Source organism: Zalophus californianus, chromosome 12, assembly GCF_009762305.2.
Source record: "Zalophus californianus isolate mZalCal1 chromosome 12, mZalCal1.pri.v2, whole genome shotgun sequence".
Classification (NCBI taxonomy): domain Eukaryota; kingdom Metazoa; phylum Chordata; class Mammalia; order Carnivora; family Otariidae; genus Zalophus; species Zalophus californianus.
This window is the reverse complement of record NC_045606.1, coordinates 80,765,977-80,838,065: the sequence shown is the minus strand read 5'-3', so window position 1 is coordinate 80,838,065 and position 72,089 is coordinate 80,765,977. Positions and strand designations below refer to the sequence as shown.

General features: G+C 34.8%; 1 long non-coding RNA gene across 1 annotated transcript; it reads right to left on the bottom strand.

Moving 5' to 3' along the window:
* Positions 1-14,335: 14,335 nt before the first annotated feature.
* Positions 14,336-54,020, bottom strand: LOC113911971. The gene is made up of 3 exons (XR_003516650.1): positions 53,967-54,020; positions 53,823-53,876; positions 14,336-14,591 (listed from the first exon to the last, which is right to left on the bottom strand). It is a non-coding gene; the product is annotated as an uncharacterized LOC113911971 (long non-coding RNA).
* Positions 54,021-72,089: the final 18,069 nt, after the last annotated feature.

Sequence of the window (72,089 nt, the reverse complement as noted above, 5' to 3'; positions counted from 1 at the left end):
CTGTTTGCCCTGAGGTAGCGGGTGCGGGCTGTTTTTAAAGGGGGAAGACGACTCAGGGTGGAAACAAATGGAATTTTTCCTTCTGTTTGCCTGAAGTATTCAAATAAAACGTCCCTTGCTTCCAAGAGCTTTCGTATTCAGACTGTCAGAGTAAATGAATAAAGATTTAGTATTTCTAATTATTGTTTTGTATCTATTTTCTTTAGTGGATGGAGTTTCGGTCACTGGTGCTTACAGGTTCAGAGTAAGCTTTTGGGGTGATCACTTTGTAGTGTATACAGATGTCGATTATAATGTACATCTGAAACTTACATAATACAAAAAAAAGAGGTAAATACAATTTCTACTTCATTTTCAAATTAAAATGATTTGCTTGCCACAATTTAATAAAAAGTTGAATGTATTTTTGCTGAAGGAATTGTAAGACTTTTGCTACCAGTTCAGAGAGATTTACCTTTAATTTATTGTCAACATTTTTTCAAAGGCAGTCAACCAGGTTACAAAACATAATGCAGTAGGGTAGAATCCAGCCCATTGTTTAGGGCAATAAGTATGGCAGAAAGTCCCCATTAACATATTGCCAGTTTTCCTGCTCATTTATCCATTAAGACTTAAAGATGCAAAATTACATTTTAGAACTTAACAGTTACAATAAAAAACACTGGTAATAACAGTAGAAAATATTTCTGTTCACCACAATTATAATTTATAGGTTACAGAATTAGTGATGAGGGTGGTAAATCCATTATTGCCACTGCGTTAAAACCAATTTTTAATTACTTGTAAATGAATACAACAGAGGAAGTGTCCTGTTATATATCACAGTATAATCAAAGTGGTATATTCAAATAACTTGAATTATTTAAGTATTACACTGAAAATTTGGTCAACATCAAATGTAATCATCTCAGTTAGCAGTAGGGAAATGACAGAGACCTAAAAGAGCTTAATTTAAGTGTTTTTGAAATAAAAACCTGATTGTATACTAGGTCCAGTATCAAGGAGACTATTACTAAATGTTAAATTAGATGTAGGAGCAATACCAGTAGTTATAGTATTATCAATTACGAGTATGGTAAAACACAAGAAAATGCATAAAAACAGGATAAAAGAAAAATGTAAAAAGATAGTATTTCAACTTTTGTGAAAAGATGGGAAACTATTTTTTAACTTTCTTAACTTACTTCAAATAACTGGGGATTCTGGACATCTATTAACAAACATTTTATTTAGAAATTATAAATATGTTTTTATCTTTTCTGGGTTGAGGAAATTATTAAGTGAGATAGTTCTGAAAGGATAGGAAATGTACCAAGAGCAGAAAGTACTGATAAACAAAATAGCAATGTAAGAGTAGATTTCAGTGATGAGTTTCAAATTGGTGAATTAGCTATTGTTTCAGGAGGAGACCAGCTGTGTGGAATCAATGTCATCCCTATATCCTAAGGCATGAAGTCTATGGAAGACACTATTCAATAATTATAATGAGATGTAAATGAGTTATAATAATGTTACAAGTTGTGGTAGAGAGGCAGGTATATTCTTCCAATTATTTGACACACAATTCTTCCCTTATTTGACATGCAAAAAGTATAACTCTCAGGCCCTTTGCATTCAGGTGAAGCCATTTGACTAGTTTTGAGAACCAAATGGAAGCTGAAGTAATGTTTGTCTTCTTGGCTGAAACAAAATGTCAGCGGGGCCTTGCTAACAAGCCACAATAACCCAATTTTCTATCCTGCTTGCAGGTGCTGCTTGCCACCAAAAACTAAGGCCTGATGCCAGAAGTCCCTAGCTCCAAACAAGCCCCCAAGAACCAGTTTTTGACCGGTTCGATCCAGTTCAGACACCCTGCTAAACCTCTAGATGATCTTGAGATCACTATTATCTAATTGTAACAATAGAAAACACACCTACCAGTTCCATAACTGTGCCCATTTAAGGGAAGGAAAGAAGTGGGACTCTGATTCTGAGAAGCCTCCTCCCCCTTCCCAAAAAACTCTGATGTCAGCTTACTTACCAGCCCCTTAATTACCTTAACCCCATAAAACCCTGACCATGAGATCTAATCCAGGAGAAGGTACCTTCAGAGCATGAGCTCCCCTTCTCCATTCTCTGGCCACTGAATTACCTGCTTGCCATCAAATACTGTTCTGTTATTTGGCTTTTTGGCGAATGGTACTGAGTAGGAAAAGAACCTACCATTTTGTTAACAAGAAGAGGAACCTCATCTTTCTCTGGAAGTTACATGTTCAGGTATCTCCATCACAAGATGGTAGAGTTCTATCAGCCTGGGTCCCCAAATGACATGTTGAACACAGCCCCACTCATGCCATAGATGTTTACCATGAGTAAAAAATAAATCTTTATTTATAAAGCTATGAAATGTTAGCTTATGCTGACTAATAACAGAACAGGAATATTTAGTGGCCAAGACTTTACATAATGGGAAGCAAGAAAATAAGAGAAGGGTCAGGGCAAGTGTAGTAGGGGGAAAAGGAAGTAAGAGTGTACAGTTTTGAATTGTACATAAGCCAGAATCTCCAGTACATCACTGACTTTCTTCCAGGCAGAGGAATGAATGATTATTCGTTCTTTCTGAGGCAAAGCCACCAATGGGAATATAACAACAAAAAAATCACATTTCTATGATTCTGCAAAATATGTATTTTTTTCTCATGTTGATAGTTCTGAAATCTCATTACATCTTACAATAAATGTCATAAGATACAATTGTATCATTGCTTATTTGGTCATTTCCTTAGTAGCACATAGTGCTGCATCTACAAATAGGAATGGCTTAGATTCACTGAAATATGTTAATTTTTGCTACTTTGTCTCCAATTTTTATTAGGGAATATGGCCTACTGAATATAAATTAAGTTCTGTGACCAAAGTTGGGAAGATCCAAACATTTAGGTAATTAACATTAGATTCTAAATGCATAAATACATATCTATTTTTGGGGGGGGTTTCCTTTTTTTTAATTTTAAGTTCAATTAGTTAACAATATAGCGTATTATTAGTTTCAGAGGTAGAGTTCAGTGATTCATCAGTTGCATACATCACCCAGTGCGCATTCCATCACGTGCCCTCCTTCATGCCCACAACCCAGTTACCCCATCCCCCCACCCACCTCCCCTCCAGCAAGCCTCAGTTTGTTTCCTATGCTTAAGAAGTCTCTTATGGTTTATCTCTCTCTCTGGCTTCATCTTGTTTTATTCTTCCCAGGTTTATTTTTTTTATTTTTATTTTTTTACTAACCAGAATCATGCTGTATGTATTGTTCTTTGATGTGCTTGTTGGAGATGTTCTCAGCCTAGCACACTCCTTTTATCCATTCTATATTCCACAGAAATATTTAGATGTCTGGGTTGCTTCATTCTGTCATAATTATTCCCACTTTTGTGCACAAACTTGAGCACAGGGGCTGGAATTTGAGGGGAAGAGTGTCAATTTGAGCCCTTGGCAATCTGAGGTGAAGGCATGTTGATTTGGCATTTAGCAGGTGGCAGGTCATGCATGCTGACTCAGGCAGGAGGGTGGCTGGACTGTGAATTTGGGACCCACAGGCCAATGGCATTGTGTGTGACAGGGACGTGGCTGGTTTTGCTTCTAATTTTTGTTTTTCTGGGAAATTTGATCTCTCCCTCTACTCTAAATGAAAGCCTTGCTGGATAGAGTATTCTTGGCTGAAGATTTTTTCCTTTTAGCAGTTGGAATTTATCATGCCACTTTCTTCTGGCCTGCAGAGTTTCTGCTGAAAAACCCACTGATAGCTGTATGGGGTTTCCCTTGTATGTACCTGCTTTCCTTTCTCTTGCTGCTTTTAAAATTGTCTCTTTATCACTACTTTTGGCCATCTTATTTACTTTGTGTCTTGGTGCAGACCTCTTTGGGTTGGTCGTTTTGGGGGCTCTCTGTGCCTCCTGGATCTGGATTTCTCTTTCCTTCCCCAGATTCAGAAAGTTTTCAGCTATTATTTCTTCAGACAAATCTTCTGCCCCCTTTTCTTCTTCTTCTCCTTCTGGGATTCCTATCATGTGACTGTTATGCCTGACAGTGTTGCTGAGTTCCCTGGGTCTATTTTCATTTTGCGTATTTTTTCCCCCTTTCATCTGCTCAGCTTGATTGCTTTCCATGACTCTGTCCTCCAGGTGGCTGATCCTTTCTTCTACTTCTTCTACTTCCTCTTGCTTGCTATTTATTCCAGATGGCCTATTTTTATTTCAATTTAGTGAGTCCAAGAGCTCTACTTGGTTCTTTATTATGTCTTCTATCTCTTGGTGGAGGGTCTCATGGAGGTCCTGCAGTCCTTCCTCAATTCTAGCGAGTATCTTTATGAGCGTTACTTTAAGTTCGCTATCAGACATATTACTTACCTCCGTTTTGCTTAGGTCTCCTGCTCTGATTTTGTCCTGTTCTTTGATTTGGAACATATTCCTCTGTCTCCTCATTCTGTCTCTTGCATTGTCTGTTTTTCTGTGTTAAGAAAGTCAGCTACGTCTCCTGCACTTGAAAGTAGTGGCTTTATGAAGAGGTCCTGCAGTGCAATGTCTGTTCCCCAGAACCTGGTGCTTCAGGGGGTGTCTCCTATGTGTGTTGCTCCAGGGGTGTCCTACCGTTGTGGCTAGGATGTGTTTGCCTTCAGTCCTGTTGTCTGTGATGGCTCTCTGCCTGTTGTGGGAAAGTCTGGTGCCTGTGGTGTTAGTGGGCTGTTCCGGGGCTGCCTTGGGCTTGAGTTGAGTCAGACCAGTCATTTGCCAGAGATACAGTAGCACCAAACTGCAGGCATTGTCCCCGTGTCGTCCCCGAAGAAGCTTCTGTTGGTGGGTGGGGCCTGCAGTCAGACCCACTGCCTGCCCCCAGCCCACTCCTGGGGTCACAGTCAGACAGGTGTGTGGTTATCTTCCCCTCTCCCTGGGGCAGGACTCACTTTGGAGTGGTGCTGACCCTTGTCTGGGCCACATGCACACTGCCAAGCTTGTGCCACCGCTTTGACAGGATCTTGCCAAGAGTGATTGGAGGGGGTGGATCTGCTTCGCTGTGGCCTCTTGTTTATGCCGGGCTGTGGAGAGTCTCTTCTGCCAGTTTTCAGGCTGCTTTCTGGGCTACTTATGCCGATGTGGGTGCTCTCTAGGCAGCCATGCGGCAAGAGGTGAGCCCAGGGATGACCTACTCCACCATCTTCCCAGTAGTCTCAATACCTATCTATTTAATTTTGAGTTTGCAGAAAACCCCTGCCAGAAAATGATCATTTTTGTTATCTGTAATCATAGTATATGTTGTGGTGAACTGCTTACATATTTGTGACTATATACAACATACATTCCACAGTGTAATGATCTATGTATGCTTAGAAATATTGATTTTGTGATAGACTGTGTGTGGCAGACATGAACATATATCACTCAGATTGTCCTTCAAGATTCTCCTTTACTGTCCAGTTTCCAGGAATGCGGGTACCATGAAGTCTCTAGCTGTTAGTTATTTTATACTTGGCCTCATTTTTTAGCTAAGGTTATACTTTTCCAAGGATGGTCCCCAGCTAATGATTAAGCAAGGTGGTGCTACAAAGGCCTAGTCATTTCTACCCAAAGCAAGACTTCCCTAATAGGCATTTTTTTTTTTTTTTTTGCTTTAGCTCCTCAATGAGCTGACAGAGAGTTTATCATGTCTGTGTAATGGCATGATGACTCTTCCTGACCAATTGTGCTTCCTCCTGTTTTATTTCATAGGTGTTACTATCCAATAAAAGTTTGAACTCCTAAAAAGTGTTCCTGTCTACTTCCCAGAGAATTCAACTGGCAAAACATGAATATACAATTTTGATCACAATCAGAAAAAAGGCATCTATTATCTTCTTTGACTTTGAAAATTGCTGGCACTTTATATTTTCATATTCTTTTTGTTTCTGAAATCTGGATGCATTTTACAAGTAATATGAATAAGAATTATAAGTTTTCAGGGGCGCCTGGGTGGTTCAGTCGGTTAAACGTCTGCCTTCAGCTCAGGTCATGGTCCCAGGGTCCTGGAATTGAGCCCTGCATCAGGCTCCCTGCTCTGCGGGGAGCCTGCTTCTCCCTCTCCCACTCCCCCTGCTTGTGTTCCCTCTCTCGCTGTGTCTCTCTCTGTCAAATAAATAAATAAAATCTTAAGAAAAAAAGTTAAAAAAAAATAAACTGATACAAATTGTTATTAAAAATGGTGGGTATTTTTGTGACATATTATCCTGATATGCATATAGCAAATTATACAGTGTGCTGTCATTTGTATTTAAAAGGCTGGAAGCTAGCCAACACATGCTACAAAACAACTCCCCCATTTGTAGTTCAGTGTTCATGGGCTAGCTAATTAACCTCTCTGTCAGTGTCCACATGTAAAAATATGGATAATACAACCAGTATCAAAGCTGCTATGAAGATAAAATGAGATCATTACTATGAAAGGCCACTGAAAATTTAAGAGAACCCCATGATTTCTCCCACCTGTGTTCAACAGACTTTGAATATAACTAACAAACAGCAAATACAGCACCACTTACACTTCTTGGGCACAAAAAAATGAAGTAGGATCCCTAATTTATACAATATAGAAATATTAACTTAATCATAGACTTAAATGTTAGAACTAAAACTATAAAATTATTAAAAGAAAACAAAGGGGTAGATCTTCATGACCTTGGAATAAACAATGATTTTTTAATGTATAATACTAAAAGTGCAAAAGGCACAAAAATAAATAAATTGGATTTCATCAAAAGTAAAAACTTTTGTGTTTCAAAGGACACCATCAAGGATGTTAAAGACAATGTACATAATGACAAAAAATATTTTCAAGTCATGTATCTGATAAGAATATATAAAGAACTCTTAAACTCAATACAAATAACCCAATTGAAAAATTATCAAATTTTTAAATAGACACTTCTCCAAGAAAGATACATGAATGGCCAATAACCACATGAGACAATGTTGAACATCACTAGTCATCAGGGAAATATAAAGGAAAACTACAATGAGAAACCATCTCACATATACTAGGGAGGCTAAAATTAAAAAGACAGAGAATAGTAATAATTGGAACTCTCATACATTGCTTGAAGAATTTGGAAAACAGTCTGATAGAGCCTCAAATTGTTAAACATACAGTTACCACATGACTCAGCAATTCTACTCCTAGGTATATACCCCCCGAGAACTGAAAACCTATGTTCACACAAAAACTTGTGAAAGAATGTTCGAAGTAGTATTAGTCTTAATATTGAAAAAGGAAAAACAGCCCATATTTCCCTCAACTGATGAATGGATAAACAAAATGTGGACTATCCACACAATGGAATATTATTTAGCCACAAAAATATGAAGTACTGATCTATGCAACAACACGGATGAACCTTAAAAATGTTATGTAAAATAAAAGAAGCCAGTCACAAAAAGCCACATATTGTATGGTTCCATTTAAATAAAATGTTCACAAAAGGCAAATCAAAATAGAAAATAGATAGTTTGCCAGGGGCTGTGGAAAGGGGAAATTAGGGAGGCACTGCTAATGGGTACAGGTGTTTTTTAGGAGTAATGAAAATGTTCTAAAATTGATAGTGATCATTATACACTTCTGTGATTATACTGAAGACCACACTGACTATCACACTTTATTAAAAAGGATGAATTTTATGGTATTTGAAGTATATCTCAATAAAGCTGTTAGTAAAATGAAACGTTTAAATAGAGAGAACAGTGACTCTTTGTCGGATAGGGCTATTATATAGAGGGATGGTTTCGTGGAGAGATGGTAACTTTGAAGTCTGTCAGAGAAGGCATTTCTGGGAAGATGAAACTTATCGGCAACCTAAATGATGAACAGCAGAAAAACATGTGAAGATCTGGGTAAAGAATATGCAGGAGTAGAAAAAAAAGAATGTGCAGGCGAAAGAAAAAGCAAGTGGAAAGGCCCGAAAAGGACTAGCTTGGCATATTTAAAGAAGAAAAAAGAAAGCAGTATATCTAAACCAGCACAAAAAAGGGGGGGAGTAATATAAGGTGATGTCGGAGAGGTAAGTAGATGCCAATCATGTGGCTCCGATAGATATCAGAATTTGATCCAACAAATATTTATTAAGCACTATGTACCAGCATCTGCATTAGATGTTTGGGGGAATATCACAAAAGAGAGCAGCCAAAAGCTTTTTGCTTCAAGGAATTCAGTCTCAAGGAGGGAGGCAGGGAAAAAATAGCTTTCATTGGAAATTTGAGAAAAACTTCTAAGAGGCTTAGAGATGCAAGAACCTATGGGAAAATTATTCTTGGCAGAAGCAATAGCCAGTGTGAAAGCCCCAAAACAGAAGCATGCCAGGCAAGATCTAAGAGAACAATAGCAGTGACTCCCAAATAATGGTAATAGCATACAAATTTGTGGGATTCTGATTTTAAAATGTAGATTCTGATTCAGTAGGTACAGGGAGAGGGCAGGCTGAGCTTCTGCATTTCTACTAAGCTCCAAGGTAAGGAGGCTGGTGCTACTATTCCACTGTCCAGACTCTGAGGAACAAGCAGTCTTTAAGCAGATGGAATGCAATTATTAACAAACTCCACTGAAAGTTTACCATCTGAAACTTTTAGTATAGAAGCAGGACTCCAAACTTTATGCCTCCAGCATTCCTCCCTATGCTGATTCTACTAACTCTTGTTTAAATTAGGATTAAAAAAAATTCAACCAAAATTGGCTTTAGTAGAAACAGAGAATATATAATTTCCTGTAGCTGAGCTGCTTTCTTGCTCTCTTGAGCTCCAAAGACTCAAAGGCTGTCATCGTCAACTAGTCTCTTTTGATTCTGCTTTCCTTTGTGTGGGTTTTATTTTCAAGCAGACTTTCTCCACGTGGTTCCCCCCAGCAACTCAGACTTAAATCAACACAGCTCCAAGTTCATGGAAAGAGACTCTCTCCTCTCAGTATTTCCAAAGAGCCCCAGGATTAAGTTGCATTTGATCAGCCTGGATCAACTGCATATCCTGGATCAGTCACTATTACCAGATGATCTTATGCTCTATATGGTTATGACAGGATCAGGTTAAGCTCCTGTGTGATCAGAGTTGTTTCCAAGTGCCCCTAAACCATATATAAATGTACTGGGGGCAAGGGGATGCCCCCAAGAAAATTCTGTTACTAGAAAGAGGGATTAGGTAATGGTAAGGGGGGAAAAAAACCCCAAAGTGTTGATTACAACCTAGCACTATCTGAAACACATCTGATTCTCAACACCACAGTATGAGAAGAGGAATAGTGACAAACTTCAGTGAGCCTAGATGAGTACCTTTATTACATGAAATGGAAGGCAACCCTCACGAAGAATGAATAAACGCTATGTGCTAAAAGAGTAGATGAAATTAAAACAGAACCACAAACAAAATATCTAAAATATCTGTAAGAACATTAGAGAGATTTGCATTATATGTATGCTAACAAGAACTGACAGATCAAAGCCAGTGGTTTGAAGTTAGGAAGAGACAGATTTGGATACAACATAAAGAAATCTTTTTTTATGTATTAGAGTTTTCCATGAGGTTCCCTTCAGTGAAAATATCCTGATTTTTCTGGAGATACCGGAAATTTTATTTTTTATGTAAAATGCTAAAATACTGGTGATTAAACTTTTTGATCACTGTGAAGAAGTTTTCAGTCTTATGTTTAAATTATCACATGTAAATCAGGGGAACAAAGAGGTTATTTTATGTGCTAATTTACTGAATTAGTACATCAATGTAAATCAGTTGTAAGTGCTCTTGGACCTGCTAAAATCTACATGCACAGGTTAGCTTTTTCATTGGCTTCCATAAAAAGATCAGTTATACCTGTTCTATAATGAAGAGTTAGAGAGAGGTACAATTACATCTCCATAGAATTTCACTGGAAGCTCTCTAGTAGATGTGATTCTTTTCCTGGCCCAGGTCTTTGGATCACTCTTCACAATCCTCGTCAGCCTCTTTTTCTTCAAGTTTTTATTTAAATTCCAGTTAGTTAACATACAGTGTAATTATTAGTTTCAGGCTTGAATTTAGTGCTCATCACAAGTGTGCCCTTCTTAATACTCATCACCCATTTAGCCTATCCCTCACTCACCTCCCCTCCTGCAACCTTCAGGTTATTCTATTTAGTTAAGAGTCTGTTTTCTGGTTTGCCTCTTTTTTTTCCCCAATGTCCATCTGTTTTGTTTCTTAAATTCCACATATGAGTGAAATCATATGGTATTTGTCTTTCTCTGACTGACTTATTTCATTTAGCATAATACTCTCTGGCTCTACCCACATCATTGCAAATGGCAAGACTTCATTCTTTTTGATGGCTGAGCAATATTCCATCATATATATATATATCCATCTACTATATATATATATATATATAACTTCTTCTTTCTCCATTCATCAGTTGATGGACATTTGGGCTTTTTTCATAATTTGATAATGCTGCTATAAATATAAGTGTGTGTGTATCCCTTTGAATCTGTATTTTCATATCCTTTGAGTAAATACCTAGTAGTGCAATTGCTGGATTATAGGTTAATTCTATTTTTAACTTTTTGAGGAATCTCCATAATATTCTCTAGAGTGGCTGCACCAGCTCGCATTCCCACCAATAGAGTAAGAGGATTTCCCTTTCTCTGCATCCCTGCCATCTGTTGTTTCCCGTGTTGTTAATTTTAGCCATTCTGATAGGTGTGAGGTGATATCTCATTGTAGTTTTGATTTATATTTCCTTGATGATGAATGATGTTGAGCATCTTTTCATGTGTCTATTAGCCATCTGTAGGTCTTCTTTGGAAAAATGTCTGTTCATTTCTTCTGCCCATATTTTAGCTAAATTATTTGCTTTTTGGGTGTTGAGTTTTACAAGTTCTTTATTTTTTTTCCCCTCCTTCTTGCTCCTTTATTACAGTAAGTTCCTCTGCATAAAGTGTGGGCGCTAACTTGCAGCTTTTGGCAAGTCCTATAAAGCTCATCTCTCTTTACAATGGAATTCCCACCAGTACTAGGAAGATAACATTTTCTCTATATTATCATTGTAGCATGGGAAAAAAATGATCATTTTGTTTATTATCTTGGGAGACGCAGAATAAAAGACCCTAAAAACCCTTAACTACCCTTTCAAAGCTTTCTTTGCCATCAACCCTTTAATCAATTTATATTTACTGCATTAATTTCCTAGCCATACACATATACTTGCAACTTTTAAAATTTTATTAATGTTATTAATTGAACTTACGAAATTTTAACTCATTTGTAGGATAATTAAAGAAATCAAATATGCTAGAACAGAAAACCAAGTTGTCAGTTCTCAGTACTTATTATTTCTAAATACTCAATTATATTTGACATTTGGACCATTTCATCTTCTCGAAAATTTCCACTTATCTTCTATGATATTCTTTTGCAGTGGTTCTCAAAATGTGATCTCCAGAATAGCATATCAGCATTACCTGAAAACTTGTTTGCTATTCAGAGTATCTGGCCTCATCAAGACCTAGTAAATCAGAAACTTTTGTGGGGACCCAACAATGTATGGTCTAACAAGACCTCCAGGTGATTATGATGTAGTGTATAGATTTTGGTTTGAAAAATGAACAATGTCCCTGACTCTTCCTCTTTCTTCTCCTTCCATTCCTTAATCAAGGGAAATCTTCTTGACTTCTTGAATAAAGCCCAAAACATGCATCCTATTGGCAGAGTTACTTGTATGCTAACTCCATAAAAGAGAGAGAGAAAGAGATTGAGAAAACACATCTATCAGTCTATAAACCACTTTAATTATTTTCAGTAAAATCCGTTTACACCCCAATGCTTTACTGAGGTTGATTATATATTTTAAATAATTGGTATATTATTTCCTAAACTCCTGCCTTCACCATCCAGATACAGGAATTTGGTGAAATGTTACCTACACAACATTGCCAAGATAGGAGAATTACTTTGATTCTTAAATTATTTTTGTATCAACACTATATTTTTGGGAAGGCTAGATTTTATTTTATCAATAAACTACATTTTTTTTTTAGATTTTTCTTTCTTTGTTACCAGAGTTGAACTAAATTCATCACACTTCACATAAGACCTCAGAAAGTTCCATTAGCAGTTCTGTGGATCTGGTTCACTTGCCAGAAAAAGGAAAGGAAATGAAGTAATAAAGTGAAACTTTGAAATAAGATTTGGATTTATGAAAGAAACTAGTTTTGAGAAGGTCATAAAATCTCCTTGGTTCAGTAGAAGACTGAAACACAAATGAGAAAATAAATGACATCAGTCTCTTGGTTAAAAGATAACTCTTGATGGCATTCGTGACTGACACTTTTCTGTCTTCTGTGCTCTGACACATTTAAAATTTTCCCTGGCTTCTTCTCTAATTTCCTAACAACACTTGTGTTTAAAGACTATTTGAAATAGTTACATCATTTATAATGGTTCTTTGAGTCTGCCTCCCAGCACTGTAAGGGACAACAGCTTTAAGTTGCAGCATAGCAGCAAACTCTCTAAAATGAGATTTATTTATTTATTTAATTTATTCCATTTTTGAATATTTTATTTCCTTAGAAAATTATGATATTTTCATAAGCAAAATGTATATAAATGTTAAAGCAGAATGTTTTAAAAATAATTAGAATGTTCAGAATGCTCTGTTCATGAAAACCTACTATAAAGAAAATATCCAGAAAATTGCAAGTGTGTTTATAAAAAAATCAAACAAAAATTAAAAAAAAATAGGGAGTATTAGATAACTACTTTGACGCTGCAGTAGGAGACAATGCATTAGGAGAAAATGCAAAAGGAAAGCATATCTCTTTCACCCATCTCTCAGTGGGAGTCAGAGCACTCTCAGCTCTAAGGCCAGAACGTGATTACAGTAGCATGGTGCAGGGGTTCCTTCAAGACAAGAGCTAGTGGGAAGAGGATGCTAGGATTGTTCTATTTAAAGATTTTATTTATTTATTTGAGAGAGAGAGAACAAGCAGTGGGAAGGGGCAGAGGGAGAGAGAGAGACCGAGAGAGAGAGAGAGAAGCAGACCCCTTGCTGAGCAGGAAGCCCAATGTAGGGCTCCATCCCAGGACCTGGAGATCATGACCTGAGCCAAAGGCAGACGCTTAACTGACTGAGCCATCCAGGCATCCCGATTGTTCTGTTTAATAAGAAAAATAACTCAAAGGATCAAAGAGTTAAGAATGGTTACACACTTGTATTAGATTTCTCCAGAAAAAAAGACCAATAGGATATATATCTAAAATGAGATTATAAGGAACTGGCACATATGACTATGGAGGCTGCAAAGTCCCACGATCTTGCCTTCTACAATCTGGAGACTCAGGAAAGCTGGTGGTACAGTTCAAAAATGTGAGAACCAGGAGCCAATGATAAAAATTCTGTCTCAGTCTGAAGGCCTGAGGAGCAGGAGCAGAGAGGGCTGGATAAGACTGCTCTTCCAGATCATACAGTCAGGGAGAAAGAGAGAGACACAGAGAAAGGGGGGACGGAGGGAGGTGGAGTGGGAGGGAGACAGAGAGAGAGCAAATTCTCTTTCCCCCACCATTTTTCTCTATTCAGGCCCTCTATGAATTGGAATGGGGAGGTCAAGCTACACTGGGGAGGGCAATCCACTTTACTCAGTCTGTCAATTGAAATTCTAATCTCTTCAGGAAATATCTTCACAAACACACTCAGACATAATGTTTAGCCAGATACCGGGGCATCCTGTGGCTCCCTCAAGTTGACATATAAAATTAACCATCACAAGTCTACACCTTGTCAATACATCACATCTCCTTAAACTATACTTAATCTCTAAATAATGGCAATAATAAGGTCATAGTTCCACCTAACATAATACAACTGTTCTGCATACAACTGAAATGCACTAAACCTTCCTTAGAAGAGAAGGAAAAGTCTGAGTGCGAGTGCTGTTTATTCTTCTTGATAACCCATAACTTAAATACTATGATGCAGTATTAATAATACTTAAATACTATGATATAAAATTCAATACATCTTATGTTATATGATAAGGGGTAAGAGCAAGAAAAAAGGTATTTTATATCTATCTATTCAAATATGTTCAGAACAAAATAAGGAGAAATACGATAACTACAGCCTCATTTCTATAACTGGTCATGTGGTTGTAGCTAGTATTTGTAACAACATCCTTCCAGTACCCATTCCATACCCTTTTGCCTTCAGAAAGCACCTCAACTGTTCATGTTTTTTTCTTGGTGAGGTGACCCAAACCTTCATGCTTAGCCTGGGTCATTTGTAGTCCCACCTGCACTGGGTTGTTGTAGTTTCCACTGACCTTGTTCACGGGGCATGGTAATACTGAGACAGCCTAAGGGATCTCCGGTACTCCAGCATACTATTCCTTACATCTATTGTGGAGTAGAAGTCCAATTTCCCCTTGGTAGTCAGGATGAATCACCCCATCAGCACAGCAACTCTCTTCTTTGCCTGTTGATTCAGAAGATGAGGAGTCCAAAGTGGCTGGGCAGCAGTCCTTTCTTCTAGTTCAGTGGAGTCATTGTTTTGTCTCCTGGTAGAAGTACTCCTCCCTTTGGAATCTTTAGGGCAGGAAAGCATATGGTCACAGGAATAGAAAGCAAAAATTTTGCTAGTGAACCTGTGATTCCTGGCTATGCAAGAAACAGTTCACCATATACTGGTTGCTAATTCAGAGTACACATACCCTTCTGGAGAACACTGCCCCAGCCTTGCAAAGTATTGCCATCTACCTGGTGTTATAATAAGTCTTCAAAAGACTTTTCCATTGTTCTATCAAGCCAGCTGCAGCAGGATGGTGAGGAACATGGTAAGACCAGTGAATTCCAAGAGAAAAGACAACTGCCACACCTCTTTTCCTGTGTAGGAGCAATATGTGTGGAATACCATGACAATGGATAATGTATTCTTTAAGTCCATGGATGTCAGTTTTGCCAGAAACACTGCATTCAAGGAATGCAAGTCCATATCCATAGTAAGTCTCTATTTCGGTAAGAAAAAACCCTGCCACTTCCACAGTAGAAGTGATCATGACAATAGGACTTGCCATAAGGTAGCTGGCCAATCACCCTAGGAAATGGTGCCTTATTGGAGGACTCAAGTGTTGGTCCTTGCTGATGGCAGACTGGGCATTCAGCAGGGGTCATAGCCATGTTGGTGTTGGTGAGTGGAAGTCCATATTGCTAAGCCCATGTATAACCTCCACCCCTGCTACCATGACTTTATGCATGAGCTGACTAGTATCCACAGAATATGTCATCCCATCCACTTAACTACAATTCTTCCTCTGCTGAGGTCACACTTGGGTAAGCATTCACATATAAAACAAATTCTTCATTTTTTTTTGTCCTTTCATAGAGGTATATCCACATACTTCTTTCCCAAGTTTCCTTGTAACCAATATCCCAATCATGTTCCTTCCAAGTCCCTGACCATCCAGCCAAACCATTAGCCAGAGTCCATAAATTGGTATATAATCACATGTATGGCTATTTCTCTTTCCAAGCAAAGTGAAAAACCAGGTGCACTGCTTGAAGTTCTGCCTATTGGGAGGATTTACTTTCATCATTTGTTCTCCAGGGATATTCCAGAAAAGAGCTGGGCGGTGCTGCAGCTGTCCACTTTTGATTGGTGCCTGCATACTGTACAGAATCATCGGTAAAACAGTCCTGGGTCTAGCCTTCCTCACTAGGAACTCCCCATGAAGACACAGATGCAGCCTAGGAGAGAGAAGGCAGTGTAGCAGGAGTGGGAAAATGGGCATTTGAGCCACTTCTTCATGTCATCCCTTTTATGCCCTGAGGGTGTGTTTGGGTCCAATCACTTGCATTCCACTTCAATTTATGATGGAGTTTGGCTGTGCATAACCAACTATAGCTTAGTGGGTCAAGTAACACTAGTTCATAATGGACAACTCAGGTTACATAATAACTTAGTGGTCAATGGTTAAATGTCTCTTCTCAACTAAGGCCCAGTAGCAGCCTAAAGCTGCTTCTCAAAAGGAGACTAGTTATCGGAGGGTGATTTCAGAGCTTTGATCCCAAGTCCTGTGGATCCATACTGCCGTGATTCACTTAAAGGGACCTACCAAAGGCTCCAAATAGTATTCTTATCTGCCACTGACACATTAAGCACCACTGGCTCTGCTAGATCATATGGCACAACTGGCAGAGCAATTTGTCCAGAAGCCTGGGCTTGTTTCAGAGCCTTGTCCTATTCTGGACTCTAATCAAAACTAGCAGCTTTTTGAGTCATTCAGTAAATGGGCTGGAGTAACACATCCAAATGAAGAATATGTTTTATACAAAATCCAGATGTCCATGAGGCTTTGCACCTCTTTTTTTAGGTGTAGGAGGGGCAGATACAACAACTTACCCTTTACCTTAGAAGGGATATTTCAGCATGCCCTATACCACTGGACCCCCAGAAATTTCACTGGGGTAGAAGTCCCCTTAATTTTTCTTATATTTATTTCCTACCGTCCAGCTTTCAAATGTCTTACCAATAAGTTTAAAGTAGTTACTACTTGTTCACTAGGTCCACTCAGTATAATATCATCAATGAAATGGACCCATGTGTGATATCTTATGTGAAGGAAAAGTGATAAAGATCCGTGCAAACTAAATTATGACGTACGGCAGGAGAGTTGTTGTATCCCTGAGATAGGACAGGAAAGGTGTTTTGTTGGCTTTGCCACCTGAAAACAAACTGCTTCTGGTGGACCTTATTGACAGGGATGGAGAAAAAGGCATTTGCCAGCTCAATAGCTACATACTAGGTAATCAGGGGGTGCGTTAATTTGCTCAAACAATTAAACCACGTCTGTCATAGCTGCTGCCATTGGAGTCACCACCTGGTTCAGTCTATGATAATCCACTGTAACTCTCCAAGATCCATCTGTCTTCTGTACAGACCAAAGAGGTAAGTTGAATGGGGATGTGGTAGAAATCACCACCCCTGCAAACTTCAAAGTCCTTTCTGGTGTCACTAATCTCTGCAATCCCTCTAGGAAAATGGTATTACTTTCGTTTGCCATTTTCCTAGGTAAAGACTGTTCTAGGGACTTTCATTTAGCCGTTTCCACCATAATAGTCCTAACTGCACAAGTCAGGGAACCAATGTGGGAAGTCGGCCAGCTGCTGAGTACATCTATTCTAAAATTAGCATTCTGAAACTATGTAAATAACCACAAACAGGATTGTGGAACCACTGGGCCCACTGTGAAATAGACCTGAGCTAACTACATTGATCACCTGATGTCCCATAGCGCCTACTTTAACTGGCAGATCACAGTGATGTTTTGGGTCTCCTAGAATTAGTGTCAGTTCAGAGCCAGCATCCAGTAGTCACAGAAAGGCCTGATTATTTTCTTTCCCTGTGTACTGTTACCCCAGCAAAAGGTCATAGGCCCCTTTGGGGAAAGTTAAGAGAATGATTAACAATATAAATTATTTGTAGTGTACTGGTGTCCTTTCTCAAGGAGACCTGGCCTCCCCTTCATGCAAGAGCTTCTGGGTCTGTATATCGACTCAAATCTGGTAACTGACTGAGTGACTCTTTCCGTTTTTATGATTCAAGTCAGACTTCTGTTCATTTGGCCCAGACCTAAAACTTCTCTGCTATACAGATTAAGTAAGAATTTATTGGGCTATCTACTTCACTTCTAGAAACACCATGATCAACTAGCCAGCTGGACTGCCCTAATGACCCTCCTGTGAGCACTGCCAAGGCCAGTGGGCTGGGGTGGTCCACTTTGAAATAGACACCACAACTGCCTCTTGGAGAACTTTTTTTTTTTTAGTTTAGTAATTTTCACAGCTGATAAAGGACAAGTAAGTGGGGATGTGTCTGTGCCAGCAAGGTGCGAGGCAGCTAGAAATTCATTTAAAAAGAGGCAAACTGTTCCTAGAATTTGCCACTGAAGTATCTGAAATTGAAACTGCTCTTCTTTCTCTTTCCCAGTCTCTTGCTCTCATTGCCTCAACACTATACATTACTTTTGAAGCTTTTGATTTCATTGCAGAGACTATACCAAAAACCAAAACTTGGTGTTATAGTGAACAGGTCTGGAATCAAAAAGAGAGAAAAAGCATAAATTGTATGTAATCCAAAAATTGTACTTATTTTCATGGCTTCATAAAAATAGGGGCATAATATTTGCAACATTTCACAAATTATTAAAATGATGTTTTTACTTAAAGGAATGGCATTAGAAGTGAATATTTTAATGTAGTAGATAATTTCACTCCTTTCTTATACTTGAATTAAACTAGTTCCTTAAATGGTATTTCTTAAATACGTATGACACACTATTAAGGAGCTTTGGCTCAATGTATTACTTCTTTATTTCCTGTTACATGCATATTTATTTTAATTATAGTTTATACTGTGAACTTTTTTTTTATTTTGCTTATTTGGACACTCAAAAACTTAAGTTCTTCTTCAAAATAATACCATTATTATATCTAGTTTATCTCAACTATGTTTTACCTGGATGGTTTAGGATACCTGGATATTTATCAAAGATGTTTATTAGGGACAAAGTAAGTACGTGAAGTAAATATGTGCTGTTTGTGAGTAGTGTCTGCTCTAAACAAATTTTGAAAATTTTTCTAGAAAAATTTTGGGGAAAAAAACATGACTTTTAAATTTGTGATTTCCTTGGTTCTCAACACTATCATCCTTCACCAAATTTATCTTATTAAACTATGTATTTTAAAAGACTTTTTCTGACAGTGTTAACACATTTTTTTTTCAGTGAATAGACAGGAGTGTTGCTACTATGTTACCTGAGGTGGTTTATAGTATATATCGATACATAACCAACCTTATTTTTTATGGCCTACATGTAAAATAACACGTTTCTGGCTATTACAAGTTTATAATGTAGTTTACTATATTGTCTTACATGATGTTGCGAATCATTTAAAATATTTTAGTTGAGAAGAGATATAAATGTAAAACCTACACTTTTAATTACTAAAAATTGCCAATTACTCCATAGTCTTATATTTAGAATTTTGCCTATCTTGAGCTTTTATTACTAATAGATAAATTTATTAATGGATAGGAAGTTTGGAGTTTTTATTGGGATTTTACTTGCATTTTACTTTGATTTTTTTGATGTCTATAATAACTCATAGCATTATTTTAAAAAATAATATAATACCAATCTTCAAAATGTAGGAAAATAGTTTATAACCTCAACCTATATAGAGCATCCATCTCATATCAAAGGTAGAGCATGGAGTCACACCAAAAATCTTTATAAAGTGACTAAATTTAAAAGAAATAAATGCTAGTTTTTATTTTTGAATATATATATATTTAAAATATATATATATATATATATATTACCTATTTGGATTATCATACTATTATTTCTGTCGTTTTGCAGGAACAAAATATTTTTTATGACCACAGCCATAAAATGAAATAGCATGATTGCATGCAGTTATGCTTCCTTAGAAATACCTTTTATTAAAATATTTGGCAAGTGAATAGGCTCTGGAGTCAAAAGATCCTAATAGACCTGCAGTACGATCAATGAGTAGGGAGTCAAACAGAAAGGGTAATCATTATTTATCAATGACACATAACTTTAGATCTGTGAATGCCTTTGAAATATTTTATTATAAACTTCTTATAAAGAAGTGCTAGATGGGTCAGTATAAATATTTCTGTTGAAAAATGAAACAAACATTATGCTCTGGTATTGGCTTCAGGGAGACTCATTTGATGGGCCAGAGAAAAAATAGGGATGCGGGGTAAATTGTGCAAAATTCCAACTATAATTCTGTACTGGTTTCAATTTCTCTGTTTTTTCTTTCTCTAAGAAAGATTCAGTTTATCCGTAATACAGTGAATTGACAATATTATATAAAGTCGAGACTCACTTGGTAGTTCAGGTCTTTTAAAACAATTCTAAGCACATAATTCTCAATTAGTTCAGTGATAATGCTATTAAGCCAGTTTTAACCTAAGGCAGTTATTTTCAAAATCTGCTGCATGTTAACAATCATCTGAAAAACTTGAAAAACTTTTCAATGCCCAAGCTCTGCCCTGGTGTATCCCTAGACATGAGGTCCAAATATGAGTGTTTCAGAAAGATCCCCCAAATGATTCCAACTGCAATCACATTTGATCACAGTTAACCTAGAAACTAGACAAAACAAATACTTGAATCAAGAATTAAATCACATGGAGTCAGAATCAATCAATTGGTCCTCATATATAAACAAACAGGAAACGCTTTTCCAAAAATATGGCTAACCCTACATATCACCTAAAGATAACTGAATCACAGAATGTTAATGTTATAGCTGATGTTAGATGTAATCTTGTTTATTTTCTTACTGATTATAGCTGACATTGTCTGTGAGTCCTCCTTATTTTTCTGTAATAAAGAGAATTCTGTTTTTTTTTCCCATGAAAAGACTTGACATGATCAAATGATAGAGTTTCTTATTTCCTTTCTTCTTTATGTCACATTTTCTTTTCCTTGATACTGCTTTCATTTCCTTTTTAGGCTACACAATTTATTCTGTCTAGGACATCTTCATCCTTTACACCACTATTTATCTAAATGCAAACTGTGGACCAACTGCATCAGAATAAATAGGATTTAAAAAGCAGATTCAGGAGTCCTACTAAGAACAACTTGAAAGAACTTCTAGAGTAAGACCTCATTTACAATTTATATAAGAGGTGATTTTTATGCACATGAGAACCACTACTTGCAGCATTCCTCATGCTCGAAATCTCACTTTGTGCAGAAGAGCAAAATCATTAATAAAAATGTTCAGTACATAAAACTACAGGCCACTATAACTTTCTTCAGTTTTCAGCCCTCAGTAGCTCAAGGTAATCCATACTTTTTTTTCTAGGCTGCCAATCATGGCTGTCAGCTGACTATTGCTCCCAGTTTTGCTGGGTTTAGTAATAACTGGGCTTTTATGTCCACCTGTCTGCTCCCCACTTGTATCCTCTGATATGTTCAGGCATCAACATTTAGTATTTGCTATCAGCAAATCGACACCCTTGTAGCATAAGAAAATGAACTGGTTTTAAAAATTACTGATGCCTTAGCATGACTTCCTAGATCACAAATTCCTCTAGGATGGAACTCAGGCTCTTTATTTACTTATTTTTAAACCTCTGCTGATTGTAATAGGCAGCCATAGTTTAAAACCACTGTGCTACTTGTTAGCACAATAGTCTGGTCTCCAATTTTATCAGGAATTCTGGTTTTTGGTTCATTATGATTTCAAGCATCAGGTCTAAGGTATAATTACCTAGGAATTAAGGCATGATAGATAGCCTAACCACACAAATAGCAGAATACTGGAAAGAATAATAGCATCTCTCAGTTTGAAAAGTCCTGTTTGCAAGCTGCTATTACATCCATCTTCAGAATTTATTGCCTAGGGGTTGCAGATGGTAGAATGCTACTTAGAAGAGACACCCTGTTGGGAAAACCACATTGCAGTGCAATTAATAACCAGAGGAGTTTCATTTTCCACACCCTCTTAAATTATCAGTTGAAAAAAACCTCTATTGACTTAGGTTAACTAATTAATGTAATAATATATAAAATACATTTACTTTTTAAATAGGTTTTATCTAAAAAACAGATAAATATGTTGAAAAATATTTTTACATGCATCTGTTTCAGAGGCAAGTCAGTGGACACTTAGCCTTTATCATTGTTTTTATACAAAATATCATTTCAGTATCCTGTGGTATTTTTGTAGTATCAGATAGGAAAACTAATCCTTCAAAGCAGATGTTTCATTATTTTTGTTGACATTCTGTCTGACAAATCAGCAGCGACCAAGCAGTATGAAACTTTGCTGTGGCCTGTATATGTCTTTATATTGTTTCCCCTTTTACGAGTTCAGAAATTCAAGATTTGCTTCTTAATTACTGCTAAAAGAAATGCATGGATTTTAAATAGTCCTTTGGATTAGTTTTAAAAGATCTATGAAGCTATCACCCAAAACAAGGTATAGTATATTTCCATTATTTTCCCACAAAAAGATTCCCTGTGCTTCTTTCCTCCCCATGACATTATTTGATTTCAATCACCATGGATTAATTTGGACTTTGGATCCATGCAGTATGTACTTATTTTTTAATGGCTTTTACTCTTATCATAAAATTTTTGAGATTAATCTATGATGTGTCAGTTGATCGAGAATCATTTATGACATTTCATGTATCTGTATATGTGAGCTTATATGCATTTACTCCTACTGTTTGTTTGAGTTTGCTTAACAGTATTTTATTAGATAAATACATAACATGATTTGTTTTTTCTCATTTTGGGCATTTTGATTGTTTCTGTTTGCACATTATAAAGAAGGCATATCGTTCTTGTATAAGTCTATTTGAGCATATATTCTTATTTCTTTTCTTTACCTAGGAATTAAATTACTTTATTAAATAATAGGTATGCATTCAATTTATAAGAAACTTAAAAATTTTATACTCCAAACAGCAATGAAGAGATGAAAGGATCCTTATCAAAATTTTGTTTGTCAAAAATTTTTGGTCCAATACATTCTGGTGCATTGGAGTGGTATTTCATTGTGAATTCAATTTAGATGTGCATATTGACTACCTTGAGCATCTTTTCATGTGCTTTTAAGTCATTTGCATCTATTAACCTGTGAGGTGTGTATTCATACCTTTTATCCATTTTATATTGTTATTAATCATTTTATTATTCATTTGTATATGATACATATGTTGGATAAAGACTTTTAGTCTTTATACATGTTGTGATACATTTATGTATCACATATATGTATGAAATACATGTTGTGATATAATATCTACCAGTATTCTGGTTTTTGTATTCATTTTATTAATGGTTTCTTTGGCTGAATAGATATTTTAAATTTAATTTTTGTTGTTGACTAATTTTTTTATTTCACTTTGTTTTATAGTCTGTTTTTTTGTTTGCTGTCCAATAAAATATACTGTTATATTCTCCTCTAAAAGCTTTATGATATTAGATATTTTGATGTTTTGAGGGTTATAGAAGAGTTTCATTTATTTCTAATATGGATATCCAATAGTTCAACATTTTTAAAAAGATTTTTCTTTCCCTATTGGATTTAGCATCTTTGTCAAAATCATTTTATTGAATATTTGAGAGGATGTTTTTGGACATTCTACTTAATTACATATTAATTCTATATACCAATATAACACTCTCTTATTTTTATAGTTTCATAGTAATTCTTGAAATTAAGTAATTAAGTCCTTAAACTTTTTTTTTAATTTAAAGAAAGCTGAGCAGTTTAAAGAAAAGCTGAATTAGCTATTCTATATACTCATTACTTCCATGTAAGTTATAGAATTATGTCTGTTTCTTCAAAACAAGTGACCAGAATATACATACCAATTTTGGGGAAAAAGTCACCTTAACAATATCAGTTCTTCCAATTCCTAAACTTGATATACTTCTCCCCATTAATTTAGATCTTTATTAATTTCTCTCAGTAATGATTTGTAGCTTCCAAATTAAAGTCATTTCACATTTAAAAATTTTATTCCTACACTTAATTTTTATGCTACCATATTTTACATTTAAAAAATTTCATTACAATTATATAGAAAAAAAATAGATTGCTCTATACTGTCTTGTGACCTTATTAAACTCCCCTATACATTTTAGTAGTTTGTGTAAACAAGATTTTTATTTTAAACATTGACAATAGTATCTTCTGTGAATGAAAAGAATTGCCTCTTGTTTTCTAATATTTACAGTTTTGTTTATCTTGCCTTATTGTATGGGTTAAAATCTGTAGGAAATGTTAAAATAGAAGTGGCATGAGCAGATATCCTTGCCATTTCCCTGAACTAAGGAGGAAAGTGTTTAATGTTCCAACTTTATTGGTGTTAACTGTAGGTTTTTTATAAATACTCATTATGAGACTGAGGGAGTTCTCTTGTATTCCAGGCTTGCTGACAGTTTTGTTATTGTATTATTTTTTACATAACAGTCCATAACAGGTGTGAATTTTTCAAGTTTTTTTGGGACAGTTATTGAGATAATTACATAATTTGTCAATTATTCTGCTAATTTGATTTATTACATTTATTAATTTTCTATAACCAAACCAAACTTAAATTTCTGGGATAACACAGCTTATTTTTTCATTATTGTTGATTTTGATTTGCTAATATTTTAAGACATTTTGTATGTATATTCAAGAGGGATAGTGTTTTCTAACTTTTGCCTTGTATTACTTTTCATGTTTTGATATATGAATTATGCTGGCCTATCTTAGTCTGTTCAGGCTCCTATAACAAAACACCACAGACTAGATTGCTTATAAGCAACAAAAATGTATTTCTCACAATTCTGGAGGTTATAAATCCAAGATCAGATGACAACATGGTCAAATGAGGGCACTTTTACAGGCTGCCACAGTGTGAACTCTCATTGTGTCCTCACATGGTTAAAGGGACTAGGGAGCTCTGTGGGGACTCTTTTCTAAGAGCACTAATTCCATTTGTGAGGGCTCCACCCTCATGACCCAAGTACCTTCCAAAGGCCCCACCTCCTAATATTATTCCCTGGGGTTTAGGATTTTAACATATGAATTTTGTGGGAACACAAATAGCCTCATAAAATGACTTTCCCATTTTTACATTTGTTTGATATTTAGCAATTTGTTCTTTGTTCTTACTTTTCTACCACCTGGTGAGTGAATTGTAAAGATTAAAGTATTTGATTTTATCTCCTATATTAATATCTCAGCTATGTCTCTTTTTGCTGTTTTTAGCGATTTCCATAGATATTGCCATCTGCATTTTTTAAAAAACTTAATTCCAGTATAATTAACATAACAGGGTTATATTAGTTTTAGGTGTATAACATAGTGACTCATCAAGTCTATACAATCCTCAGTGCTCATCATGATAAGTGTACTTTTTTTTTAGATTTATTTATTTGAGAGAGCGAGAATGAGAGAGAGAGACAGAGAGTACATGAGAGTGGGGAGGGTCAGAGGGAGAAGCAGGCTCTTCGTTGAGCAGGAAGCCTGATGCAGGACTCCGTCCCGGGACTCCGGGATCATGACCTGAACCAAAGGCAGTCGCTTAACCAACTGAGCCACCCAGGTGCCCCAGATAAGTGTACTCTTTAATTCCTATCACCTGTTTAACCCATCCCTTCCCCTACCTCCCCTCTGGTAAACGTCACTTTGTTCTCTATACTTAAGACTCTGTTTCTTGGTTTTACTTTTTTTTTTCTTTGCTCATTTGTTCCTTAAATTCCACATATGAGTGAAATATGGTGTTTTTCTCTCTCTGACTTATTTCACTTACCGTTATACTCTCTAGCTCCATCAATGTCACTGGAAATGGCTAGATTCCATTCTTCTTATGGCTAAATAATATACCATTGCATACACACACACACACACACACACACACACACACACCATACATAAACCACTTCTTCTCTATCCATTCATCTATCAGTGAACACTTGAGTTGCTTCCATAATTTGGCTATTGTACAAAATGCTGCAATAAGTATAGGGGTGCATATATCCCTTCCAATTAGTGTTTCTGTATTCTTTGCTTAAATACCCAGTAGTACCATTACTGGATCATAGGGTATTCTATTTTAACTGTTTAAGGGAACTCCATACTGTCTTCCAAAGTGGCTGCACCAGTTTGCATTCCTATCAACAGTGCAAGAGGGTTCCTTTTTCTCCATATGCTCACCTATACTTGCTATTTCTTATGTTTTTGATTTTAGCCATTTTGACAGGTGTGAGGTACTATCTCATCGTGGTTTCAATTTGCATTTCAATGATGATTAGTGGTGATGCTGATCATCTTTTCATGTGTCTGTGGGCCATCTGTATGTCTTCTTTGGAGATTTCTGTTCGTATCTTCTGCCGATTTTTTGGATTATTTGGCTTTTTTTGTGTGTGTTGTGTTGCATAAGCTCTTTATATATTTTGGATACCAACCCCCTGTTAGTATGTGCTTTTTTTTGTAACACTGTAGCTTCAAACAATATGCTACTTCATCCACAGTGTAAAAAAAAAAAAACTTCCTCAAGTTTTTATGTTCATATTATTTTGTTTTTTATGTATGCCATATATGCTACATTATGTTAATGTGATTGCTTTAATCACTTACTAATCTTTGAAAGAAACTAAGAAAAACAACTATGTTTGCAGAATACCAGTTATTTCCCATTTCCTGTGCTCTTCAATCATTCTTACATATCTAGAATTTCATAATTTTACTTCAGCAAGAAGTTCTTCTTTCCACATTTCTTATAGTAAAGATCTATTAAGGACAAATCACCCAGCTTTTGTCTGAGGATGATTTTGTGAAGGTTAACTAGAGTTAGAATTCTACTTTGAGAGTTATGTTTTCTCTTTTAGTATTTAAAACATTCAAATATTATTTATTATTTCTGGTGTGAAGTCAATCTTTATTAGCGTTATTTTTCTCTTATATATAAGAAGGTTTTTTCCTCCGATTTCTCCTTTAAAGAATATGATTTTATCTTTAATTTATAATAGTTTAGCTGTAATGTGTGTGTGTGTGTGTGTGTGTCTGTGTTTGCATGTATGAGTGAGCCTATATATTTTGTATTTATCTGTTTATACTCCTCAGGGCATTCACTGAACTTCTTTGAGCTCTGAGTTGACTTTTTAAATCAGTTTTGCAAAGTTTCTTTTGGTCACTATCTCTAAATATTTCTTCTTTCCCATTGTCTTACTTTTGTCCTTTTGAGACTCCCAAGTACATACATAGTGGACCGCTTGATATTTTCTCATATCCTTGATATTTCTCTATTTCTTCTTCCACTTTCATATTTTTATTTCTGTTTGTATATTGTCTCTTCAATGATCCTTTCCCTTTTGTATCAAGTCTTAGGTTAAATTCATTCAATGAATTCTTTATTTCTGATGTGTGGTGTGTGTGTGTGTGTGTGTGTGTGTGTGTGTGTGTGTGTAATTAAAGCATTTCTATTTTGTTCTTTATGTAGTTCCCATATCTCTACTAAAAGTTCCATATCTTTATTCTTCCTACCTTTCCCACAAAATTCTTTTTCATTTTTATTACAGTCATTTTAAATTTGGTGTGATAATCCCAGCATCTAGGGCATCTTAGCATCTGTTTATAATGATCATTGCTGCTCTCAACCATGGTCCATATTTTCCTGATTTTTTGTATGTTCATTATAATTTTTTATTACATGCTGTTTTATTGCATTACAAGTAAATAAATAAATATTTACTCCAATAAACGGTCATGTTCTTTCTTATATAGAATTTATTGGCAGTTTACTTAATCCTGGGTTTACTTAACCTTTAGCTAGAATCAGTTCACAATGGCTTTAAATATTTTGAAGATGAGCTCATAACTTTTTCTTTAGCAGAGTCTGGGATCTAAGCTCTGGTGAAATTCTGAAGATCTGCTTATGCCTTCCAAGTTGAGCTGTAAAGCTTTTACGAGTGGGATATCACTCCTTGATTTCTAGCCTTGCTACAAGTATCTGTGATGGTTGTAGAGTCTTCTTTGCTCTTTATATCACTCCCTGATTTCTGGGCCTCCAGACACTGTTTAGCCTTACTTCCCTGTTTCAAGTTTTCGGATCGTGGCTCTTCCCCTGTCTTCCTTAGGAGAAAGTACAGATTACCTGGGAGAAGAATTCCCTCAGTTCCACTCGACCCTTAGCCTAAAAGCCTTTTAGAGGGTTTATTTCAGCTCTTCTTTGTACTCTGATTTTAGATGAAGAGTCACAAGCAAAATTTGTATGTATAATCTTGCCCTCGGGCAAGATATTTGTTTTTAATTTAATTTGTTTACTCATATATGCATTGCATAATAAAGGTAATACAAATGAAATGAAGTCCTGTAGCTTAGAGTAGCAAAATATTTTTACTATCTTTGGACCAAATTAATTACAAGGAATAACACAACTCTAAAAAGACTTTAAAGATGGTAACTGGTATTCCTTACATGACTAATAAATATTTTGTAACTAGATATTGAAAAAAATACACAAGATGTTGAGGAAAATTCATACTTTAAAAATCTTTTTAAGAGATATGTTCAGTAAGATATTACTTGAAGAAAAAATTTGATACTTTTTAAAACCCTGATGTTTCATTATCCCTTAATCTTTTTTTTTTTAAGATTTATTTATTTATTTATTTGACAGAGAGAGACACAGCAAGAGAAGGAATACAAGCAGGGGGAGTGGGAGAGGGAGAAGCAGGCTTCCCTCTTGAGCAGGGAGCCCAACGCGGGGCTCGATCCCAGGACCCTGGGATCATGACCTGAGCCGAAGGCAGATACCCAACGACTGAGCCACCCAGGTGCCCCATTATCCCTTATTCTTAATATTTAATTTGTTTTCTCATTACAACTTAAACTTGAAACTATTCAGGCAGCTAACAGATTCTTTTGTATAACTATGAACATCACTATTACTTAAGAATTATCATTTCAGCAATGCTAAAATTTAGTATGTATTTAATCAACAGGCAATTGAGGATAGTTACAACTCCTAAATTTAGGAGAAAAATTTATAACTATTGTAGAAATTTCCTTAGATACTAGATTATTTGGAAATCTTCTGTTTGGGAAATAATCATTCAGACATTTATGAAAAACATATACATATTTTTTAAGTGATCTCAGGGCTAAAACCAGGGGTAACATTATAATGATCTTTATTTGGAAGATAGCATGCCGGGTGTGACCATTACTCTAGATAGCTGGTAAAAGCTTGTGTAATTATTATTTGTCTTAATAGTTCTTAAGGAGGTACAGTCTGTTGAGATCAGACCATCAAACCCTGACAGATCTTTGATCACTTCAGTAAATGGACATGAGAATTTCATGTTTCTTGTAATGCATCTTAGTATCTTTGTAAAGAAAAAAAATGGGGGAAAATGTCCTGATTTTCTTTATTTCCTTTCAGAATTTCTCAGAAGTATCTATTCATATTTCCCTTTAACGACATTTAAAGAACACAAGAGAGATTTTAGGATAAGATCAGTTTCAATTCTGTGAATGAGGAGAGTCAATGCTACAACAAAGACATAAAAAACTGCTGCTAGGCTACAGGCACAATATTCATACTACTCTGAATCTAAAATGATCCTATATTATGTAGAAATTATATTACTGTCATTGAAGTTGCCTTCACAATTAATATCTATTAAACAAGGATGTGTTTTGTTTTGTTTTGGAGCTTAATACAGTCTGAGATTTGTTGAAAAAAAAGTCCAAATATTTTAGTAGATTATAGCTCACATTTTTCATCATACTATTTACATGATAATTCAGTAGTTTGTTTTTTTTTTAAAGATTTTATTTATAGGGCGCCTGGGTGGCTCAGTCGTTGAGTGTCTGCCTTCGGCTCATGTCATGATCCCAGGGTCCTGGGATCGAGCCCCGCGTCGGGCTCCCCGCTCAGCGGGAAGCCTGCTTCTCCCTCTCCCACTCCCTCTGCTTGTGTTCCCTCTCTTGCTGTGTCTCTCTCTCTGTCAAATAAATAAATAAAAATCTTTAAAATAAAAAAAAGATTTTATTTTAGCCTACAGTGAATTATAGCCTATTATGAATTACAGTGAATTTTATTTAGCCTACAGTGAATTATTTTATTTTAGCCTACAGTGAATTATGAATTATGGGGAGGGAGAGGCATATTGTGAGAAAATGATAGTCTAACAAATCTCTAAAAAGTGACATTATAGCCTTCCAATATCCATTAAAAGGTATATAGAAACAAAAAGGGGAAGTTTTTGTGTAAAACATGTTTATGATATTACTCATTATCTTATCCACAGAGGTGGTTGTGTTTAACTTAATTGATTTTATTATATACTTTATAACAATATATTTTGAAGTTTTGGAAATTAGTTGATTTACTTAGATTTTTGTACAAGGTTTGCACTCTAAATGTGTCATATACAGCACAATGATAATCAGCAACATGTTATTTCATATTACCCTTGCTCCAAAATCATTTTTTTCTGCAATTCCATACTGTTTGTAAAATTTTCATCTCTTATTTTCAGTTTTTCTACACCTGAATATTATTCTACCATGGAATTTCTCCTAATTGCTTATCTTCTTATTTTTTACCTTCCGGTAACATGTTTTATTAAATATAGTTATTGGGATAAACCAAAATTAAAAAGGAATATAACACAGTATATATCAAGATCAGATGTTCCCCACCCCAGATGTTATGCTTGACCATGTCTGTGCTTGTAGGCAGAAATAAGAGAAAAAAAAAAAAGAAGAAGAAGAAGAAGAAGAAAGAAAAGAAAAGAGAAGAGAGGAAAAGAAATAATAGCATGCCAGTTCTGAGCCAAGGTCTTAAGAGGCTTTGTGCGTTCCTGCTCTGTTCTCTTGAGTCTTTGACTACAAGCAAGTGTAAGACATGTTCCAGGAGCCATTTCTCCTTTAGCCTAAGGCCCAGAATGAAGAAAATAGAGTACTGCCTAAATCTAAAGCCTGAACTTAGTCCAAGTTTCTCTGAACACAGGATCAAAATCTGCCCAAACCAAAGCTGATATGCAAATCCATGCATAAAAAAATAAATATGAACTTTCTTAAGCTACCAGTCAATATTTTAGGGTCTTTTATTATGCAGTATTATCAAAGCATAATCATGGAGGACTGAGAGACCAGGGCATACTTTGAGCAATGCAAGTGCTAAGTCAAACTTGCTGATACTATGAGCATGAGTTGGGATGTAATGAGATTAAGCAGGAGAAATGGATTTAGACACCAGGTTTAGTACTTCATAATTTATCCTAAAATCAAAGTGATCGACTGAAGGATTTTATTTATCTAGGTAAAACAATCACATTTTAAAAAATTTAGAAAGATTGCTTGCTTAAATTTGTAGCAAATGCTGACTGAATGATTTCTCCATAAAATATGTTACAATTCTTTTATTCCATGGTTGGAATGGCAGGAAAATCAATTACACAAATGTTAAGAAAGCTTTATTACAAAAAGAGAGGTGAGCTCTGTCCCTGGCATTTTCCTTGGGGATATGTGGTAGGATAAAGCTGGGGTTTTAACAAGTATCTGGCTTAGAGTACAAGAGACACAGCTTGAATATTGCCAATACTTAGGGTCATATTAGAGAGACACTCCACTTCTACCCCTCATGAAACTTAGAACCCTGAAGCACAAAACTGCAGAAAAAGTCACCCTAAACAGAGTTAGAATATATGCCTTTCTCAAATTCTACTTACAGCAGAACAGATAAAATAAAATAAACATCCCTTAAGATTACTTAATCATGAACCTGAATCTGGTCCATGAATTCATATTACCTGTGTGGTTCAAAGCACACTAGTTAATATTTTATTTTAGTGTAGCCCCAAATTAGTAGGTTCCTAGGTGCCTGCTAGAAACAAATATACTGAAAAAATGATCTTCAAATGACAACCTCCAGGAACTCCTACCAATTAAAAATTAAATGATACGAGGACATAATATTTTAAAAAATCATTAAACACATTAATGAGCCAGAATTCTAAAACACAACAGTAATGATAATTATTAGTTACAGAATATTAGTTATTTTACAATATTCTTACTATATAAAGGAGGTATTGAAATTATAATGAAAAGTAATGATTTATAAAAACTGAACAAGAAGATTTTTTTGCTGACAAAATATCTAAGATTTTAATATATAATAACCAAAATTAGAAACTCAATATGGGGGAAAAGGTAACAGATTTGACATTGCTGAATAGTGAATTACTGAACAAAAAGATGTTTCCAAAAAAATGCCAGGATTAAAGCATGTCATTACTGAGTAAAGTAAAAATATATATAGTATATATTATATTATATTATATTATATTATATTATATTATATTATATTATATTATATATAATAATCTGTTCTCTCTGCCTGACTCATTCATTTCTCTTCTGTCCTCAGACTGGGTCTTACAGCATTGGTTCTCCTGGTTCTCAAGACTTCAGACTTGGCATGGAACTTAGACTACTGGCTTTCTTGGTTCCCCAGCTTGCCAAGAGCAGACTGTGGTATCTCTCAGACTCCGTAACAGCATGAGCCAATTCCTTATAATAAATATCTTTGTGTATGTGTGTATGTGTGTGTACATATGTATACATGTATATATGTACTATATACATACATATATGTATATGCATATATAACCTATTGGTTTTGTTTCTCTAGAAAACCCAAATAATGTACTAGAAGGAAAAAAGAGAGCAAGAGAAACAGGGAGAAAGGGAGAGAGATAGATAAATCAGATCAAATTGTTAATTATTCTTCACATTTTTATAATATTAACAAATTTCTGTCTTACTAAGTCATCTCAAGAGATGCTGGATTTGTTAGAGCCTCCCACAGTGACTATTGTTACTTTCTGATATGTCAATTTCCTCTTTTTCAGGGAATCTTTTGAGTCATAATCTCTAAAAATGAAATGAGATCAAATCATATATATATAGCCCAATGAATTTTCCTAAACTGAACACATCTGTGTACTGAGCACTCTGATCAATAAATGGCATTATTTATTAGCACACAAAAAACTCTTCTCATACTCATTTCAAACCATTTAACTCCTACCTCTTCAAGGTACACACTATCTGCTTTTGGTCACCAAAGATGGGTTTTTGTCTGTTTTTGAACATTCTATAAATAAAATAAGGTATATACTGATCTGTGTCTGGCCTCTTTTGCTTAACACTATGTGTATGAAGTTCATATAATTTGCTATACGTAGTTGCAGTTGTTCACTTTTTTTTTCTGTAGTTTCAAGTTTTTATTTAAATTCTAGTTAGTTAACATACAGTGTAATATTAGTTTCAGGAGTAGAACTTAGTGATTCATCACTTACATACAACACCTAGTGCTCATCACAACAAGTGCCCCCCTTAATACCCATCACCCATTTAACCCATCCCCCACCCTCCTCCCCTCCAGCTACCCTCAGTTTATTCTCTATAGTTAAGAGTCTCTTATGGTTTGTCCCTCTTTTTTTTCCCTATGTTCATTTGTTTTGTTTCTTAAATTCCACATATGAGTGAAATCATATGGTATTTGTCTTTCTCTGACTTATTTCACTTTGCATGATAGTCTCTAGCTCCATCTACATCATTGCAAATGGCAAGATTTCATTCTTTTTAATGGCTGAGTAATATTCCATTGTATAAACATACCACCTCTTTATCCATTCATCAGTGAATAGACCTGTGGGCTCTTTCCATTATTTGGCTATTGTTGATAATGATGCTATAGACATTGGGGTTAATGTTTCCCTTGAAATCAGTACTTTTGTATCCTTTGGGTAAATACCTAGTAGTGCAATTGCTGGATCACAGGGTAGTATTATTTTTAACTTTTTAAGGAACCTCCATACTGTTTTCCAGAGTGGTTGCACGAGCTTGCATTTCCACCAGCAGTGTAAGAGGGTTCCCCTGCTCTGCATCCTCACCAACATCTGTTGTTTTCTGTGTTGTTAATTTTAGCCATTCTGATAGGTATGAGGTGATATCTCATTGTAGTTTTGATTTGTAATTCCCTGATGACAAGTGATGTTGGGCATCTTTTCAGTGTCTGTTAGCCATCTATATGTTTTCTTTGGAAAAATGTCTATTTATGTCTGGCCAATTTTTTAACTAGGTCATTTGATTTTTTTAGGCATTAAGTTTGATTAAGTTCTTTATAGATTTTGGATAATAACCCTTTAGCAGACATGTCTTTTGCAAATATCTTTTCCAATTCTGAAGGTTGCCTTTTAGTTTTGTTGATTGTTTACTTTGCTGTGCAGAAGCTTTTTATCTTGATGAAGTCCCAATAGTTCATTTTTGCTTTTGTTTCTTACCTCAGGATTCATATCTAGTAAGAAGCTGCTAATGTCAAAGAGGTTGCTACCTGTGTTCTCCTTCGGGATTTTGATGGTTTCCTGTCTCACATTTAGGTCTTTCATCCTTTTGAATTAAAGTTTGTGTGTGGGGTAAGAATGTGGTCCAGTTTCATTCTCTCGCATGTTGCTGTCCAGTTTTCCCTTACCGTTTGTTGAAGAGACTGTCTTTTTTTTTCCATTGGATATTCTTTCCTGCTTTGTTGAATACTAGCTGACCGTATAGTTGTGGGTCCATTTCAGGGTTTTCTATTCTGTTCCATTGGTCTATATGTCTATTTCTGTGCCAGTACCATACCATCTTAATGACTACAGCTTTGTAATACAGCTTAAAGTCCAGAACTGTGATGCCTCCAGCTTTGCTTTTCTTTTTCAAGATTGCTTTCGCTATTTGGGGTCTTTGTGGTTCCATACAAACTTTAGGATTGTTTGTTCCAGCTCTGTGAAAAATGCTGATGGTATTTTGATAGGGATTGCATTGAATGTGTAGATAGATTGTTTTCAGTAGTATAGACATTTTAACAATATTTGTTTTTCCAATCCACGTGCATGGCATGTTTTTCCATTTCTTTGTGTTGTCACCTCAATTTCTTTTGTAAATGTATTATACTTTTCAGAGTACAGATCTTTTACCTCTTTCATTAGGTTTATTCTTAGGTATCTTATGGCTTTTGGTGAAATTGTAAATGCGATCGATTCCTTGACTTCCTCTTTCGGCTGCTTCATTATTGGTGTATAGAAATGAGACAGATTTATGTACGCTGATTTTGTATCCTGCAACTTTACTGAATTTGTGTATCAGTTCTAGCAATCTTTTGGTGGAGTCTTTCAGGTTTTCTATATAGAGTATAGGGTTGTCTGCAAACAGTGAAAGTTTGACTACTTCCTTGCTGATTTGGATGCCGATTTCCCCACTGAGGATGGTATTAGCTGTGGGTCTTTTGTATATGGCCTTTATGATATTGAGGTATGTTCCCTCTAAACCTACTTTGTTGAGGGTTTTTCAATTGGAAGACTGACAGAACAAACTGCACAACTGGAGGGAGAGGAGAGGCGACATCGTGGAAGGTAGGAGGTGTCGAAACATGGTTTCGGGGAGAAATGTATCCCAGGTGCTGGGGAGGGGAGGGAGCCCTGTTCATGGAGAGAGGTGAGATAGAGAGAGAGAGAAAGAGCACATGAGAGAGAGGAATGCACAAGGAATTGCACAAAGAAAACATTTCCCCAAAACCACTGACTGGGAAAAAGAGAGGGGCTGACTTTTGGGAATTTTTATGAACAGCAGGGCTCAAAGACTGTCTTTGGAAGTCTGTAGCAGGCACTGCAGTGTCCCTGTGGAGAAGGAGGGCAGACATCCCAGAAGGCAGACAGTGCTATCTGAGGATCCCCTGGGATGCACCTGGGAGAGACAGTTCCCCCTACTTGAAGCACATCTGGGAGAGGTGGCATTGCCTCACTGGGAACAAAAGAGCCAGGGGTACCATTTCTCTCCCCTATCCCCCAGCACAGGTGCAGAGAAACTGGCTGAGGGTGGCTAACCTGGACACTGACTCTTTGCTGGGCTTTACTCCAAACTCCACATCCATGTGCTTTGGTGCAATTGCCCTCCTGGGCAAACCTACACCAGTCCCAGTGAGGCAAGACCCTCCCCCAGAGGACCAGCATGGGTCCTTGCCATGCCAGGTCCCTAACGTTTGGGGTTTTAAAATTCAGCCAGCCTGCCTGGGATAGAGCCCAAGGTGCACTGTGCTGCCAGGCAGGCAGACATCCCAGACACAGACAAGATGAAGGCAGTGAGCTGAGGGATATCTGGGACACATGAAGGGAGATTGTTCACTCTTCCGTGAGGGCTTCCAGGAGAGCTGCAGGTATGAACTCCCCTCTCCAGGGATGAGGGAGCTAGCTGGCACCATTTTCTTCCCCCACCCATTAGAATAAACTAACTTCAGTGAGCAGCACAGTGCCAGCAGTGGCAGCCTAAACCACTTACCCCAAGCCCCACCCCTCTGCATTCTGCAGGTGCTACTTTTCTAGGGCAAGAGTGCCCAAGAACCAGAGCAGGGGCCCCCTTTCCCAGAAGACCAGCATGTCTACTGACCAGTATGTCACCCCCCACCCCCCATGTCTACTGACCATGAGTTCTGCAAAACTTCAGCTCCACTGGAAATAGCCTCAGGTCTTTTTTAACAAGCAGACCAGAGCACATCTAGTTAAAACCTGCCACACTCTGGCCAAGGTCCAAACACTCCCCACTGCAGGCAAGGAGAAACTCTGCAGAGGAATGACCTGAGGGAAAGAGCAGCCAAAATACAGCACAGAGTGCACAGAGCATACATGAGATACACTTCCTGAAGCACCAGGTCCAGGACAATATACTACCTTTTCTTAATAAAGACATTACTCTCAGAAGCAGGAAACATAACAGACTTTCCCAACACAAAGAAGAAGACAGAAACCTAGATAAAATGCCAAGACGGAGAAATCCATCCCAAAAGAAACAACAAGAAAGGGTCATGGCCAGGCATCTAATGAAAATAGATATAAGTGATATGCATGAGTCAGAATTTAAAGCAACAATCATAAGGATATTATCTGGCTTGAGAAAAGCATAGAAGATACCAGGAAGTCCCTTACTGCAAAGATAAAAGACCTAAAAACTAGTTAGGTTAAAATGAAAAATGCAATAACTGAGATCTGAAGGAAGGAAACAGACATCCAAATCCAGGAGGCACAGAGAACTCCCACCAAAATCAACAAAAGCAGGTCAATACCAAGACACATTGCAGCAACAGAAAACACAGATAAGGAATGAATTCTAAAAGCAGCAAGACAAAAGAAATCCCTAATTTACAAGGGAAGACAAATAAGGCTAGCAACAGATCTCTCCAAAGAAACTTGACAGGCAAGAAGAAAGAGGCATGATATATTTAACATGCTGTATGGGAAAAATATGCAGCCAAGAACACTCTACCTAGAAAAGCTGTCATTCAGAATAGAAGGAGAGAAAAAGAATTTCCTAGACAAACAAAAACTAAAGGAGTTCATGACCACTAAGCCAGCCCTACAAGAAATATTAAAGGGAACTCTTTGAATAGGAAAGAAAGACCAAAAGTGACAGGTTAGAAAGGAACAGAGAAAATCTACAGAAACAACAACAAAACAAATAATAAAATTACACTAAGTTCATATCTATCAATAATTACTCTGAATGTAAATGGATTAAATGCTCCAATCAAAAGACAAAGGGTATCAGAATGGATAAAAAAAAAAAAAACAAGACCCATCTAAATGCTGCCTACGATTCATTTTAGACCAAAAGACACCTGTAGATCAAAAGGGGGATGAAGGAGATGGAGAAATATTTATCATGCAAGTTGATGTCAAAAGAAAGCTGGAGTAGCAATACTTATATCAGACAAACTAGATTTTGAATCAAAGACCATGACAAGAGACAAAGAAGGGCACTATATCATAATATGGAGTCTATCCAACAAGAAGATCTAATACACTATGAAACTTGAAGTCAACCACACAAAAAAATTTGGGAAGATCACAAATACATGGAGTTTAAAGAACACCCTACCAAAGAATGAATGGGTCCATCAGGAAATTAAAGAAGAAATTAAACAATACATAGAAGCTAATGAAAATGAAAACATGACAGTCCAAAATCTTTGGGATGTAGAAAAAGCTGTCATAAGAGGGAAGTATATGGCAATATAGTCTTACCTCAAGAAGCAAGAAAAATCTCAAATACACAACCTAGCCTTACACTAAAAGAGCTAAAAAAGGAATACCAAATAAAGCCTAAAGCCAACAGAAGGGAAATAATAAAGTTCAGAGAAGAAATACATGATATAGAAACAAACAAACAAAAACCCCAGTAGAACAGATCAATGAAACCAGGAGCTGGTTCTTTGAAAGAATTAATAAAATTGATAAACCCCTAGCCAGACTTATCAAAAAGAAGAGAAAGACCTCAAATAAAATCACAAATGAGGGAGATCACAACCAACACCACAGAAAGTACATACAATTATAAGAGAATATTATGAAAAATTACATGCCAACAAATTGGGCAATCTGGAAGAAATGGATACATTCCTAGAAACATATAAACTACCAAAAGTAAAATAGGAAGAAATAGAAAACTTGAACAGACTCATAACCAGCAGAGAAATTGAATCAGTAATCAAAAATCTCCCAACAAACAGAAGTCCAGGGCCAGATGGCTTCTCAGGGGAAATCTACCAAACATTTAAAGAGGAGTTAATACCTCTTCTTCTCAAACTGTTCCAAAAAATAGAAATGGAAGGGAAACTCCCAAATTCATTCTATGAGGCCAACATTACCTTGATTCGCAACCAGATAAGGACCCCACTAAAAATGTGCATTACAGGCCAATATCCCTGATGAACATGGATGCAAAAATTCTCAGGAAGATACTAGCAAATCAAATCCAACAGTACATTAAAAGAACCACTCACCACGATCAAGTGGGATTTACTCCTGGGTTACAATATTGGTTCATTAATCACAAATCAAAGGGATACACCACATTAATAAAAGAAAGGATAAGAACCATACGATCCTCTCAGTAGATGCAGTTAGTTCACTTTCATTGCCATATAGTATTCCAGTGTGCAATTTCTACCATAATTCATGTATACATTTCTACTGTAGATGGACATTTGGGTTGTTTCCAGTTTTTAGCCATTTGAATAGTGCTGCTATAATCACACCTGAGTATATCTTTTGATGAACATATGCACACACTCCTGTAGCTATATTCCTAGAACTGGAATGGTATGTCATAGGATGGGCATTATTTTCAGCTTTAACCAATACCAAAAAACCCACATCACATTTAGGACAGATAGCTCTGGGCAACCTTTGGTTTGGGATACCTTTCTTCCAGTATATGCTAGCATTCTGAGGAAGAAACAGATAAATCTTCATGGAAACACTGGCATTTATTTACTTCACAGAAAACCTGAGGAAGTTTTATTATAGTATTTTTATCTCATAACAAGTATCAGTTCAACAGAAGGAAGAATAATTTGGCAGAACAGTTATACATTAATCAAACTGTTGAGGAAGTATCTTTATAATGTCAAATCTTAATGTGACCCCATAAGTCAAATCAGCTCATGAATAACATAATGGAAGTAAAAGATTTACACATAGTAAAAAAAATACATACAAGTAAAAGACTATATAAGAAAATAACATATAAACAAAAGACAGAGAAACAAGCCTTTTATCTCCTCCCTTGGACTCCCAATTTCATGTACACCTTCTGTTTGTTCAGGGAGAATAATTTTCTGAACTTTTGTAGACACAGATTAAGATAAGAATTAACCAAAATGCTTACTTAAGAAAGTGCTGACAAGATCAAAGAACTCAAAGAATCAGTTAAGATATATCAATAATTTTATGGAACATGGAGTAAACTTGGATAGTGGCAGCCATCTGCCTTGAAAGTAAATTATTTATCCCTTTAGCAATTCATGCATTGCACAAGGCATCAACCTGAAGTATTTACATAACAAACAGAGCAGCAGTTAATAATACACAGTGATTTGCCAATTTAAACCACCAAACATGTTTCTAATTACTGTACAATAATTTCAGGGCCACTATATTAAAATGCAATCAGTCTTACAGGGAGTTCAAAATATTTCAGAATCTGAAATGATGATCTTACTAAAAATGCCAGGTAACAGTAATGGCAGCATTACTTTGGTGTTAATCCTTTCGATCTACAGTCAGATCTCTTGAGCTTTAAATGCCTTACTACAGACATCTACACTCCCACCATCAAGGCAGAACAAGATAAAGTTAAGCTGAAAATCTATCAAACGTTTTGGTATGTTATGTAAGACTGGAATTAATATTTACAACATCATCAGGCCCATGTAATTTTGTTTTCTGAAACAATGTTTTAATCCAGAATGTTGCTTCTTGACCAATCCTAAATTATGTTTAAAAAAAGAAAATAAGCAAAAACATTACTTGTGTAAAGGCACCAATACTAAAATTTTATGTGGAATACTGTAACCATGACAAATCTGCTATATAATTCTAATCTCTTGTTGACATAAAAAAATTAGCCACTGAGAAATCACAAAAACACCAAAGGAATATTGGAAAAGAAGCATACTATATAACTGAAGAACTTGGAGCAGTAGGAGAATTTTCATTTATTTAAGCTTCCTGGGAAAAGTGCAGACAGTGCAGAGTCTGCTACTTCGAAGGGTATGATTGAAGGGACAGGGGGCAGACAGAATTTTAGTGAGACAATTAGGTGCTGTAGTGGCAGCCTTTTCTTCTGTATCATACAGCAGTCTAAAATAAGTGAACCAATTACAGTGAGTGAAATAAGCCACTAACAAAAAAAAAAGACAAATACTGTATGATTCCATTTATATGAGCTACTTAGCACAGTCAAAAGTATAGAGGCTAGGAAGCAGAATGGTGGTTTCTTCTTGGGGGGAGAGAGGGGCAGGGAGGTACTGTTTAATAGATATAGAGTTTCAAGATGTTTCAAGATGTTGAAACTTTCAAGTTTCAAGAGTTTTACAAGATGAGTTACAGAGAATGATGGTGGTTATGGCTGCACAACATTATGAATGTGTTAGTACCCCTTAACTATGCACATAAAAATAGTTAAGATGGTCAACGTTATGCTATGTGTATTTTGCCACAATGAAAAAATAGGAAAAAAATAAAAAATAAAAATAAATAAAATAAATGAGCCCATGGAGAAAGCTAAATTTTTCTCTGATTTCTCGCATCCACATTTCAGTAACTGACTGGCTGCTGGTGAGAGCTGAGGACTGTGGGAGTTGCCTAATCCAAACACATCAAGTAGGGGCATCACAGTGGCAATGTTGAAAGGTGCATATGGTGAAGATAAGAGTCAGACTTGCTTACAGACCGGGTACAGCGGTTTAACTTGAGAAAAGAGAAATCATAAGTATTGGTATAGCCTTACAAACTGCACATTATTACATGAATACGGCACAACTTAGTCGGATGGCTGAGGTTCATAAGCAGTAGAGAGTTTAGTGATTGTACCTGAGATACTTTCCCAACACAACATATTGAGGTTATGCCATGGAAGAGTGACAGTTAAACATCAAGAGGTCTCATAATCTCCAGGCATTTTAGCCTTCTAGCTTAAGGTAGCAGAAGAATATTTTTCCAACTCCACTGATTGTTGGGGAAAAAAAACAGCCAGCCAAGATGAATTCCAAGGCAAGGAAAACTTATATATTACCTGTAGATAGCTCTAATTAGGTTATGGTAGAACTGGTCTTGGCAAAATTTAAGAACATAATAATAGATGTCATTTATCAAAAGTTGATCAAGTGATAATCACTAAATTGATGCTTATTACTACATGCTTTGGAAAAAACAGTTTTGAAATTCTACTCGCTGCTATAATATTTAATTGATTTATACATATTATAAAGTTAATTTAGTTGAAAATTTAGTGCAATTGATACTCTCCCTCCTCTCCTCTTTAATTCCACGTTAATTACAATATTCTTCTTAAACCACTGACTTTCTCTTATATACTTTGCATCCAATCTATCAGTACGTTCTGACAATTTTATCCCCTAAATCTTACTTCTTTCCTTCTTCATTGCCATATCATTAGTCAAAACCATCATCATTGCTTGCCTAGATTACTGTAGTACCTAACTGTTCTCAAAGTTGCAGTGTTCATTCATTCATACTCATTATCCAAACAAATGCCTATTTTAAAAAATGGACTGCCACTAACATGCTTCAAATATCTTATAATTTTGCTATTATTAGGGATAAAAACCTGAATCATTTACATAACTCATAAAATAATCATCCGTAGTTTATTTCTACAGAAAGCTCCGCACTTTTTTTTTTTTATGCTTTACTTACTAGTTTAATTACCAGTGTTCAGGATTTTCTCCTGAAGATCCTTTTTTCTCCCAAACTTTATTGAGGAATAATTGATATACATAATTACATATATTTAAAATGTACATCTTGAAGATTTGATATACATATGCACTGTAGCATGGTTATACCAAGATCAAGACAATAAGCACTTCCATTACCTCACATAGTAGCTCCTTTTTTGTTGTCGTTTGACAGTGCTTAAATTCTACTCTCAGCAATTTTCACACTCCTTTTATTCACATCTTTGCTCACCCCATTATAGCCACACAAGTTTTTTTCTCCACTCACACCAGATTCAAGGCCTTCTCACACAGATTAATATCTGACGTAGTTTATATTCCACACCGAACACACTGTGACCCAATAACATTGTTTAATAAACCCATGAATGAATAAATAAATTACATATATAAGTATATATAAGAAACTATAAAAAATTCTTCTGGACAGTGTTAGAAAACAAAATTTATTGTAATAGGGCTTTGTTGAATAAAACTGATAGTCTTATTTAATATTTATTACAGTAAGTTTTTTCTCTTTTGAAAAAAAGATAGGCCCGTTTCCCCTGTCATTTGGATTTCATGATGAATGATGATTTGTTAAGTATAACCCTAGCAGGGCTTTTAATTTCATCCTATTATGCGCATTTTGAAATCCCGTAGACAATGTATTCATATTGACAAAAATATACTGAACCCACACGATGTGTCAAGCACTCAGCTATGGCATTTTTAAAGATGAAGAAAACATGATCCTCAATATTTTAGACTTTTCGTCTAGTGCATGTAAACAGTTACGACAATACAATGTGTTAAAGGATGAAAACAAGGACTGCAGCTATGTAAAGGTCTCCAGAGCAGCAGAGTGCTATGAGACTTCCAAGGAAGGTGATAACCAACTGGGTCGTGAACGGTGAGCAGAAGCTTTTCAGGCAAAAAGGACAGAAAATGACATTCAAAGAAGAGAAATATCATACATCATCATTTTGTAATAGTCAGCTAGGAGAGTTCAGAATCTCCAACTTCATGAAACCACTGATATGGGTTGAGAGGAATGAGACAATAGAACCAAATTGTTAAATGATTTGTCTACAAGTCACTGTTAACGCTAGAATTGTATCTTCTAAGTAATGATAGTCCACTTTTAAGTGAAATGAAATGGTCAGATAAAAAATTTCAAAGTGCTCTATGCAAACAATGAATCATGGAACACTACATCAAAAACTAATGATGACTAGTGACTAACATAACATAATAAAATAAAATTTAAAAAAATTTCAAAGTGCTCAGGTTGTGCATCTCACAGATGTATAAAACAAAGTAAGACAAATAAAATAATTGAATAGTTCCTTGCCAGGCCTGTGATACTTAGTGAGGTACAGGGAGTAGAACAAGTGTAAGAGAGGAGGGGAACATGCAGACGCATCTCATTCAGAACCTTTCCTTCCTTCTTTCCCTTCTTTCCTCCCCACTTCCCTCCTTCCTGTCCCTTCTCTCCTATCTTCCGTCTTTCCTTCCCTTCTCCCCTTTTTTCTTTAATTCAACAAATACCTATTTCACACTTTCCACATGGCCAGCCATTATTTTAAGCATTGGGAATCTAGAATTTACCTCTGGGTGAAGGAAGGCAAAAAATAAACACACAGATAAAGACACTATAGACCCAGCTTCCAGTTCAATGCCTGAAAGTTTTAATCTCTGTGTAACATCTGAGAATGAGAGCTTTGGGATAAAATGATTTTTTCAGTCTCATTTCTACCACTATCATGTGACCACATGCAAGTTATTCAATCTCTCTGGAGTTCAGCATCCCAGTATGTAAAGGGGGGGTATCTGTACTTACAACATATGTTTGATTATTAAGTGATATGATATTTTATCTTGTGTCTGACACATCTCAAGTGCCCATGTTAGTTACTGAACTAGCTATTCATTATGTATTTGCTAAATCAGTGTATTGGAGCAGAATAGAAATAAAACTAGAAAAGTATACTTTAATAAAAATTAAGAAAATAAAAAGCTGGAAGAAGGGTAACTTTCCACTAAGAAAGAATACTTTTTTGCAAACTTTTACCTTTCTTGATTTTCACTTCTTGACTTCTATCTCTTTCCAATTCTAAACTTTCACCCTCAATCTCTTCACATGCTTTCCTTACTATTAATAAATATAGCAAAAATACTATGAGTTATAAGTCCCTCCAAACTTCTGCAACTTATCAATTCATGTTATTTCCTAATAATTACTGAGTTTTCTTACTCTTCTAAGAGAAATGGAGAGATTTATTTCATTTTTCTGAAAATTAGACCCCAATTAATCAATAATAAACAGCAAATTCTTTCAATAAAATTTTGGTTAATTCACTGACTTTTTAAGGATTATTTCTATTGTGCTCTATAAAAACACTCAGAGACATGCCCAGAATAGCATTACTTCAACATCAAATAGTTTTAATTTAATCAAATCAAATAAAAAAATTAATTTAATGCACACACCTTTAATAACTGTGCTATGAAACAGTATGTTTTAAGTTATTTGCTATAACCCAGATCAATAAGTTATTAAATACTTCCTCTTCTCCAGAAGACAAAGAATCAGCCTATTACACAAGAGAACACTTAGCTCCTTGTTTTCCTAGAAGTTCTAATATAAATATATATTATGTATTAAATATATCTATGATATCTATATTTATTAATTCTTTCAAATACACTGACTGTATAAAACTTTTTACATCATTGAGATTTTATATTTTCATATACACTGACTACATAAACCTTTTTACATCACTGAAATTTATACTTTTGTTTATTTTACTTTTATTTTACTTTTAGAACTACTTTCTAGCAGGCTATAAAAGTACCTGCTAAAAAGTAAATTTTCAGCATTTTTAAATGAATGAATCTTCAATAACTTATGCAATAAACATGTACTGAAAACCATGTTTCTATACTATAATGATACATATTAAGATACTGATTTATTATGAAGCTCATAAACTGCCAGTTCATGCATATTATAGTATGAATGGGTAAGCCAATATACAAATATAATACACGGTAAAAGCACACTTATAAAAAAAGTCTATACAGATAAAAGCCTTATGGGTTTCTGAAGACTAGTGACTACATTAGTTGGATAGAGGCAAGAGAGTTATAACATTTGGAAACATAAGCCAATAGACAACATCTGAAAAGACACATTAACAGACATGGTACATGGTTTATTGATATTAAATCAAAATACATGATCTTTCCAATGTGTTGTCCCTCATTAGCAATGCATACTTCAATATGCTTTGCAAAACTGAAATGAATGTAGTATAAAACACAGCAATTCTATCAATCTCAGCAAATGAATCCATGATACACTTCCCTAGACAGAGTGTCTCTGATTTTTACTTGAAAAGAAGTTCAACTTTAGCATCCTCTAAAAGGCATAATGAGAGTACCTAATTTATAAAGAAATATGAGATCATTTATTTTCTAGATTGTATGGTCACTATTCATAGACAAAACCAGATTCTATCAAGCCTTAACTATCTACAGTTGCCTTTGAGATACGGTATTTTAAAAGTATGTTTTTTATTCTTTATGCTTTTAAAATTCCTGGAATATGATATATTAAGTTAAAAATGTATCTCACTGGCTAAACACACACAGTTTTCTGATAATATTAAAAATAAAATAATCTCTTTGCTTATTTCCATAAAAAAATAGCATCTTTTATGTTCAGAGTGGTGTACCTGGAAACAGGAGAGACATGTTGACTAGGTTAGGTCCCCCTTATACCCAGAGGGACACCACACTTCTCCCTAGCACCCAACTCAGCTGATTTCTATAACTAATGTTCTTTACTTTCCATCTCCTCCTCTAAAATACACACTTTGTGACTGGAAGGTCTGTGCCTTTCTTTTGTCCCCTATTAGCCCAAGTCCTTTCTCACACTGAGAAAGTAAGTAATTATTTGTTAAAATTTTGATTGGTTTGAAAAGAGTATCATCCCTGTCCTTGAGAGGTGTATGCATATGCATGATTGTGTCATAAGTCTCTAAAAAGGAACTGGATTTTATCAGATTTGGGGTATGGGTCCCACTTTTATATCTGGCAATCTTGGTCAGAATGCCAGCACTATCCAGTACAAATATAACTGGTGCCATAAATGTTAGCCATGTGTGTAATTTTAAACTTTCTATTACCACATTGTAAAAATTAAAGAAACAGGTAAAATTAATTTTAATGTATTCTATTTAAACTGATATATTGAAAATATTTTTTAATTTTACCATGTAATCAAGATAAAATGTTAATAAGATATTTTACATTTTGTATAGTAAGTCTTTGAAATGGGGCATTTTACAATTACACATCTCAGTTCAAACCAGCTATATTCAAAGTACTTAAAAGCAATATATGGCTAGTGGCTACCATACTGAACAGCAGAGCTCTACAGTGAAAGGGAAGATATTAAAGTAATTGTGTTCACTTTAGTGGAAAGATCATCAAAACATTTATTTAAGTAGAAAAATCTATAAAATCTTCCCCAAATTTGGAATATACTATTGGAAACCTATCATAACTCATTTTTCTCAGACTGATTGCTTGAAGTGGAGTTTGAGCTCTCTTTGGCGGCTTTGATCCCACTTTTCCATTTCTATAGGGGAAAACTATCCGTTATGCCTTCCTCTGCCATTTTTTTCTCTTTTCATTTTTTCAAATTATTTTCCTTTTTTCTTACTTCCATAGTAGCGAAACAAAAAGAGAATAAGGAACCCCTGATTTTGAAGATTTAATTACTGCATTTCTGATTTTCACTTCTAATGCCTGGGGGGAAATCATTCTTCACTGAAAGACTTTTTCCTGCATAACTTCTTTGACAATTTTGTTGATATAAATATTGTTTGACATATTGTACCCAGAAACACAATTTTAGAACTCTCTTATTCAAGAATTTTCACAAAGTTGCCCAAACTTATACCTTCAAATGAAAGGAATGAGTTTGTGATGCTGCCTACTCTAATGCTTTTGATTCAACTTTAATTTTTTATAGTTCAACATGTTGGATTGTTTGCAGTGCTCTAATCATGATTCTTCCCAAGAAATACTGGTGTGCAACAATCTCTACTCTTACTTATCTGTGTCCTATAATGATATATCAGTTATTTTTATGTGTATACTGTGTGGTCATAAATCAACAAAGGCTGCTTCCTCAGGGTGCTTGAGCACAGGTTTCCCATGCTAGGTTTATTCCAGGGGCATCACAGAGTTTTACAGAATTTTGGCTTATGTGGTCCTTTCACTATCCCTGCCTCTCTCCTTTCTCTTTTCGTTAAATTAGGTTTAGCATGCTGTGCCAAGCATAGAGGATTATGTATCTCTCTTCAAAACAGCCCAGTTTTCAAAAATATTATTAAAAGACAAAACCCTAGGCATTTTTAAATGCCCTGCAGTTTAAAAGGCTGGTAACCATCATTTCAGTTGGCCTACTTAACATAAACTGTAGCAATTATCTGTTGTTATAGTCCTGTAAACAGTAAACAGGATACTAAAATAGTATGTATTTTCAAGTACCAAAGCTTTGAAAAGAAAGTACAAATTTTGTTTGGCATATAATCTAAATGTTACTGATTTTAGGCTAATGTTAACTGATTTCATTCTGTTTTTTGCTCCTCTAAAATTTGCATTTTATAGCTGGCTTTTGAAACATCACAATTTTAGTGTAAATAAAATGCCCTGTATTTAGGCAACAAAAATGTGAGCTTCAAAGAAATTAGCTTCCAAGATAGTACTAGAAATATTTATTTTGGTCCATGCACAACAAACTCAAAATTACCTCTAGCAAATTATGCAACTAGCAATTATATTTAGCTAAGAAACACAATAGAAAAAAATTCTAAAATAGACTCTATTAAATATTTAAATAGGTCCAACTATTTACAAATAACATTTCTGTCTTTCTTTTACTCCTCACCTCCAGTCTGTTGAATCAATAGCATATATAGTATTTATAATTAAATAATCCTATTTGAAAAAGTAGTAAGTGGAATTTTCAGCTGGGCATTTTAAAATGATAGCTGACAAATATTAATTCTGACCAGATGGTGCCTGGATGGCTCAGTTGATTAAGCGACTGCCTTCGGCTCAGGTCATGATCCTGGAGTCCCTGGATCGAATCCTGCATCGGGCTCCCTGCTCTGCAGAGAGTCTGCTTCTCCCTCTGACCCTCCCCCCTCTCATGTGCTCTCTCTCTCTCTCTCTCTCATTCTCTCTGTCTCAAATAAATAAATAAAATCTTTAAAAAAAAAAAATTCTGACCAGAGAAAACAAGTCCATTTTCAATGTTGTCGTGACCTTATCTGTTCTACGTCTGTTCTAGCAATGCTATTCTAATTCTTGTAATCTCCCTAATTATTTTATAGTAACAAGTTAATGATATAAGATTATTCTATGAGTCTAAAAGAAAATAATATTTCTTTTTATATAAAAATAGAAGGAACTATCCCCCAGCGCTAGAATTACAGCCACAGAAGGTAGCTATACTTGATCAGCTGTTCTTTGACACAGTGCAAGAAAGGATCCAAAATAAGCAAATGTGTGTTTGGGGCAAGATTCTTTTGCTGCATCACTGACTTGGTGGTGGAGTAGAGACATATGGAACTGAAAGGAAAGGGGAATGGAATTTTACCTTAACGAATACAGTGAATATGTTTATATAAGCCAAAGAGTTTTCAATGTCACTGTGTGACTAATGCCGAAGGAAGACTTGTTTGTGTCTATAAATGACATTGGTGGAATTCCTCAAGGCCATTTTATTATGTAAAATATTACTCCTTAGGAAAAATTGGACTTTTCCTAGTAGGAAAAGAAAATACGCTAAAAACTGTTACTCTTACTCATGAATTAATATATTTTAGTTTCTATCATAAATTTAAGATATAAACACCATTTTCTAGCCACCTGGCAGCAATTTTTTCCAGAGTACAATGTGCATGAAATGTAAGCAGTCACAACTTTACTGATTCCATTCTGTTCAGCATTTTAGCAATTAAAATAGAATTACTTTAATAAGAACTTCATCGTTATGACCCTACCACATAAATAAGATAAACAAAAAGGAGGACAGCCTTGGGTTATTTGAGGAATGGGAAGAACATCAGCAAATGACCACAAATTGAGAAAATCATCTTCTTTGGAATTCAGAAGATGACAAGGGTGACTTTTGCTTTGAAACATAAATGGTTTTTAAGGGTTTTATATGAATGTCAGGGACTGGTTTCATTATCACATTATTGCAGAGAGTTAGCAAAAACATATTACTTAAATCTTAGAATTAGTTGTGCTTTTATAAAGAAATTTTTGCTGTATGGATAGATACAAATGGAGAGATGCTATTTTCCTCAAGTAGGGATTTATTGACATTAAAGATATTAGTGAAGTCAGGAACTGAAAAATAAAGAAATGCTTTCTTACAGCACATGTGCTGGTCATCAACTACTACATATATTTTATCCACAAATACTACTTTCCAGTTGATTATCCAAGATAATCTGTATAGATCGGTTACAAGTAGTAAGCTGACAAATTTTGTCATTTAGTGAGCTTAATTTGATTTAAACTCTAAGAGAACAGTGATGAAAATGCACCTATCATCAACTGTCTCAAAATTAATTTTTAGATGATTGAAAGCCTACTCTATTTCCTTAGGGGGCTAATTCCAAGGCAGGGGCAAACCTGATTACTCCCAAAGAATGAAGAGTTTATAATAAGCTCTTGGTTAAACCTGATCAAAGTAAGCAGAATGCTGTAATCATCAATCTCATTACTGTGAGAAAATGGTATAGATGTTTAAAGCTTTACTACTCCAAGTGTGGTCCATGGACCAGCAGCATGGGCAAAACCTGGGAACTCGTTAGAAGTGCAGAATCCTAGGCTCCACCCAGATCTACTAAATTTTAACAATATCCCCAGGTGATTGAATAAGCACTAGTTAAAAGGAAAATGGCAGAGTAACAATAAAATTCTCAAATTCCCTTTGATGGTAGTATGATTTCAGAAAGAAACCCCATCAACCATGGGCCAGTAACAGAAAAAAAAATTATTGTGAAAATGATAAAAAAATGCAATCTGAAAAATAAGAGAAGCAAATGAGAAGACTAAAGCAGAAGTAGATCAGAACACATGTTTGGAGAGGTGGCATAGGTGGTGGTGTTTCACACCATCTATAGATATAAAGTTACAGATCTAAACCCAGCAGAGGCTAGATGTTCACTGTTTAGGTGGACAGGCCCTATGTCACTTCACGTGTGACAAAGCACCTGAGCTAGACTGCTTGCACTGACTAAATGGAGTCTGAAAAATATATTTGTAAAATAAAATAGTCATGTTAACATATATAAATCAATATTTCCTGTAGGGGCAGCCGGATGGCTCAGTCAGTTAAGCATCAGATTCTTGGTTTCGGCTCAGGTTATGATCTCAGGGAGGAGTCTGCTTGAGATTCTCTCTCTCTCTCTCTCTCTGCCCCTCCCCTCTTCTCTCTCTCTTTCTCAAATAAATAAATCTTAAAAAAAACAATCAATATTTCCTGTAAAAAATAGAGACTATGTAAAATTATTTTATGTTTAATAGAGAGAAAACTATAGGCAGTAACAAGGAATATGGGAGGTATTATTTCAGTGAGTAGTTTAAGCATGCCAAGGTCATTTTCTTGTTTGTGAGGAAGACAGATATACTTAATAACTTTAATTATTTTACGAGTGATATACAATGTTAGAATGTGAAGTTAACCATTACCAAAAAAATTAATCAAATGAAAAATACATTGTGACATGAATGGAAGGTCAGATATGAGAAAGTATAAAGTTAAGACAATTTATGACAAATAGAAAACACAACAAGCATGGTGGAAATCAGTTTAAATATATCAAGTTTCCCGAACATGGATTAAATTCACCTAAAATGTACAAAATCAAATAAAATGAAAAAGTGTAAGAAAACACTAAAATTAAGTGACTCAAAACTCCAAAAATAAAAGAATGGGTAAATATATAACAGATAAATATTAAACAAAAGAAATTTGTAAAAGAAATACTGCTATCAGAAGAAATAGATATTCAGGTGAAAGTAAGAATGAGAGCAATACTATGGTATTATACTATATAATGAAAAAAGGAACAATTTTTCAAAACTAAAGATAAAAACTAAGATGTTACATTAACCTAATAACAAAGCTTGAAATCTATAACAAAAAATTAAGAACAGAATACCAAGGAGAAACAAATTCACCTAGAATTTGGCAATGACATTGTAAATAACACTCTGATCGTCAGATTAAAAAATAAATTTAAAAATTATAAAAATATATAAGATTTCAACAAACCAGTTAAACTTTATCTAATACACATTTAGAGAGATACTCTAAACATGATAGTGACCAATTGTCAATCGCACATGAATCTCTTACCAAAAATGAGCATGTTTAAGGCCAGAAAGTCTTTACAATTTCCAAATAGTAATATGACACTGGTAAAGTTTTCTACTAATAACATTTCAAAATAATAAAAACAAAAAGGTGATTTTAATACTACATTTAAAACTCAGGGATGTTTACGCTTCCAGGAGGATGAAAGAGACATACTTTGTTCTATCTTTAATACTTTTTAAATTATCTAAATTCCAGTTAGTTAACACACAGTGTAATATTAGTTTCAGGTGTACAACATAGTGATTCAACAGTTCCATACAACACCCGGTGCTCATCACAATAAGTGCACTCCTTAATCCATATCACTTATTTAACCCATTTTCAATACTTAATTTATTGTTAACAACAAAGAATCCTGAGGATTATATATAAAACAAAACAAAAAAAATCTCAAGTGTGGAGAGAAGACAGACCAGCTAGGGACATCGGGACACAAGAAATGACACAGTAGTGAGTTCCCTGGGGTTTCTTTTTATCTCCTGTATCTCAGCACTGGAGCGGGAAGAAGCAGACAATCTGGAAATATCAACTGATTGCAGACCCAAAACGGTAACAAAAAAACCCTGTTATATCAAGCCAAAGGACAAGGAAAAGGGACGCCTGCCAAGATATAAAAGCTTTTCAGCGATAGCTACTCTGCTCCTGCCAAACATCACAGAAAAAAACTGTGACATCTAACTTATCTAATTTATTGATATACAGTTGTTGACACTATTCCCTTAAAATCTATGTCTGTAATGTCAGGACTAATGTTCTGTCTTTCATTTTCTATTTTAGTAACTTGAATCTTTGTTTTTCTTTGTCAGTTTAAAGATTTGACAAATTTGTTAATATTTTTGAAGAACTACCTTCAGTTTTGATTATTTTCTCTATCATTATTCTCTTCCTTGTTTTATTTACTTCCATTCCATTGTTTATCATTTCCTTTCCTATGTTTGCTTTGTTTATAATTTGCTCTTTTTCTTTCTATTTTCTTAATATGGAAGTATAGATCATTGATTTAAAATTTTTTTCCCTTGGGGTGCCTGGGTGGCTCAGTCGTTAAGCATCTGCCTTTGGCTCAGGTCATGATCCCAGGGTCCTGGGATCGAGCTCCGCATTGGGCTCCCTGCTCCGCGGGAAGCCTGCTGCTCCCTCTCCCACTCCCCCTGCTTGTGTTCCCTCTCTCGCTGTCTCCCTCTCTGTCAAATAAATAAATAAAATCTTCTAAAAAATTTAAAAAATAAAATCTGTTTCCCTTTTATAATATAGGGATGTTGTTTAATTATGTATTTTTCAATTCTCAGTTTTGCTTCATGTATTTTGTGGTCTGTCCCTATGTACATATGTGGCTATAATTGTTACATCTTTTTTGTATTATTAATTTTTACATCTTCTTCATGGATTGAACCATGTGCCATGTCCTTTCTTTCTCTAGTAGTAGTATTTTCTTAATGTCTGTTTCATCTGATGTTAGGATAACCACTCCAGCTCTCTTTGAATCTAAAGTTTGTCTCTTGTAGATAAGATATAGTGCATCAGTTTTTTTAAAAAACAATTCTACCAATCTCTGGCTTTATGTAGATGTTTATTTTAAGTAGATGTTTTCTAGTGTATTATTCCAGTTCCTGTGTTGTTTCTTCTCTATATTTTTTGAACTTCTTAGTAGCTGCCCTTGGGATTCCAATTAACTTCCAACATTTAAAACAACATCATTCAATTAATACCAACTTAATTCTATTAGTACACAGAATCTTTGCTCCAATATAGTTCCTTCCCTTCTACCCACCTTTGTAATACTATTTGTCACACCAATTACCTCTTTATACATCATAGCCCATGGAGATAGTCTTATAGTTACTGCTTTATGCAGTTATCTTTTAAATGAGAATAGAGAAGCTAAGAGTTTCAAAGAAGATTATATATATTCTATCATTAATACTTGTGTCATCATCTTTACCACTCTCTTTATTCCTCCATGCAGATCTGAGTCATTATCTATTGTCCTTTCATTTCAGCACAAAAAAACTCCCACTAGTATTTCTAGTAGAGCAGATCTGCTAACACTGGATTCTCTTAGTTTTTATCAGTTAATGTCTTTATTATTCTTTTGTTTTTGAATGATAGTTTTAGTGGAATAGATCTCTTGGTTGATAGTCCCTTTTACTTACTTATTTTTATTACTTTATTTTTTAAAAAAATACTTTAAATATGTCATCTACCTGCCTTCTGTTATCTCCCTGACTAAGAAGTACCTCTGATGGGATGCACATTCTTAATAAGCTGATTCTGCAGCAAAAAATAGTTATAAAACCTTGGGGGGAACATTAAGTGAGAGCTAGAGAGAGTGAACAAAAGCCGAGAGATTTTAGGAAAGAGGGAATAATTAAAAAAAGTATTCATGTAAAAATTATAAATTACATAAACATGAAACATAATGAGAATGATCACTTACCTCTTATCAAGTATCACGGAGGTTGAAAAATAGTGAAAAAATATCTTTGCAGTGCTGAAATAAAAAGGAAGTGTATCAATTCAGAATTCTCTATTCAGTGACATTCTTGAAAAATAATGAATTATCTGAAATAATAAGAGTTACCTGAAAGGATTAAAGGGGAAAACAATCCCAGCTCACAAACTACCAAGAATAATGTTTGTTCATAACAGCCAGATCAGAAAACCTCGCATTTTATGGGACACTGACATTACTCAGACGGGTTTTATCTCAGATGGGAGGGCAAACAAATCTTAGATAAAATAACGTACTGGTCCCACTGAAAAGCTTAAAAGCAAGACCTAAAAGTTTTAAGTTGCTTCTGAGGAAATTGACAGCATCCCAGGACAAACTCAAGAATATCTATAGTGTGTAGAAATATCCAGCACCCATAAGGAAAATCTACATTGTCTGTATCCTGCTAAAAACTATCAAGTAGGCAAAGAAGCAGACAATAGGACCCATGATTATAACAAGAAAATAACAAAGATTGACCCTAATATGATATAGCAGATATAGTTAATTGAAAATGATATTAAAAGTTAGAATATCTATATTCCATTAGTAAGAAAAGAGGAACATGCTTTTTAAACAAGCAGAAAACAACTGTAAACATTTAAAAGTTTCATTCACAATAGAAAAATGAAATAAAATACTCAGGAATAAATTCACAAAAGCCATGTAATATCTCTACACTGAAATCTACAGAACACTGCCAACTCAAAGAACACTAAAATTGAACATACCTTGTTGTACTTTGGGAAAATCCATCATTTTATCAATTCAAGGCAATAACTATCAAAATTACTACAGATATTTTTGGAGAAAGTGATGATTCTAAAATTTTATAGAAATATAAATGACCCACTAGAGACAAAGTGGTTGTGAAAAAGAAGTGTCCAGTGGTCTGATTACACAACCCAATTTGAAGGCATACTATAAATGTAAAATCATCAAACAGCATGATATTGGTGAAAGAACAGACACACAGATTAATGAGACAGAAGAGAATTCAGAAATAGACCCAACTATATATTTTCAATTAATTGTTGAACAAAGATGTCAAGGCAATTCAATGGTAAAAGAGAAGGTTTTTCAAAAAATCATCCTAGAAGTATTTGGTTATACATCTAGGAGAAAAATAAACATACAGCAAAATTAACTTGAAATGGATCAGAGCTTAAATTTAAAAGCTAAAATTATAAAACTTCCTGAAGAAAACATGAAAGAACATCTTGTTGCCTTGGGTAAACAAAGTTTTCTTAGGTAAGACACAAGAAATGCAAGTCATAATTGAAAACCTGAGAAATTGGAGTCTCTCAAAATAGGAACATTTTATCTTCAAAAGATGCCACTAAGGAAACAAAAATGCAAGCCACAAAATGGGTACAGTTTCAGTACATATATGTGACATATTGTAACCAGAATATATCAAGAAATCTTATGAATCACTTATAAGAAGGTAAACAACCCACTTAAAAAAGTACAACTATTTGGACAGATAAATTGGCCAATAAACACATGAAAAACTGTTTAACATCACTTGTCATCAGGGGAATGCAAACCAAAATCATAAGGGACTCCACATAATTACACATTTATGAGCATGGCTAAAATGGTAAGAATTGTCTACACAAAGTTTTGTAGTAGATGTGATGCTGCTAGAATGTAACATATTGCTGGTAGGAACTTAAAATGGTACAATTACTTTGGAAAAAAAAATATTTGGAAGTCTCATAAAATATTAAGTATATGCTTGCCATAATTCCTGGGCATTTCATTTCTATGTATTTACTCAATATAAAGAGAAACATTTTTCAACATAAAGACAAGTGCATATGCCCCAAACTCTTCCACTTTTAGTACCGAAAGACTGAATGCTAAGAAACCCCCAGTCCTGGGCAAACTGGGATTTGTTTTTGTCACCCATCATATAGATATTAACAGCAAATAAATAAGTTGAAAGTTTGATGAGTAAAGATATTTATATATTTTCAAAGTGCCTCTCTCTAAATCACATTTACAAAGGAGCAAAAATAAGTTTTCAGTGTAGAAGTCTGGCAGACACTATATTAATCAAACGATCAAAGTGAGCATCATCAATCATGGTACAAATGGAAATCTTGTGAGACTTGATAGGATGCAATGAAAATCATGCAGCACGTATCTGTGACATTCTCGTCAAAAAGTGTAGCCTGCATATAATCATAAGGGAATATCAAGCAAATTCATATTTAGAGACATTCTTTAAAATAATTAGGCTATAATTTTCAAAAGTATTAAGCTACTCAAAGTCAAGGAAAGGCTGAGAAACTGTTCCAGAATGAAGGAGATTAAAGAAATATATGACATCTAAATTCAGTATGTGATTCTGAAGTGGACACTTTCTCTATTAACAAAACTTAGTGAGGCAGTTGGTAAAATGGAACAGGCTGTAAGATCAGATGATAGTAATGTATCAATGTAAATTTCCTTATTATATTGGTCCCACTCTGGTTATGTAGGAGAATGTCCTTTTATTTATAGAAAAAACACCCTGGAGTATTCAGGGATGATGGGCATAAGGTTAATAACTTACTATCAGATAACTCAGGAATAATTTTCTATACTCTTGTTTTTGTAAGTTTGTGATTGTTTAAAAATACAAGAAAAAACTTAAAATCTTCTAAATGAAAAAAAATGACACCATATCTAAGGTTTGTAAAAAGTTATAATTTAAGAGAAGATGAATGGTCAGAAGCTATCTCTGTCTAACTCAATATGAAATGTTAAACACATTAAAGCAACTAAAACAAAAATACACTGATCATTAAAATTTCTATAAAGCACTTCCATTTTCATATTCAAACTTGTGAAATATAGTTTTATAATTTAAAAACTATTTAAATGTATGGAAACTAATCCAATAAAACTTACACTCCTTTAAAAGTTATTGATTAAATTTATTAGTACTAAATTTCACATATTCCCATTTTAGTAAAGTATGCCACTTTCATACAAGTTCATTTTTCAGCATATATGTGTGTTTTTTACAATTTGGATAACAAATATATTTTGCCTAACCCTAGATATCATCCCTTATGAAAAGATTATCACAAATTCAGATATATTTACCCTCCATGAAGTAAACACAGTGAAGTGGAAATTTCACTTATATCCCAATAATATTCCAGAAGTGAATCAACAGCAGCACTGGTACAAATTATATTCTCTAAGTCTAATTTAGAAAAATTAGGAAAAATTAAATGAATTCCATGGAGAATATTATGATTTTCATCATTTATAAGTGCATTTCAAAGGAAGAATGGGTGATTTGAGGAGGGAGAGCTCACCTTCATTAGTAAAACCAAATTAAAAGTTTGATTATATAAGTGCAAACATAGCAATAAAAACGGTCTTTGCCATTGCAGGTGATTTGCATTTTCCTCTACATAAACAGAATAAAATTTAGGGGAAATAATAAAGAATAAAAAGAAAGTGAGTGAAAGAAAAGGGAACAGCTATTCAATCCTAGCTTCTGGAAGAGAAATTTTATGACAAGCCCAAGGTCAATTTAAAATCTTCCAGCATGGCTTCCTGGGGAGCCTGCCAATAGGCAAATGCTAAAGCTAGAAAAATTGCCTTCAGAGCTTGACATCAGATCTCACTGAGGGGCTGTTAGGGGTTTAGTGGTGACCTGAAGTTCTGACCATCTCAACAAAATAAGAAGGAAAATTTAGGGGGAAAGATGTTGGAATATGAATTGGTATGTTTGTGACCTACACATGGTCCTCACAAGTCATTCTACATGGATATATAAATGGTATATACTCTTGACACATTAGACACAATTACAGAAGTTCGGAAGAAAGTCTATCTTAACAAACTTGGCTTAAATCTTTAGAATTCATACTTTATTAGGTACCTCAAATATTAATGTCCTATTTTGTGGTAAACAAATAATACATTCATATCATTTTACTTTTTCAATATGTTTTAAGTTTATTCACTGCACTAGTACTCTCCCGAATCCTATGTCAATTACCATTTTGTTAATATTAATTCGCCTCAATTAATTGTTTCCTTTTGTTTATGGTAAAATAGTTTTATGTTTTTATTTTCAGAAGGTTATTTAAAGTTCCAGTGTTTCCTTTAATGGGTTCCTGCAATACCTAATAGAGTATTTGGCATAAAAGGGGGACTCAGTTCTGTTTATTGGTAAAGTTAGAACTACTACATAGAGGCTTATATTCTTGAAATATAAAAATTATTTGAAATTTTCTTCCTAATGATCTTGACTTTACCAGAGACAGAATGTACCAACAAATCAGAAGACAGAGGAATTTAGGAGGGCTTCTTATTTGAAACACATAGGTTAGGGGCGCCTGGGTGGCTCAGTTGGTTAAGCGACTGCCTTCGGCTCAGGTCATGATCCCGGGGTCCTGGGATCGAGCCCCGCATCGGGCTCCCTGCTCGGCGGGAAGCCTGCTTCTCCCTCTCCCACTCCCCCTGCTTGTGTTCCCTCTCTCGCTGTCTCTCTCTCTCTCTCTCTCTGTCAATTAAATAAATAAAATTAAAAAAAAAATTAAAAAAAACACATAGGTTATTATATTCTATTCTCTTTTATCACTATTATAATGCAGATTTCTGTAAACACAAAATTACTGAATAGAAATGGAAAGAAACAAGTACCACTCATCCTACAGTCTTTATGAAATAGAATTGGTTATGCTGAGTATTTTGGAAAACCATTCAGAGCACACACATATCTAGAGAGAGAAGGACTTACTGAACCAAAGTTAAGGGAAACAGTATACAGAGTAGGAGCATCCTCAGAAGGATGGGGGGGTGCAGGTGTAGCAGAAAGGAAACTATAAAAGGAGAATGTCAAAGAACAGCACTAAGTGAAAGACAGGCAAGTGAAACCTTTACCAATAATAATCTCTTGAGGGTTCAAATTTTCATTTCCAAACTTTCACAAAATAAGGATTTGCCCTATCCTCACATCTTTTATTTCAGTTTCCTTTAGGTATCTGCCCTCCAGAGTGGCTTTGGCTTTTTAATATATCCATTAGGTGATATATTAAATAAAAGAACCCACACTGTCAAATAGATGTTGGTGTTTAAGGCTATTGCTGGGAGGGAGAGGTGGAAATACTGAAAATACTGGAAGGCTACTTGGGATGTTACTGATATTCTGAATTTATGGAATATAAGCCTTGTTTGACTTGGTAAAAAGTTGATTCCAATAGCTTTAAAGATACCTTGGGTATAAAAGACGTTATTCTATGATGCTGCACGCTAAATAAACCCTGCTTCCAGGCTTCTTATTTCACTCTCCCAGGACTCAAGGGACCATTCAAGCATGAGATGGATCACGTAAATGAACATACTCTGCTGCCTAGATTCTATATGAGATATTTAGAAATAGGGTTAAAATTAATTGAACATATGGAATTCTAGTATCTGTAATGTTTCCCCATATGACAAATTTATCCCAAAGGTATTATTTTTTTCATGATTTTACCAACAAATACATTTATATTAGTATTCTAAAAATTATTTTGTATTTTGAGTGCATTGAAATAAATTTCAATGACTTTGGTCATTTCTTTTCTGATTCTGAACCAAAAGATAATAGAGGCAGTATTTAGCATGTACATCCTAAGTGCATTTTTATTACCATTGGTAATATACCTGAATGTGGTTATATGCTAGGTGCTTGCAAAATAGAACTACATATAGCTAGCAATTACATCAAAGAAACTACAGACTGTTTTGTTTAATTGGTTATATAAGAGATACATTTTCTAATGAAAAATGACTAGAGCCAGCATCAAGACATTTATGAATATAAAAAGAGCAAATAAAATGTCCTCAGAAACAAGCAACTGTTCAAGTTACTCTTTGTGGTAAATTTGTTGTGATATGCTGTTGACTAAGGATAAACAAGCTAACAAATGGGAAAACATATATTTTACTAAATGTCACTTGCATGAATTAAACTTTCACAAATACCCTAATAAGCCAATTCAATTAGGAAGAGTTTCACATGTTTACAATTCACTTGAGGCACAACTAGATGGCCCTCTTAGGAATGAAAATGTCACATTTTGATCATTTTCTGATAGATAGTTAAAGGAATTAAGACATACAAAAATTATCTTCAATTCTTTTTCTTCATTGACATTATAAAATACAGCTTACGTAATAGTTTAGTAATTAATGTATTAAAAATTGAAGTTTAGTGTAAATTTAAATAATACATAATTATCTATGCTCTAATCTAGATTATTTAATAGTCTTCGTTTATTTTTAAAGATATTAAAAGTTTTTGGGGCACCTGGGTGGCTCAGTCCATTAAGCATCTACCTTTGGCTCAGGTCATGATCCCAAGGTCCTGGGATCTAGCTCTGCATAGGGCTCTCTGCTCAGCAGGGAATCTTCTTCTCCCTCTCCCTCTGGCCCTCACCCCTCACTCATGCTCTCTCTCTCAAATAAATAATCTTTTTTTTAAAAATGAAGATATTAAAAGTTTTAAATTATAAAAGCTATTCATTTAATGTTTGTTAGGTAGTTTTAAAACTATTTAATTTCAGATAATTGTAGATTCACATTCAGTTCTAAGAAATAATACAGAGAAAGATACATCTTACATAGCTACAGTAAGATAATACAACCAGGAAATTGACACTGATACATCTACCATCCATGTTTGCATTTTACCAATTTTATGTGTGCATAGGTGTGTGTGCATGTGTGTTCAGTTAAGTGCCATTTTATTTTACATGTAGAATCCTGTAACTGTCACTATATTCAGTATAAGAACAGCTTCATCACAAAGATGCCTTGTACTACCCTTTTATAGCCACATCCACCTCTCTCCTTCTTTTCCCTAAACCCTAGCAATCACTAATTTTTGTTCTATATCTCTATAATCCTATCATTTCAAGAATGTTATATAAATTTAATCATATAACTACATACTGTATTTCGAGATTGGCCTTTTTTAATCAACATAATTCTCCTGAGATTCAAACAAGTTTTGTGTTATCAATCCATTTTTTTATTTTATTGTTTGCCAAGTAGTATTCCACAACATGGATTTACAGCAGATCGTTTAACCATTCACCTACTCAAGGACATCTGGGTTGCTTTCATTTTGGGGATATTATAAATAGAGCTACTATGAGCATTTGTTTATAGGTTTTGTATGAATGTAAGTTCTTAGGTCTCTGGGATAAATGCCCAGGATTAAATTTACCAGGCCACATGGTCATTATATGTTTGTTTGTTGAAAGATTTTCTTTATTCATTCAAGAAAGGAAGCAAATGAGAGAGAAAGAGGGAACACAAGCAGGGGCAGGGGTAAAGGGAGAGGGAGAAGCAGGCTCCCCACTCGATGCAGGGCTCAATCCCAGGACCCTGGGATCATGACCTCTGCCAAAGGCAGACGCTTAACTGACTGAGCCACCCAGATGCCCCATTATATGTTTAATTGTTTAAGAAACTATTATAATCTTCCAGAATGGATATACTATTTTACATTCCCACCAATAGTGTGTATAAGTGATTCGATTTTGCTGCAACCTCGCCAGAATTCGGTATTATTATTCTTTACTTTAGCCATTCTGATGGATAATAGTTGTACCTGTGGTTTTAATTTGTTTTTCCCTAATGGTTAATGATGTTTAACATCTTTTCATCTATATATTTACTATCTGTATATACTTTACAGTTAAATGTCTATTTATGTATTTTTCTCATTTTTTAATTGGACTTTTTGCATTTTTCTACTGATTTTTAGGAGTTCTTCGTATATTCTAGATACTAGTCCTGTCAGAAATGTGGTTTGCAAACATTTTCTCCAAGTCTGTAGTTTGTCTCTCCAACCTTTTAATAGGGTTTTTCAAAGAGTAAAATTTTTTTAATTTCAAAAAAGTGCAATTTGTCAATTTTTCATTTGTACAGATCATGCATTTGAGGTTAAGTCTAAGAACTCTTTGCCTAGCCCTAACTTTGTTTCTTCTTTACTTTTTTTGCAAATGTTCTGTATTTTCATGCTTACCTTTAAGTCCATGATCAATTTTGAATTAATTTTGGTATAAAGTTTGAGGTTTAGTCTGACGTTCTTTTTTGGAGGACTGAGATAAAGACTATGGATTTCTAACTGTTCCAACATCCTTTGTTGAAAGTGCTATTCTTCCTCCATTGGATGGATTGTTGTTTCATCTTAGTCAAAAATCAGTACGGCATATTTGTGCAGAATTACTTCTGGGTTTTCTATTTTTTTCAATTGATCTATACCAATGATTTATGTATCCCTCTTCTGGTACCAAAATGCCTTAATTACTCTAACTATAGAGTATACCTTAATATAAGCAGAGTGATTAATCTCATTTTATTATTTTTATTCAAAATTGCTATATCTATATTAGGTCTTGTTCTTTTCCATATCATTTTTAGAATATGCCTAAAATGTCTATAAAGAACGTGCTGAGATTTTAGTAAGAATTGCATTAAGCCTATAGATCAATTTGGAAAGAATTGACAGTTTACTAATGTTGAGTCTTCTAATCCATGAACATGATATTTTACTCCATTTATTTAGGTCTTTTTTGATTTCTTTCATGAGGATTTTGTAATCTTCAACATACATATCCTACATGTTTTAGATTTATATCCAAGCATTTCATTTTCATTAGATCAATTATAAATGGTATTTTCTTCTTAATTTTGGTATCCATATATTCATTGTTCACATATAGAAATGAGCTTGATTTTATTTATGTTAATCTTGTATCCTGAGACCCTGCTGAATTCACCTAGCTGTAGGGGTTCCTGTATATATTACTCAGGGTTTTCTATGTAAACTATCATGTCCTTTGCAAATGAGAACAGCTTTATTTCACCCTTTGTAAGTTTTATGTCTTTTATGCTTTTTCTTGCCTTGCTTCTTAGGCTGGTTAGAATTTCCAGTACCATTTTGAATAATTATGGTGAGTGCAAACATTCTTGGCCTGTTCCCAGTCTTAAAGGGAAAGCATTCAACTTTTAACAATTAAGCATGCTGTTGCTAGAGGTTTTTGTATGTGTTCTTTTTCAGGTCAACAAAGTCCCCTTCTATTCCTAGTGCTCAGAGTTTTTAGTCATGAATGGGTGTTGGATCTGGTCAAATACTTTTTCTGCATCGACTGATTTTACCGAATAATTTTTCTTAGACTACTGATACTGTGGATTTTATTGATTTATTTTAAAGTGTTAAACCAGACTTGCATAACTGTAATAAATCCCACTTGGTCAATAATATATAATTCTTTTTATACATTGTTGGATTTGATTTGCTAATTATTTTGTTGACAATGTTTCATCTGTGTTCATGAGAAATAATTGGTTTTTAATTTTCCATTCTCATAATTAATCTCATTTTAGTTTTATGGTAATCCTGGCCTCATCAAATGATTTGCAATCTCTTCTGGAAAACAATATAGAGAATTGGTATCATCTCTTCCTCAAATGTCAGTAAAACTCTCTAGTGAAACCATCTGGGCTTAGTATTTTATTTTTTGGAAGATTATTAATTACTGATCCAGTTCTTCACTAATATATTTAGGTGAATTCATATTATTTATTTCTCATTGCATGAATTTTGGTAGACTGTATCATATCTTCCAAGGAATTGGCCTATTTCATATAAATTATGAAATTTCTGGGCATAGAGTTTCTCATTTTATATTTTAATTTTAATGTCCATGGGATTAGTAGTGGTGATCTCCCTTTCATTTCTGATATTAGTAATTTTTGTGATTGAGAGAAAGAGAGAGAGAGAGGAAAAAAAAGAGAGATCTGTTGGTTAGCCTGGCTAGAGGTTCATTAATTTTATTTATTATTTCAAAGAAGTATCTTTTGGTTTTGTTCATTTTCTCAACTGTTTTCCTCTTTTCAATTTTATTGAGCTGTGACTCTATTATTCCCCTCCTTCTGCCTACTTTGGGTTTATTTTGCTCTCCTTTTTCTGTTTTTTTAAGGTAGAAACTTAGATTACTGACTTGAGACATTTCATTTTCTTTTTTTTTTAAAGATTTTATTTATTTGAGTGAGAGAGAGAGCACAAGAGTGGGGTGAGGGACAGAGGGAGAAGCAGACTCCATGCTGAGAAGGGAGTCTGATGTAGGACTCAATCCTGGAACTCCGGGATCATGACCTAAGCTGAAGACAGACGTTTAACCAACTGAGCCACCCAGGTGCCCTCCTCTTTTCTATTGTAAACATATAGTCTTATAAATGTCCTTCTCAGTACTGCACTAATTGCACCCTAAATATTTTGATATATTTTCAATTTCTCTTAGTACTATAATTCCCATTATTTTAAAAAGGAAGTACATACACCACCACCAAAAAACAAAACACAGTATATCAGGTGATATTAATACAAAATACAAAATACAAAATACAAATACAAATCAGGTGACTTAATACAAAAAGAAATTCCCCTCTTTTCTTCTCAAAAATAGTTAATAGTGAGGCAGCCTGAAGGTTTTTTCCCTAGTCATGTAAAAATGAATTGCCATATGAACATGTACATAATGCTATTTTGATAGGAGGGCCAATATAAAGGTTTCATTTAACATTTCCATTATTAATGGTCCTTATTCTGGTCATGAGGGTGAAGTGGTTTTTCTGCAAGGTTGAATGGAATATGTCCATTCTACCTAACCAGTCAGAAACTGGGGAAACAAGTACATAGCAGGTCACAGAGTCACATGACTATATTGTGAGTAAATCTAATCAAATTTCAACTGATCAGTTGAACTTTATAAGCTCCCATTCTGAAAGGTGAACATGTGTTGCATATTAGTTTAGTGTAAATTCAGAGTAAGAGCCCAGTTATCTCCATAAAATCTATGTATGTCCACATTCTTAGTGTACAAACATGTTGGTAATGGCTATGTGTTTCTTTAGAAAGACCAGGAAAAAGATTTACCTGACTAAATACAGAGCTTTAGTCTAGCCCAGGGTGTTAATTTATTCATTTGTGCAATGTGCTTTAGAGGCGGGCTTGTGATGAACTAACTTGTTGCCAATGAGACATATGAGAAGTCTTTTGAGAGGCTCCTGTATAAAATCTTTCTCCTTGATAAAAAGATAGTCCCACATCAGGCTCCCTGCATCAGGCTCCCTGCTCAGCGGGGAGTCGGCTTCTCCCTCTCCCTCTGCCCCTCCCCACCACTTATGCTCTTTCTCTCTCCCTCTCTGTCTCAAATAAAGAAATAAAATCTTTAAAAAGAAAAAAAGATAGGGTCTTTGTATTCTGACTTGTATGCTAATACTTAAGACATGATAAGAGGTTTCTGTAGCTCCTCCTCCTACACCCCCTCCCCCCTTCTTTTAAATCACGACAGCCACAAGATAAAGCAAAGTTGACAAGAGTCCTACAGAATTTAGTATGGCCTGTTTCTAGACTTTATGTTAAATGAAATAATTAAATGTTCTTATTGTTAAAATAACTTTTACTGACACATTACATTGCTAGAGGCTTAAAGCATGTAAACTGATATATACTAGCATTTCTTTTGCTCTTTTTCAATTTTAACTTTTCTTAAAAGAAAAATGCTGAAATTAGAATGTCAAATCATAATTTAAGAAAAATTTTTATTTTACAACTTAAGATACTCAGGGCATATGTTATTAAATATAAGATGCAATTAAGACAGCAGATGGAACATATAGAACTATATACCTTTTCCACCCTGAACCCTGAACAACCAGGATTGAAATAAAAACTCTACAAAACAAAAATACATGACATGCTCATCCCAGAATGATTTTCTAGGAAAATACATACATTCAATTTATTTGAGAAAACCTCAATTACCATGGGAAAACTGAAAAGCTAATAAAACTGATTTATCAGTGTACCTGTTAAAAATGGAATTCATAGCATATTGATTCTCTACTCAAAACTTTTCCATCATTTCCCACTTCTTTCATGGTAAAGACCAAATTCATAATGTGGGTCTTTAGGACCCATTATCTAGACTTACATCATCCCCTACTATAGTCCATATTATTCCTTTTGTCACAAACACACTGACCATCTTGCCATTCCCAATGCCAGTAACAGTCCCATCTCAGGGTGTTTACATTTGCTATTCCCACTGCCTGGAATAATCTTTCCCATCATAACATCTTGTTTCACTTCCTCAGTTTTTAGAGTCTTCATTAAAATTTTACTTTCTTAATGAAATGGTTATTCTATTTTTATGTGTACCCTAACCCTAATCCTCTCCCCTTTATCATTTGTTTCTTTTTATTTCCCAAGATACAGCATACAAGATTTTTGTCTTGTTTACTAATTGAATTACCACTAATTCACGAATTCTATGAAGGCAGAGAATTCACTGCTATACTCCCACAGGTCTAAAACTATGCCTGGAACATAGTCCTGTTTAACAATTGTTTATTGAATAAACAAATTAACTAATCACCTGTCCTAATGGTTAAGAATGAGCCATCTGGTGCCAGATGTTTGGGTTCAAATCCTTGTTCAGACAATTTAGAGCTGTGTTATATAGGGAAACTTATTTAACATCTCTGTGGTTTAATTCAGTCATCTCTGAAATTAAGAAAACAGTAGCATTTATCACAAAGGAGTTGTTAGGAAGATATCAATAAAAATTTTTCACAATGCTTGCCACACAGGAAGTCCTAGAATGTTATTTATTATAATTTTTGTTATTTTATTGGCATATAAAGACTAGAAATATCATTAGAAATGTATTTACTAAATTATGTATATTGGTTAATTGGGGGACCTGGTGGTAAAAGACATATTTTACATATTTCTGTATTGCTCAGGTAAAAATAATTACAAAAAATGTATGTATCTATATATAATGTCTCTATATATCATACAGGTATATGTATTTACCTATCTGCTGTTTATCTTCTTTTCCTTAGAAACAATTATTCTATTAATTCTACTCATTACTTTCCACTAAGGAGTGATTACAGATACATTATTTTTCACATCTTCCATGGTCCTCTGGTGAGGTTGGTTCATGATTCCTTTACTGCCCCAAGGGTCCAACTCTAACATCTGAGAGTTTTATTCCTCAGGGCTTTCCTTCTCAACTTCCCAGGCAGCCTGCTTCTCATTTGCTACACAGCTGTGTGGTGGCACTTCTATTAAGAATATAGACCCATAGCTATCAAAACCAGCAATATACTCAATGAAATTTTGAAGCTCTCACAGACTCAGTGTTTTCCCCTCAAGAAATCCATGATATTTCACTTCAATCAGCATGTAAATTCCTTTACTAAATCCTTGTCATGATTGAAAATCATTTGTTATGTTTCAGTAATCTCAGAAGTAAGAGGAAAGTAATGTAAATGTTTTGGAAGATTGTTTTTGTTTCTTATTATAAGAAAAACAATTACTGAAAACTCTGGTGTAAAAACACAAAGATAGAAATAAAAAATATTCAGATTACCATTTTAAAAAAATATGAACTGTACAGCAATGAACATTTATATATCTTAAGATTTTTATATAACTGTGCATTATCCTATACTATATATGTGTATGTATGTATATACACACATTTACAAATATCTATGTGTACATATATATCTTATGCATTTGCATTTCTATTTTTAAATCTACAACATATAAACACTACATAAGTGCGAGGATACAAACACACTAATATTATAAATTTACACTCTAAAATAAATGTACCATTTTACATGCTCAAAGAACTATCAAAATGGCCATATTCATTTCACTCTCAATTATTTTTTCACTCTTCTCCCTTCCCTTCTCCTCTTTCTATTCTTTCTTTTCCTCCTCCTCCTCCCTTTCCATTTCTCTCTCATTTTAACCAAAAAGAGAATAACATAAATCACATTAAAGTTTTGTGAAAAGCATTTTTATCCCACTTTATATCCAATTAGTAGCTTTATATGGTCTTATTTCAATTTTCCTTAATGATGCTGTTTGGACTGAATTGTGTCTTCCCCTCCCCGAATTAATATGTTGAAGTCTTAATCCCCAGTCTGTCAGAGCGTGACTGTATCTGGAGATAAGGTCTTTGAAAGAAGTGATTAAGTTAAAATGTGGTCATTAAAATGGGCCTTAATCCAACATGACAGGTGTTATAAGAAGGACACAGACATGAAAAGAGGTAAAACCATGCGAAGACAAAGAGAGAAGGTGAACATCTACAAGCCAAAGAGAGAGGCCTCAGAAGAAACCAACTCTGAAAACACCCTGGTTTTGGACTTCCTCTCCAGAATTGTGAGAAAATACATTTTGTTGTTCAAGCCACCCAGTCTGTGGTACTTTTCTTTGATAGCCCTAGAACACTAATACAGGTGTTAATCACCTTTTCCCCCAATATATGTTGAAAATGTATTTTCTAGTTTGTCATTTGGTTTTTGTTAAGTAAACATTTTTGAAATATGACTTAATGCCAGAAAAGTACAACATCATAATTGTATGGCCTCATGAATTTTCTCAAAAGTAGACCTGGGTAACCATTTCCAGGTCAGGAATTAAATCATTAACACCCAGAATTCACTCTCATTCTTCCTCTGATCACTACCTACCTCCAAATATAGAACACTCTGTCTCTATTAACTAGACATGAGTCACAAGGCATGTGTATGTTCAGCTTTAGTAGATATTGCCAGCTGGTTTTCCAAAGGCCAAGAAAATATAGCCACATATCAGAGCTCCATTTGCTTTACATCCATGCCAGCACTAGGTAATGTCAGTCTTTGTTCTAGCCATGTGTCTTTCTTTGTTCTAGCCATTCTATTCTGTCTGTAGTGATGGAGTTTTAATTCTCATTCTTCTGTTGAGCATGAGACTGAGCATTTTTTCCAAATGCTTTTTGACTAATTCTACTTCCTTTCATATGGCACCCTTGTCCATCAGTGTTAGCCATATTTTTATTCCTTCATCTGTCTTTTTCTTACTGATTATAATGGTACTTAATATTACTGGAAATACACATCATTTGTTATCTGCATATATTACACACTTCCATATTTCACTTGCTATTAAATGTTTTACTGTATTTAAATAAACAGAACTATTTTATGTAGCCATTTTAATCATATTATTTCTTTTATATTTAACGTTCTTTATATCTTCTTTAAGAAAGCTTTGGCATATCACAATATCAATAAGTTGTTCTCCTGTGTTTATCTTCTAGAGGGTTTTGTTTTGGTTTTTGTCTATTTGTTTTAGATCTTTAAAACATCTAACATTTTTAATTTTTAATTTTACAATTCAAGATTTCTTTTTTTTTCAGATATTCAATTCATCCAGTATCATTTATATTTTTTTCATCACTGCATTGTAGATTCACCTGTGTCATAAACTATATCCACATGGTCGTAATTCCTTTTCTGGGTTTTCTATGCTCTCTCATTAATCTATTCCTGAACAAAAGCCAAGTTGGTGGATAGTCTCTCAGATTTTCACTCTCTGAAAAGATCTTTACTTTGTCCTCATTTTTGAAACATGTGTTTCCTAGGTTTAAATATCAGGGCTAGCAGTTATTTTCAGACCTTCAAAGATATCATCTCCTTTTCTTTTGGCTCCCTTTGTCTCTTTTGAGAAGTCAACAGTAAGCTTTATTGTCCCTAGTCAGAAGATAATGTTTTCATTAGGCTGACTGTTATGACTATTATTCATTCAACTGTAAATGTATTTTGAAACAACCTGGAAACTTTTACGAGGGAAAGAGAGTAGCATTAAATATGACACCGGAAAGAAACAAACATACATACACAACCCAGTATTATTTATGCAAACTATGATAAACTATCACATATCACAAACTATCACATATAGTCACCCTAACTATAAAGAACTCAGGTAGGTTTTCTTTACATTATTGGAGTTCTTAGTTTTTCCTGAATCAGAAAAAAGGCCTCTTGAACTGTTGGTGGGAATGCAGACTGGTGCAGCCGCTGTGAAAGACAGTATGGAGATCCTTTAAATAGTTAAAAATATTCAGCTCAGAGCAGTCACAGACATCTGCAATAGAGAAACTGGATACATTCTGCCCTTTTCCTGTTTTCATCTTGTTTTGTACTTTATGCCTCTGTTCATTATGCTGTTACAAATTCCTCCACACATGGACTGAAGAAGAGAGATGCAGTAAGGAGACAGAGAGGTGTCAGTTGGCTCTTCCAGTTCTCATAGTTCACCATCCAATGGCTTCTACTGTTGGGGTCTACCTCAATGGGTGCCTCTCTCTGAAACAGTATTTGAAAGTGGCTCTAGCTTTACTACCATCACTTGCCTCTTGCCCCGGTTGTCCAGGGTACTCCTACTATGTCACTAAACTTTCTCTGCTATCACAAACACATTTAGCCAGACTCACCTTTTTGGCTTTTCCAGATAAAACTGAAAAATGGGTTTTTTTATTTCTTCTAAGTCTAGGAGACCTGGAAAAATTTATTTTAAGAACTTTCTCACCCATTTCATTTTTGTAGCAATGCGAGTGGGATTAAGCTGTTTTACAGATCAGCAATAATTGTTCTGGGGTTAAGATGTTATTCTGCACTCCTGGTAAATACTCCCTTGAAACACCTCATCTACTTTTCCCAAGAGGTATAATGATGCATAAATCGTTCTGACAGTTCTCTTCAAAGGAATTCTCACGTACTCTCTCTGATCAACCTCCTGTCTTTTCAAAGACATAGGCTAAATACTGATTGAAGAAGTGTTATTGATTTGTTTTTGAGTCCTCTAATGCAAATCGTTTAGCATCTCCCATTTGAACTCTGGGAAATGTGATGGGTTTTTTTCCCCCCAATTGTTCCTCCTCTGCCAGGAATCTAAGTCAAGTTGTACTCTCCTATTTAACATCCAAGTGTAGGGGATTCATCTACACTATACAGTCTGTTAAGAAGTATCAATAGAACAAGCTGTACAGATTGCACAAAGTGCCTCAGTTCTGATAATCTGAGCTGCATCTCTTGCCTACTGGGACAAGGGCCAGGTCCGAAGCTGCAGAGGTTTCTCTCAATCTTATTTAAGGTGGAAATTAGTAGTTGTCTGTGTGATGAGAGCTGAAAAGAGTAACTCTAAATCTGGGGGAAAGATCCAATGGAAAAGAGCAGAGAAGTCAAATTATGAAACTGAGTGACCACAAAACCAAAAGCATGTGAGCCAAGGAAAAGCAGAACACGTAAGATAGAAGAAGATACGGTACAATTCCAAGGAAATGTGGTGGCTTTTACTCACTCCCAAGGTGCCTCTACAGGAAGCTAAGACTGGCTAAGGCAGACATAAGGCAGCTTTTTGTGTTTCTCAAGATTTTCAGGTATTTTTTGTTGTTGTTGTTGTTCTCTCTTTTGAGAAAGTTTGTGTATGCTTTATTATTTATTTGCCAAAGCACCATAAAATAAAACCTAAATTTATTATTTCCATTGTATCAAATCTTTAAAATGTGCTAATCTCTCTAAATATCAAGTACAAACAACTGAAACAGCATTTACATGACTCTATTGCTTTAACACACCATCTATTTTAAGGACACGGTATTAAGTGAAGATTTTCCATTTCTGCCATACCGTTTAAAGTATTTTACAATTTTATTTTAGCTTGAGGGGAAAAAAAGCAAAAATTCATAACATTGTCCTTCTTACTAAGCTAGTCCTTGGTTTGGCAAATTAAAAAAAAAATCATTTTTTTCAAAACTGTTTTAATCTCATGACTTTTAAGGCTATTTAAAAATTTGATATCAGGGCACCTGGGTGGGTCAGTCAGTTAAGCATCTGCCTTTGGCTCAGGTCATGACCCCAGGGTCCTGGGATTGAGCCCCACATCGGGCTCCTTGCTCTGCGGGGAGCCCACTTCCTCCTCTCCTCCCTGCTTGTACTCTCTGTCTCTCCTTCTCTCTCTCAAATAAATAAATATTTAAAAAAATAAATAAAAAAGTAAAAAATAAAAATTGGATAGTGTATTGTTTGCTCTGACTGAGTTTAATTAACACATTTTCTTCTACGTCAAGCAATCTCTCTGCTGGAAAACAACTTTTTCATTAGTGACTCAAAGTCTTCCCTAATTACAGTCAATGTCTCTCTATATACCTATATCTATGCATCTCTGTTTTTCTCTCAATTTAAGTTAACCATATGTATTTCTCTGAATCCCACTTCTTCTCTCAAGTTGATTTTTATATCATATACAGCTTGATTTTATATTTCTACGACAGTTGAAGCAGG